At 39.7% G+C, this 64,500-nt stretch overlaps 2 protein-coding genes across 3 annotated transcripts; both read left to right on the top strand.

Annotated features, from left to right (window-relative positions):
* Window positions 1-2,313: 2,313 nt before the first annotated feature.
* Window positions 2,314-17,572, top strand: hnf1ba (HNF1 homeobox Ba). Of its 2 annotated transcripts, none has more exons than XM_053320851.1 (10): window positions 2,314-3,003; window positions 5,055-5,254; window positions 5,593-5,860; window positions 5,950-6,182; window positions 10,734-10,888; window positions 12,049-12,175; window positions 12,301-12,483; window positions 13,126-13,244; window positions 13,577-13,621; window positions 15,640-17,572. In XM_053320851.1, the coding sequence occupies exons 1-10, from the start codon at window positions 2,624-2,626 to the stop codon at window positions 15,658-15,660; spliced, it is 1,731 nt and encodes a 576-aa protein (XP_053176826.1). In that variant the 5' UTR covers window positions 2,314-2,623; the 3' UTR covers window positions 15,661-17,572. The 2 variants fall into 2 exon arrangements, with proteins under 2 accessions (XP_053176826.1, XP_053176827.1); XM_053320852.1 differs by having other exon boundaries at window positions 2,315-3,003; window positions 5,950-6,170.
* Window positions 17,573-33,406: 15,834 nt separating this feature from the next.
* synrg (synergin, gamma) lies at window positions 33,407-62,711 on the top strand. Its single transcript, XM_053320638.1, has 21 exons — window positions 33,407-33,443; window positions 34,620-34,750; window positions 35,206-35,333; window positions 35,913-36,018; window positions 36,123-36,234; window positions 36,918-37,343; window positions 38,208-38,486; window positions 39,687-39,767; window positions 39,936-40,132; window positions 40,879-41,124; window positions 41,211-41,350; window positions 42,590-42,714; window positions 43,302-43,364; window positions 44,921-45,883; window positions 51,464-52,015; window positions 53,227-53,390; window positions 53,555-53,608; window positions 54,063-54,159; window positions 54,502-54,650; window positions 55,403-55,513; window positions 61,560-62,711. Exons 1-21 carry the CDS (start codon window positions 33,407-33,409, stop codon window positions 61,689-61,691), a joined length of 4,293 nt encoding a protein of 1,430 aa, XP_053176613.1. The 3' UTR covers window positions 61,692-62,711.
* The last annotated feature ends 1,789 nt before the right edge of the window (window positions 62,712-64,500 follow it).

Below are 64,500 nucleotides of genomic sequence, written 5' to 3'. Positions count from 1 at the left end.
ATAGGCTGAGGGTGATCCTGTGTATTACTAATGATCAACCACATTGATACTACACTGAAAGATTACATGTCTGACCAATAATTGGCTAAGTATCTTGTTGTAAACCACTATACATATTCACAGAGGAGGCCTTCTGTCTACACATTTTTGTTGTTGTTTACAGAAAGTTTAATACTGTCAAAAAATAAACAAGCAAATACTGTATTTTCTATTCCTAAAAAGATCATTTGCTCCAGAAAATAGGTTTGCTGAAAATATATTGTATGTCTGTTTCTATGGCAATGGATGCCATGAAAATAAGCTGTTGTACCGGAGTCACCTTGACCTGAACTCAGGTCAGTTTTCAAGCTCCAACTCTCAAGCAAGAATATGTTTTTTTTTTTCATTCAGATTTAATGAAATGAAAACGTTGGAATTGTATTCTTAATCTTTATATTCATTAGTTTAAAGCCCTCATGATGCACATTAGTTTAGTTTTCTGAGGTTGAGTAATCCAGACTATATATATAAAATATACATTTTGCAATATTTATAGGCTATATTTTAGAAGATATCTCAATTAAAAATTGCAATTTGAATTTATACTTAAAATTCAAGATATATTTGTAAAGTGGCACACAATGAAGCGTTTGAGTAAATGTACTTAGTTACATTCCTTCACTCCTCACAGTGAAGTCTCATTTAAATCCCATATTTATTGAGAATAAAGGTTAAAAGACAGTCCATCTTAAGGTAATTTAAACATCACCAATAAAGTTGTACAATATATTTTATAGTTTCTACAAAAGTGTTGGCCTTGTTCCACTGTAGATAAGAGTGCAGGTGCAACATGCCACCACTGTGAACTATATCACACTCATCAGTGGATGTATAGATGCTGTTTTTTTCATAATGTATAAAAATGTGTTTTAAAAGGTCTCCTTCTTCTTTATTGTGAAATGATGTGACCTGCTGTGCTCAAATTACTCGATCTATCAATTTCATCTACTTTACCATAATTACCATATTATGCATACTTTGTCGTTGCCCCAGGAGGAGTCATTGATGCCTGAAGATTAAGATGTATTATTAAAAGGTCAAGCTATGATTCAACTCGCTGTAAATAGTTTTAAGACTTATGGAAGAGCTTTAAAAAGCCCGACTGTTGCAGCATAAAAATCATCATCAATGAGAAAACTCAGTTGTTCACATAGTGTGGCTTTACGTTTCTGGATTTATCCCGATTTTATTCCTATTAAATACCTTTTGTCAAATTACAATGTTTAAACTACATATATGATTTGCTGATGTTCAGTATGTTTAATAAAGTTCACAGCGTTCATTTGAATGTGTTTGTGTGACTTTTAAAGTCAGATTGGACGCCTTTAACATCGCACTGCAGCCGTTATACCTGCATCTCTGTGATGGGAGGATGAACGAAAGTAAACTCACTTCTATTATAAGTATTGCTTTTTTGTTCTAATACTCCCAAACTGCTCCTGTACTACATGAATGATTAAGAGTTTCTTTAACTCCTGAGTGAATTGAAGGTTTGTGAAGGGCATTTCTTTTATTTATTTGGAAATAAAAAAGAGATTAAGGCATTTCAATTTTGGCCTATAATGTCATGTTGTCACAATGTTATTGCTGCTGTATTGTTAATAACATCATCTTTGTTTTTTAGGAAACGATATGATGTGAAAGCAGCATGTCTTCCATACGTTTAAAAAGAAAAAGCACCGGAAGGATATTATAAGGTCTTTGGCTTCTTTTCCAGAGTTAGTCGTGGGGGGGGGGGGGGGGGGGGGCAGTTTTCTCCTTATTATAAAAAAAAACTAGACATAACGTGAGATATTTGACCTAATTAGATTATTGGGTTTCATTAAATAAAACAAACAATTGAATCACAGCGAAAATAGCCACCAGTACCTCATTAACAACACCATCAACACCTACTGAACATAATTAGCCCATTAGTAGCAGCCAACTAATGATAGCCTAATGAGAAGACTTAAAGTCTTAAATAATAACATGGGCTAGTTTGAGTCACTCAATTAGTGGGCGTAGATTGACAAAAAAGAATAACAACAAACACAAAAACATGAATGCATAATTAAATTAAATATGATTAATAAGTTATTTCTAGCAGAAAGTATCCCGGAAAGTATGAAAAAATAAAGCCACTACTGGGAGATCTGATCCAGCGATGTGGATATGTGCAGCTCGCCTTTCTTAAAAGTCTTTATGGCATATACAACAGGGTCCAAAGTCCATGAAAGTTTTGCTGATAAGGGGAGCCAATAAAAGCAGCAGTGCTGCAGTGTAAACACATGTCTACCTCAGCCCAGAGAGGGCCGTATTCTCTGGATTTACATCAGCCGGCCCACTCATTACCATGTTTTATATTCCCCCGCACTGAGAAAGCATCATGGCAAAGTAACTCCATCCTCCCCTCAACAGGGAAGTGAAGCAGCTTCTCGGAGCAGGTGTCAGCAGCGGTTAACTCCCCACAACACTGGACCAGAGAGGAAGAAAGGAAGTTTTTCTTTTTTCTACTGTTTAAAAAAAATATTCTTTCTTTCTCTCTTCACCTTTTTCTTTGCCCCAGCACGCACACACAGCAGGCCTATGTTGTGTTTTTTTAATGTTCTCTAAAATGGTATCCAAGCTGACATCCCTGCAGCAGGAGCTCCTCAGCGCCCTGCTGGACTCAGGAGTTACCAAAGATGTTCTGATCCAGGCCCTGGATGATATGGACCCGAGCCCGTCCGCCTTTGGAGTAAAACTGGAGAGCCTGCCCATGTCTCCCGCTGCTCCGCAGAGTGGCAAGATGAGCGCAGGAGAGCAGGACACGAAGCCCGTCTTCCACACGCTCACCAATGGTCACAGCAAGGGCAAGCTGTCCGGGGACGAGGGCTCCGAGGACGGGGACGACTACGACACGCCGCCGATCCTGAGGGAGCTCCAGTCCCTCAATACGGAGGAGGCCGCGGAGCAGAGGGCGGAGGTGGAACGCATGTTGGCGTAAGTTTTTTCTGCTACATTTGTCTCATTTAAAAAGTGGATCAAGTTACTAAAATCGTCTCAATATGAATGTGAAACTACAAAGTGAAAATTATGTCTTGCTAGTTTAGTCTTAATTAAGTGCGGCGCGCTATACACTCTAAAAAGTTAGAAAATTCATTTTAAATTAAGAAAAATTAGGCCTTAATTTACCTAAACTTTTTAAACTATCATTCCTTTCTTTGTTTACAATTTTAAAATAACCCGCCACGGCTTCGTTTTCACATTCTGGTTACTAATTATCCACATGGATTATTATTTCTTTACCTTTCCAAAATATCAGCTGAACTTAGATCTATTTATTATTAACTTTACTCCACCTCTCAACGATAAAATATCCGGCAAAGAGGCCACAACAGGGGAAAGTCAATAGAAAGAAGACACTTCTGACTGGGAATTTAGAATAAAAAATATGACTAACACGTTGGATAATAATAATAAGAAAGCATATGCCTATCATTTAATAATAATAATAATAATAATAATAATAACAATAATAATAATAATAATAATAGTAGTAGTAGTAGTAATAATAATAATAATAATAATGATAATAGGCACTATTAATAATACAGTTTGATTAACTCATTTACTAATTACTATAAATAAAGCAGTTTTGTTTTCTCCTTTTATTTACGTGACAGTAAACCCATCATGGCAATTTGACATCACTAATCCATTTATTTCCAATTATCTCACTCAAACCACTCGTTTCACTGTAAAACTAATATTTGAGTCTCTATCGTCGGCTAACAGGGCCGGAAGAAAATCCAAACGAACCCACGTGTAGTTAAGTTATTATTAATTTTATTCTATAAATCATCAACTGAAAGATACACAGTGGCGTGTGATTAGAGTGAATGGAGATCTGGTTATTCATTGTCAAAAGTTATAAACTAACATCTCCCACTTAACCAGCAGACTGAGATGTAGGCCTCCACATTCTCCAAAACAAACACACGCGTGTAGATTTGCTATAATTACGGATGTCAGTGTGTCTGGGCCCGCTAATCTCGGATTGTAAGGTAAAGACAATGTTTTTTTTCCCCGTTACAGCGTCACTGAAAAAAACTAAACAAAAACGTAGAGATACAGAATAATGTTTACTTCATATATTAAGTCTAGGTGTTATTCCTTAAAAAAATGTCTTTGAACTTTGATTTTATTTGAGATGTGCTGTCATCTCTAATTTTAAAAGCATATTCATCATCATATGGACATGTAATCCTGACCTCAAATTATCTTATCAAGACTCATTTTAGTAAAGACAATGACAGAATTTTAATCAAAGCTATTTTACATATTGTTGTTTTATGGCATGAGTTTGATCCTTTATTGGCTCTATAGTTTAACCAATATATTCATATATTACGCCTAAGAGATTTTTTTTAAAACCAGATTTTAAAATTTCAGTCTATTTAAAAATGGATGAGAACATTTGTGTCACATTTTCATTGTAGCAGAAGTTTACTGCAAATTGAAACTAATCTAACTTGTTTCCTGGTTGAAATCAGGAGTTTAGGCGACAAATACTAAGTCCAAGTTTCTCAACCTCACTGAATCCACTTGAACTAACCTTTGAAAATATTTACAGCCTATTGAACGGGCAACAATGATAAATGGGTTGTCTGTGAGGGTACTTACTATCGTTACAGCCCCTTTTAAACTTGAGACCTTGCAAAACAGTGAAACTAGAGGGAAGGAACAAGTCCATGAGCGGCTGAGTGTTTGATCATAATGTTTTTATGTCTCTAGACTTTGTAATTGGTGCAAATACACTTTTAAAATCAACTAAAGCATGTTCTTAAAATCTCTCCCTTCTACATGTAACATTTCTTCATGCAACTCATAGTAAATTGATAGTATGATGTAGAATAAAAAAACTTTATTTCAGCCATATAATCTGTGTAAAACTGGTTTTGTTCTTTACTACTTTCCCCTCTGTAGCTGCTCATAGGTCAGAGGAGAAATGAGTCATGTTTTCTGCTTATGTGTTTTATCTGAACCCACAGAGAGGATCCATGGCGTGCTGCCCGCATGATCAAAGGTTACATGCAGCAGCACAACATTCCCCAACGGGAGGTGGTGGACATCACAGGGCTGAATCAGTCTCACCTCTCCCAGCACCTCAACAAAGGCACGCCCATGAAAACGCAGAAGCGAGCGGCCCTCTACACCTGGTATGTCAAGAAACAGCGGGAAATTCTCAGACGTAAGTTAATATTTGAGTTTCTCACAGCTTGGCCCTGGCTTGCTTTTTATTTGGGTTTCAAACCTGCAGGGATATTGCAAAGGATTGAACATTTCCTCATGATAGTGGATGCAGCAGTAGGCCTGTCCTAGATCCTGTTATTGAGCGTTATAATTGAAAAAAATGCATGCTTCACTCTTTTGTTGTACTTTGTAATATTCCATCCAAAGGAAACAACAAACCAGCATCTATAGATTGAAAACACCACTCTTATCTGTGTTAATAATAATAATTAGTATTATTATAATGATATTTAGCAGTTCCACTTTCATTAAATGTGCCTCCTCTTATTTTTGCAGAGTTCAACCAGGCAGTGCAAGGCTCTGGCAGCAATATGTCAGACAAAGGCAATCAGGATCCGGTGTTTTTTTTCCCAGAATACAACCCAACCGGTCAGGGCATGGGTCAGCCCGGTGAAGATGTCGGCAGTGAACCCTCGTGCAAGAAAATGAGACGTAACCGTTTCAAATGGGGGCCTGCGTCACAACAGATCCTCTACCAGGCCTATGAGAGGCAGAAGAACCCCAGCAAAGAGGAGAGGGAAGCTCTGGTAGAAGAATGCAACAGGTGGGCAAACATGACAACTTCCTGTACCTTCCTAGTAAATATCAATATCTGTCCAAATTTCTCACTTTGTACAATTTTGTTTCCTGCAGAGCCGAGTGTCTCCAGAGAGGCGTATCCCCGTCCAAAGCTCAGGGCCTCGGCTCTAACCTGGTCACAGAAGTGCGAGTCTACAACTGGTTTGCCAACCGACGCAAAGAGGAAGCCTTCAGGCAGAAGTTGGCCATGGACGCCTACACCCCGACCCACAGCATCAACCCTCTGCTGTCACACAGCTCGCCACATCACCCCCAGACCAGCGCTTCGCCTCCCAGTAAGATGACAGGTAGCGTTGTTTAACGTGCAGTTTAGCGTCACAGAGAGCACATGGGACATATTATATGCTACTGTTGCTTATGTTAGCAAATAGAGCATGATTAGTGACAGAATAATCATACAAATATTTCCTAACTTCAATTTAGAGATACATTTTTCAGTAATGGTTTCAAAAAGTACATGGTTTTGTTTGTGAAAATCCTGTCAGAAGCACAGCTGATGTGATCAGAGTGGCAGAGAAAGAGGGGGCAAGTGATCAATGAGCGTGAGTGAGTGAGCTGAGCAAATGCCATTGTTATTCTGATCTTTGAAAACACACTGAGAACAATCCACATTGTACCTGCAATCTCCACTCCAAAGTCAGCATGGAGAAGCATGACACAAAGGGTAGCAATCCTGTGACAGGCCAGGGTCAGGCCTGGGTCAGGGAAGGGGGACAGACACATCCAGATCACCTCAACGTTACGCCATCACCACCCCCCCACCCCCCACCCCCCTCGCCATACAGGTTGCTAATGACTCCTCTCTGAGAGTTGCCAAAACAAGGAAATGCTGTGTGGTATTGCTCTGACCATTTCACCCCAACCTGCTGTTTGCATTCGCAGTAATTAGTATTGACTGAGTGTACCTGGTGTATACGACATAAAAACAAAGCTGATAGGCTTCACAGAGCATTTACCCTCCGTACCATCACTCACCCTCCATAAAACTGTGATTTGAGAGACTCACTCAGAGCCTATTGTTGTCCTCTCGTGTCCGAACACGAGGTGAGCTTTGAAGGGAAAACAAGTTGTTTGCCTTGGCTTGCTCTTTTACCTTTGGATAAACTGGTCCCACTTGTGGATTGTCTGTTTGCTTGAGTTTTGTGTTGTTGTCGCTCAGAACACCTGACCAGGCATTGACCTCAGGTTGTGGAGGCAGAGGGGTCAGCAATATGGTTGTAGCGTCAGAAGGGAAGGGTCGCTGGCGGAAAGCACTTTGCTCCCCCAAAAACCCTCAGCTGGCTGCTTACAAGGTGTCCTGCTGGCATCCTGCCGACAGCATCAGCTGTTTTTCAGTGTCAGCCCCTGGCCTGACAATAATATCCCAGCAGGGCGTCTCATTGCGTTGCTAGGGCACGGCCTGTATTATGCATGCTTAATGGACAATTAAAATCCTTTGCTACTACATCTCCCAGGCCTTTGATAAGGGGCTCCTCTGACTTCTACTCTCTATACTCTGGCTTGGCAGGGGGTCCCATTGTCTGTGGTGTATTAGAAGACTGCAGTGACTGTAACCTAGGTTCATTTATCTCTGCTGGGCCTTAAGGAGGACTGATTTTAAAGCCCCCCCCCACCTTTATGGGTATTAGTATAGTTGCTGAGGCTGGGCGCAGACTTGGAGCAGCAGGAGCTGTCCACTGGGGTATTGGCTCTTTTCTGGCCAGACAGGACTGATGACCCCTTCTTCGCCTATAGAGAAAGCTAGTAATCCCCCTCCTTAAATTGTCGCCACACCTTCAGTCATATGAGAAAGGTCGCTGCTGGGTCAAATCAAAGAATTTCCTCTTACTTTGGGAGTTTTTATTGATTCTGTTACGGTTCGTTGGATAGATGGTCACAACTGGATAGACAGTCAAACAGTGACAAGCAGTTTTGATTAGAGCCTTTTTTTAACCTTTAGAAATGAAACTGATCTGAGGGAGATTACATATTTTGTTAGCACACACCTGTGTTGTCCTGTGCAATATTTACCTACTGTCCAACCACTAATAATGTTTACTGAGCTTAACTAATCCATCTTATTTAGGGCCTTTCACTTTGAAGCATGAATGAAGCAATTAAAAGAGGATTTTCCCCAAAAAACAAAAAACAAAACAATGTATAAACTCAAGTATATCTCGCTCAATCATCATTTATGGCCCACTAGAAGTTTGTAGCAGTGTATTTATTTGCAAAGACCCTGCATTCTGTCTGTATATTCTTATTGTTTTATTATTTTGCTGTGTTTGAGTTGTTTCTTGGTATCAGCCTTTGGGGAGTGGGCGTGTAGCCCCAAGCAACAGTCAGGGTGTGAGGTTGGGACTCACAGCATCACGATCAGGTTATATATCGCTGTCTCGGTCTCTCTCCTCTGCTTTCAGTCTGTGTCATGGATGTATGAAGAGAACAGGTCTGTGTCTGTTTGACTGAGGGTGGGGCTGAGCTACACACACACACAAAACACAGAAGCCATAGTGGACAGGTTGAAGCCAGATGGATTTTTTGCTGGATTTTCATTCATATGAAATCCACCGCTGTGAAACAATCAGAAAATTATGTTTTATTTATACGATTCAGTACTTTGTTCTTGCTGCCACCACTCACTCTCATTCATTCACTCTCTAGCTCGCTCAACCACTGCTGCTCTCTCTCTCTCTTTCTCTCTCTCTTGTGTCATTAAGCCGGAAAGGATGGAACAACTTTGAATGTGTATACAAACAGCACCTGACAAATCCTGCACAGCTTCTTTGGGTGATTGATTTGATAAAAAAATGCACTGAGTTTAGAAACTTGTGATTTTCTTATACTAAAATAATGCTAATGCAGGCGAAAGCACCATGAAATTGAGCCAGTGCTATGTAAGCTGAGCTGCATCCTGCACTTTAAAAAAAACTAGCAGACTCAGAAGTTCCAGATCAGATACATTAGCAGGGGGGATTATCCGTGGGTTGCGTTGCTTTCTGTCACCTCAGGCTAGCTTGGAACAGGGACACACTCACAGAGAAGATGGCTTAGCTCTGCACTTTCTACTTGCACTGACTGTGTCTCCCAGAGAGCCACAAAAAAGAGACTGGATACGTCCTGCAGAGACCCAGGAGGTCTGTTATATGCAGCAGCACTACAATGGGCACTGCCTGGGGTTGGGGAGGCAGGCTTTGATATTACATGGGTCACACAGGGAGCTAGAGCCTTTTAAACCTGCTCAAGCCTCTTGCTACCACTCCCCTTCTGAAGTTCTCGCCCTCCCCCTGCCTTCAAAGAGCAGTCCTTGATTCTATGAGGATTGTGCCATCATATCAGAGCAAAGTCTAAGCTTTACAGAGTCTTTTAGTGAAATGATGGTAGAAGCCGTCTCTTAACTTAGCTTTCTAGAAACTCAGGAGTCTCTTACTCCAAAGTTCCCTGCAGCTAGAATCACTGCAACGACCAAAGATAAAAAAAAGTGGCTTGAATAGCATCCTTTTCTCCCTCTGACACTTTAAGAGGTCGCCCAGCTTTGAGATAACTGTTTTTTTATGAGTCCTACTCTATTGTGTGGCAATGGGGGTCATGAGTCCAATGGAGTGCTTTATTGTTCTGCGTCAGTGTTTACAAGGCACGGTGGAGTGTTGTGGGGTTGCGAGTATGTTGGAGAGGACAATATGAAGTCTGTGGGCTGGACAAAATGGAGGACAGGTACTTAGATAATGAAATACGGTGTCTGTCTTTGCTTCAGACACAACAATTCAACATTTTGGGATATTTGCTTTTCTTCTTCGAGTTGGATAAGAAGAACTATGCCACTCTTATCCTAGAACTGAACTATTTCTTTACATGCATGGCATCTTATGCAAGATTTTTACTAATTCTGCTGCAATGCAGTTGATACAAGTTAATCATCAAAAAGCTTAAAGACTGATGATCGTTTAGGATTTCCTCTGTCAAAAATGATTGCTGTTTTGTTTTCTTTGACACCTGAAGCAAACTTTCAGATCTGCAAACACATCCTGTTCCAGTTCCCAGTGGTGACAAGGAATCAATGACCTTCCCATTGGTCACATTTAGTGTCAGTGCCTCTCCCTCTTTTTTATCTTGAAAAGGCTGTATATCAATGCATTCTGTCATGTCTGACCGACTTCAGTGGAGCGTTCAGGCAGTCACACCTGGGTCATGGACAGAGGGCTCAGGGAAGATGGGAGATTTGAGTGCAAACATAGTCTGTCTCTGCACTGTCACATTGAGGGAGGGACGCTCTTTCTGTCTGTGTGAGGCTGAGACCACAGGATAAGAATGTGTTTGACATTGCTTGTAATTGTGTAATGTTTACTCTGTTGGTATCAGAGAGGGCTTGCATTGATAAACAGGCATTTGATTGTTGGTTGTGGGGAGGGTCGAAGCATTCCTTTGGGCTTCCAGTGGGAGACAAAAAGTAGTCTAGACATAAGATTAAGTGATGGCACTAAAAGAAGAGCTTTGTTTTTATTCACTGTGAAAAAGGTGAAATTATACTGACATTATTAGGAACTTCATTTGTATGCTAAATGGAAAGTCTGATGGGAGTTTTGCTGTAGCGAGTGCGTGTACACAATGAATGGCCTTGGCTGAGCTAAGCAGATAGGAGCATGGACGGGTCAATGTGTTTGTTTGCTCTATCCTCCCCCCATCTGAGTCAAAGAGCAGGTGAGATTGGTTGGTCGGAATGAGAGCGGCGCTGCTCACCACAGAACGAGGCCTGTGCCACTATCTTTCTGCCCTATATAAGTGTAGTAGTTGTAGGACACAGTGGCTGTGAGCCAAGACAGCTGAAACTAACTCTCTGTGTCTCTCTTTCTCTCTCTCAGTGCGCTACAGCCAAGGACCCGGTGAGGTCACGTCCTCCACAACCATCAGTCACCATAGTAGCAACGCCATGGCGACCAGCCAGTCGGTGCTCCAGCAGGTGTCTCCGGGAGGTTTGGACCCCAGCCACAGTCTGCTGTCACCTGACGCCAAGATGGTGAGTGAACACACCTGGGCCTTCGTGGCCTCAGATTAGATAAGAGCCGGTCTGTGTTTAGCATAAACGTACAAAGCAGGTCCTGAACCTCCTCTCCAGTGGACCTACTGGCAAGAGCCAACAATTAGCACATTGTGCTGCTCTGTTTGGAAGGTGGAGTCGAGGTGGCAGGCCATGGCTGGAGTCACACTCAACCTTCACCAGAGTGCACCAGGCATGTTCATTGCTCAGCCAATAAACCTGACAAAGAAACATTCTGTTCTTATTGATTAAATGCCTTGAAAGATGAGACACAGGTGGAGTTGCTTGTTCTGCCGGAGAAATGACGCCAACATTTGATTATGTCAGATTGTTTTTCCTTCTTCAGAGTTTCTCCCCTCTGCCCTAGTCCAATATTTGATCAGTGACAAGGAAACCTGTGCATAGACCCATAATGTTTGAGAAATATTGCAACATACTTTTAGTACAGTATAGAAAGTGTGATTTACTGTCAAAACACACATAAATAAACACTAACACACTAAACACTAATAAACAGACACTAATATTGCTGTAAGTTCATAGCTCTTTGGAGCAACATTATGTGACAAACTCACAGCAAGGACAGGCTGTGCAGCAGGGCAGAGCTGACAGTTCCTTATTTGCAGATGTGCGTCTGGCCAGGTGGGAGGGTCTCGATCCAGATAACTATTAGATAATTACTGTAAATGGATAGATAGTTGTGTTGTTTTGTACAATCCAGTTTGTTTTTCTTCAAATTTGCAGTAAAGTGTTTATATAAACCAACCTGCAGATACAAACCATACAAACCATCTGTCAATGTACATTCGCAACAAAAATTCACACACACACTTCAGTCTTCCATACAGACATTTTTCATATGATTTTTTTTTCTGTTCCTTATCAGTATTTTCTTGTGTGCTGTGTATGAGTGGAGTTACACAAGCTCAGTGTTATACAAAAGAATCAGAACTAAGTCAACATTAGTGTCTGTTGTTTGTTTAGCAGCAAACATCTGTTTCACGTTGTACATACATTTAAAGTGAATTTACTTAGCAGATATTCCAGCCTCCATAACTTGTAGTCTGTTATAACAAATACTACAGCAGCAAAACTGTGTTGCAATTTTATATGTTTATTTATTTTGTATCTTGTTTCAGATTTCGGGTTCAGGTGGAGGACTTCCCCCTGTGAGCACACTGACCAACATCCACAGTTCCCATCACAGCCATCAGCAGTCACAGAACCTCATCATGCCTCTTTCTGGAGTCATGGCTATAGCACAGAGTAAGTCCTCTATCCCTCCATATGACTAAACACAGAAAATTCAGTGTAAAAACTATGACTCTATTTTATCATGAGATGGCTTTCATTTGATCTGAAATGACCGAGATCTGGTTGTGTCTCGTCAGGTTTAAACACGTCGCAGTCTCAGACAGTGCCAGTGATCAACAGTGTGGCGGGCAGCCTGGCAGCGCTGCAGCCGGTGCAGTTTACCCAGCAGCTTCACAGCCCACACCAGCAGAGCCTGATGCAGCAGTCTCCCAGCCACATGAGCCAGCAGCCATTCATGGCTACTGTCACACACTCACACAGTAAGTAACAGTTCTGCTGTCTTATTCTTTGTAAACGAGCCTTCAAGTCAGTTTTGTAAATCAAATATGTCAGTTGTTCCCAACCTTAAGTAGTACCTTAAGCCTTAAAGGGGAAATATCTTGTTTTTTGTGATTTTCAGTTATTTATATACTGTTATAACATTGGATTTGTGAAGTTTATATTCCATGCAAAGAATTGCAAAAAGAAGGAAAATCCAACTACTGTAGGACAGGAGCTAAATCATATCAGACATAGGCTGAACTGAAATCATGCAAAGATATTCCAGTAGAGCCCCAGAATTAAAATATGGATCTGGAAAAAGCAATGTCTATGTGACATTGGTATGAAACAGTAACTATTCCTTCTCAAATTATTTAAGTTCAAATTTGTAGAGGCTTCGTAAGTCATTTAAAAAAAATTTCCTGTTAATCGTCTTGTGCTCTCTTAAAGTTGTCTTTTCACACTCTTTCAGTTCACCTATTCAACTTTTTTAACATCCTATTACATAACCTGTAGATATTGAATATTTTAAAACAGCTCGTTCTTGTTATCAATAAGATGTTATAGAGTAGTTTTAAACCTGATATTGGTCTTGAAATGTGTTTGCTAATCTAATTATTTGTCTTACTTTTCTTCTGCAGTGTACCCTCACAAGCAGGAACCCCCGCAATATTCCCACCCGTCACGCTTCCCCTCGGCCATGGTGGTCACAGACGCCAACAGCATCAGCACCCTCAGCTCCATGTCCTCAAGCAAGACGGTCAGTCTTTATCCCACATGGCAAAACACATCACACTAGCCACAGTTAGACACACCATCTGAACTTTTTCTGCCTGTCTGCAAATTTTAGTCCAAAATCCAGCATCTGTAATCATTATCTTGCTATTTGCATGTGAATCAGCCGTAAATGTGAGTTATTATTATTGCCATTTTTGCTGTAATGCTGTTGTGGAGTACAGCACCTTCAACTGATTCTGATTGAGATGATTAACATCATCACAGCACACACTGACAACAGGAACTAGATTCGGTACAGGAAGAAGTGTGTGTGTTATGACTGTGTGTTGACTTGTTTAATTCCTGTCACATTAGGACGCTCCCGTAAACAAGATGGTGCAACTCGGGGGTCTCTCCTGGGTAAATACAATTTTATCAGTTCAGTCACACAGTTTAAATGAGTAATATCACCAGAACTGCACAAGTAGTCAAATAATTTGATATAGTTGAAGCTGTTTTGTTTTTTTTACTTTTAAAGCCTTTACTAGCTGATGTTTAAGATCAAATGCTTTCATTTTACTTCAGAGTAACAGACAAGACAGAAACATGGATAGTATACTCCTCAGAATTCCTATTTCCTCTTAAACAGCCGTCTAATCAATCACCTGTTCCCTCAGCCTGAACGGCCCTTGATTAATGCACCCTCCTTTCACTTTCCTCTCCCTGGTGAGAGTTACCTCTGCGATCAGGAAATGAGCCCCACTGTTAATCAAAGTTCCTGGTGTCCTTCTGCTTTCCTCCATGCTACAGTGAGGCTGGAGATGAGATGGGCCTAGTGGGGGTGGAGGCTTCTCTCTCTCTCTCTCTCTCTCTCTCTCTCTCTCTCTTATTTTCTTTTTTTTTTTTTGGGTCAGTAATTACGTCTCTTCCTCTTTCCGACTTCTCCCTGCTCTCGGTGATCGCTCTAGCCTGAAATGTTGTCCACGGTGCTTTCACACGCTCAATTTCCCACGCTGAGGCAGAGTGCTTGTACTGCCGTGCTGCTACTGACAGACTGATGGGTTGATGGGATGAAAGCTCAGAGCGTGGTGTATTCTCTGTGTAGTCAGGAAGTCACACAAAATCTCTCAGAGGCTATGAAATAGGCACCTTTCAGTTCATCTACTAAACTTTTACAACACAATTGAGATGTATCTTGTGCTAAAAGCTGTACCTAGTGGTGGATTACGTAACTATTCCTGCATTTAAAGTCCCACTATTAATATAAATGTACGCATACTGAAGAAAATTATGACTGACTTATCAATATAGAAGAAGCATTTTACTGCTGTAGATGGTTGACTTTTACTATTTTTGGCTAGTTTGAACTATTTCCTATATCACAAGTTGTTTAGTTGAGTGTCACAATGGTCTTCAGATGAATCTTAGGGGGTGTGAAATAATTAATGGGAGAGTAAAAAACGCAAAAGCAAAGCACTGTAACACAGATTTGCATTTATTTTAATAAATATTTTTCAAATGTTCTATTTTTTGTGAAATACTGATGCCCTGGACAGCTATTTATAATAAAACCATCTGGGAAGTTTTTTGCTTTATTTTTTGGGTAAAATAAAGAGTCACAAGGCAACTGATGTGATCTTTGCATTGTATTAGGTTTATGTATTTTAACCTGCATAGCAACTAGTAACTGCACCTGTCCCAATATGTAATAAAAAGTGCAGCAAATGAAGTAGAAGTATAAAGTAACATAAAATGGAAAGTTAATAAGAAGTACTTACTGTCCCATACTGGCTATGCACAACACCACGCTCCGACATTTCTCAAACCCGTTTATTTAGAGAGCAATTAGTGAGCAGACTCTCCCAGGTATTTTCTTATCAGGACGTTATTTGGACGGGGCAGCCTTCTTCTCATGACATGACCAACATGCTCAGGCTTTGTAACACTCATTGTTTACTAAGAACCCTCCATTATACCTGAGACTGTTTAAAACTCACCTCTGCTCACAGCCCAGTTTCTAATGACTCAGGTCTTAGCTACAGGTCAGCTTTATCAGGTGAAGCTGTTTGCTGGCTGTAGGGTCACACCAGGGTCAGCAGCCTCCACCCCAGGAGAGGCAAGAGGAAAATAAATTCCACAAACAATCTAAAAAAAAAAAAAGAAAAAAAAGAGAGAGACCATTTCAATGGAAACAAGGCTTTTCAGCGTCAGGAGAAGAGGGATGAGGAATTTATTTGGTCAGGTGTGGCACATGAAGGTGCAGGGGTGACGTATTTACATAGGTTTCATTTGTCAGGTTGCTCTCAGGAAGCTTTGGAAATGATGCACATATACACCTGTGATACAGCACAGGGCAGATTGTATTTATTGTTTTACATAACGCAGGCCTGCTTTGTCTGACATTTTGTCCTCTCTCTCTCTCTCGCTTTCTCTTTCAGTGTCCTCTTCAAGCTTGGTGAGAGCGTCCACCTGACTTCCTCAGTGCCCAGCAACTGGAGCACATTTTTCCACCCTCTCACTGCGGTAACCATGACAACTCTTAATAACCAGCAACGGTGCGCTGGATGATGAGTCAGTCAACAAACGAGAAGAGTGACGATGTTGGGCTTGGCGGTGAAAATGAGAAATGGGACAGAGGAAAAAAAACAAAAAACAACTCACTGCACCTGAAAGTGAGGAGACTGGATTCCCCTCTGTCACACACAAATGATCAACAAGGACAAATTCTTTTAATCTTTGAAAACAGTATTCAATTTTCAAGCCCCTTTTCAAAAAAATTTGTAAGAGACAGTCATCCCTTCTGTGACATTACAAAGGAACAAACACCAAGCACCAAAAACCGCTCTTGAACTACATGGCATGGACCTGAATAAAAGCTTAGGGTGGGCTTATACTAAACTGTGATTTAAGGTGGAAATATGAAGATCCACTGACACCAACAGAGACAGTGATACACCTCTGTGAAGGTTGACAGACTTGGTGAAGGTGATTCACTCAAACCAAGTTCCTGGATGCCTTTTGACGGTCCACACAAATCATGCTCCCCAGGACTTTGAACTGTGTGACAATCACAATAACCTTGTATTGATCTTGTGCATACATTAGCGATTTGACATTCTTACTGGGCTGAAAAGGAGTCTTCCATTTTATTCTGTCACACACTCAGTTTACTGCACTAGTGATTGTGCAGAGTTTCTTGCTCGGGGGGATTCATCATCTCGAGTTGTTCAATGTGTATACTGTGATTGAAAAGACTTTGACAATCTTGAAAGGACTATGCAATGCGTCTGTTAGGTGTATGCAATGCTTTTTATAACTGGATTCTGCACAGAGCTCCACACATGTGAGACTAGAAATGAATATGCACCATCAGTGAAGGCACCAACAATTATTATAAACTGGAGCTGGAGCTTTTGACAAAGCTGCCTGTAAAATGACACACAAGTAGACAGATGTGTAACAAATACAGCAGAGGATAAGAGTTTGAATTTAGGTACGGCTCATATTTGTCATGTCTCAAAAGCGAGCCTGCTATATCTGTAAACCAGGTCTTGCCGTAAAGGGGGAAGTGGTGGGGGTGACTCACACACTTTAAATGTGGTCCTTTGCCTCCATGGAAACCTCTAGCTGTTGTTTGCACACTGGTTCAGGTGAATTTCAGGAATGGGACTCACCCTCCCTTCCCTCTCCCACTTCCTGCTGCAATGTGAAGAGATACAAAAAAGGACAAATATTGTTAATAATACTCCTCATCATACTGTAAATCATGGCGTAGGACCCCCCGGGGTAGAATGAAAACATTGACAAGTATCCAGAAACAAAACAGTCATCATAGTCTGGCAATTTGACATGAAAGCCAACAATGTTGTGACAGCGGCAACTCTAATCAAACAGGAATCCACAAAGACATGAACGCTGGGGGAGAGGAGCAGTCGCTGAGGGTTCAGACACCCACACTGACAGTATTAGACACTCACAGTCCCAGAGTAGCTGGTGAATGGTGGGAGAGTGTGAGACGGGGACCAATTTAAGTTTTCTTTCCACTATAACTGGACAAAAAGATAAATTTGATCAGAAATGGAAGCAGAAACAGTGCATATCATAACGCAGGTATGGTAGATCCAGTCTCCTGTTCAATATTAGGTCATTACGTTGTTATTATTATGTTGGTTGGTTTGTGACTGTTATAACTACATCTACTGCCATCTGGTCAGAGGGCACTCATACTTGTGTGACAGGACATGATTCCCCCCCCCCCACCCCACCCCCTTCTTAATGTATTATTTTTGTATAAAATTGAAATCAATCATAAATCATTATTTATACTTTCTGAGAATATATTGATATTTCAAGTAAAAGTTTTTTTTCAAAAATGAATTTATGGTTTCAGTCGTTTTGTTTGAACTAAGGAACCATTTCTTGCTGTTTTCATCATGTGTGTAGATTGTCAGTAGTGATAAAAAACACAACTTTACTTGAGTTTTTAATTTAAGCCATCATATACAGCAGATACCCACACATATTTCTTCACATTATGTTAGCAATGTTGAAGATAGAGAACTTTACAAAGCGAAAACAGAAACAATTACAGTCAGAAGTGGATGAAGATAATAATGGGAATATTTTAGGACACAGTATATCAAAAAAATGAGGGAGTCTTAAAAATTAGGCTTCTAATTAGGTAGATGTATAATAGAGTCATGTGTATTTTCTGCATAATAATTGATATAGTTATTTCTATGACTTGTGCTGCTTAATCAAGAGCTCTTGATGCTATAGTCGCATACAGACAGAATGGTGAGGTGCAGTTGGCGAGGTAATAAGACCATCAAATCTACATTTTGTTAGTCTTGCCGCTCAGTGAGGCTTTACATAGACACAGCAGTGCTTTGCATTTAGCTAAATACTAACATCATTATGTTAACATACTCACAATAACAATGTCAAAGTAGCAATGTTTAGCAGGTACGATGTTTGCATTTTCACCATGTATTAGCATGAGAACATTTACACACTATCACGCACAAAATAGAGCCAAGGCTGATGGGAATGTGATTAGGATTGCAGGTTTTTGGTCATTAAGTACTGGGCACAAAATACTTTGGAGTAAACAAAGAGGAAGAGGAAATTACAAAACCAAATGTCAGGGCAATCCCTCCAATAGTTGTCTAGATTATTCACTCAAAACCACAAATGTAAACCTAAAAGGCCTAAATATGGCCCATAAAGAGCAGCCATATCCATAATAAAGACATCAAGTTTGCATCATGCAAAACATTCATTGCAAAATACAAATGTTGCTTGCATTTGGATTGTTAGCCAGCTGCAGTACTTGGTGAATGCCCTCACTGCACTCTTCTACCCCTGTGTTGACCTGCAGGCTCCGTCATGGAGCCATGCTGGGAAAAGCCTTGTAATCCACTGATGTTGCTCTATTTGGTTTTCAATGAGGCCTTTGATTTCCAGACCCAGGAAGCCTCTAAAGATCTGAGCATACCTCTTTGACTTCTTTTCTCCAAAAGAAACGGAAATATTGGGAGACTCATTAGCATCTGTTAGAGTCTGAAATACAACACCAAGCTCCCTAAACATCACAGTTAATTCAGCTGCCAAACAGCAGATTCATTAGCAGCTCTAAGATATTAACTAAAGAATTTGTAATTCACAACATTTGCTGATCAATTAGTGCTAAAATGTGAGTCTGGTTGTACTCCATGTGCTTTGAAGAATTTTTTGTGCCATTCTCATCCGTTTGACATAGAAGTGTTTAATTCAATAATCACATCATTAACTTGCAGACGGGCATTTTATTGAGCTTTTTATGTCCATCTCAGAACAAGATCAGATGAATTTTGCACATTATTATTAATTTATGGGAGAAAATGGTGTTTTCAGTCAAATAAATTATCCTATAAACAAATTAATTGGCTGAAAGTGTTTCAGTATGCAGCAGATTACAAATATAGATTAACAAGACTTAAAAATATATTACACACTGCTTATTTAGGCATGGTATCATTAAAACCATAGTTTTAAGAATAGTTTTGATATGTTTTGAAATATTTTAACAACTAAACTGAAGGTAAAATGTATTTCTTGTTAATGTGTGTAATTTATTAAAATCTGTAGCAGTTTTGCCATAAATAACCTTTTGAGGTTAGTATTGCATAAATCTTTTTATACAAGTCACTTACTATATAGTGCCTAATTCTAAGGGATCAAAAGTGTTCACAGACTGATTCAAACCTAACCCTAACACACCAAAACCACCAAAACAACTCTTCACCCTAAATTTGCTTACATGCTTGGCTGCTAACATTTTGTTTGATACTGACCTGAACAAAGAACACATGAAAACCAGTGTGAGTCACAAACAGGTGGAGAGTAAAATGAAAGGTCATTACCACTACATTACCAGCCAACACCAGACAAATGCTGTTACTCAAACCACAATGCCATCAGAAAATATTCACTGTGTAGACATGTTGGACTCTGCAGATACTTGCCCATAATTTGAAATCATCCCTTTCATGTATTAAATATTTATACACTCACACTGAACACACACATTTGCAATAAGGCCAAGTTGTAAGCCTCTGAAACCGAACAAGATCATGGGGCACATACAATAAAACTTCCTGCAATAAAACCATAAATACTGGTGCTACTACTGTTACTGTTACTGCTGCTACTAGTACTAGTATACAGTATTACTGCTTCTAATATCTAATATAGAAGACAAATAAATGCATTATATCACATGCAAAACCAGTCTTAATCAAATCTTTTTAAAATTTTATATAATGCTTATTTGTGTGGACAAGTATATAACATGAACTGATGCCACATACCAAACCATTTACAGCCTAGGCTACTTTCCCTATAGATGGACCTTTAAAGTCCATAAAACTCAACAGTAAAAATATATATGGAGCTGCAGCAGATTCAACAAGAAATACATAAAGAGCAGCACAAAACATTAAAAAAAAGATATAATAAAAGTATAATATAGTACAGTATGAGTTTAAAAACAGCCAAAGACGTATTGATTCAAACTGGTCTTTGTCTTGGCTCATAATTGTTTTGTTGTTGCTTGTGTTTTATTGTTTGTTTCCTTTTCTTGATCTTATATTGTACTATTTTTATGGTCTTTTTTTTTACTCTTGTAAATATACTTTACTTATTTACCTACTTTAAAATGATCTCTGTCATGATGCATTTTGGGTTGTGTGGTTAAGTTGCACATATTGATTCCCTGAACAGAAAAGGCTGTTTGTCCAAGTGACTATAAGAGCACAGTACCAGCATACACCTCATGTTGAGATGAGTTTGAGTTGAGCAAATGTAATAAAATGATCAAAACATAACATTTTTAAATTACTTAAGATCACGGTATTTTAGAATTTATATGTACAGTACACAATATCACAATCCAACTGATATCAGTTTACTATCTTTTATTGTCTACAGTATGTCAATTGTGCTTATTAATGTGTGATAACTTTATGATATAATTTATCAAGGCAACTTTATACAATTAATTTGCTTGATCTTTAAATCCAAGCTCATGACATGAATAAAATAACAAAAAAAGGAAAACTTACAGCATGGAGGATGCTCTGTTAGAGAGTGTAACTATTCGTCTGCTACAGAGATGCTAGTGGACCAATAGATTCAGTGCAGCCGAGGACTTGAGAGGTCAACACGAGGAGCGAGATGACACACGGGGAATAGAGGAGAGGCACAAAGAGACAGAAAGTGGAAGCTAAGAGGTGAATGCGGCCGTGTGTTTAGCCGCGCCAGAAGAAAAGATACTACATCAACTCCAGCTGAGGCCCAAGGGGTTAATGGATAAGACTACCCAGCAGGGGTCAAGGGTCAGGAGGCCACTCTCTGCCAGGGCTAATTGGTCACTGCGACCAGAGTTTACGCCAACCTTCTACGGAGAAATACATACACATGTATGGAGCTGCTCTGACAGGAGTCTTCCATCAAAAGCCTTGATCAAGGAGTCCTCTGTTGTGCTCCTGCACAGTCATGGAGATCAGTCAGGCCTCCGTAGTAACAATCAGTACCCTTCACCGTACATCGCATCAGTACCACCTACAGTGACAGCTAGGCTGCACAGATGAAAAGATAGGCAGCTTTTGATCTTTAGTTATTTGATTCAGTTCAGTTTAACTCATTAGCAATTACTGTTTAGATTTAATATGAAGGATGAGAAAGCAAAAAATATTTTTAATGTCCATCATGTCACAAAACATACAGCATACATATGTAATGCACACAGTGTTTGTAGTGTGTTTAGAGGACTCTTAACATTTTATTCAAAGTAATAAATGTATTAGTGATATTTTGTCAGCATTCGTTTGTGCATAACTCTTTATAACAAGACAAGCATACAAGGTGCTTTGCTTTACACACCTTAACATATAAATGAAGTTTACAACTATACATAGCCTGCACACAGCCTGCAGCATGTGAGACACTATAAATGTTGAGACAAACGTATATACATTAACAACTATTCAAATTATTGATCATCTGCATGAATATTTTCGGTTTGATTAGAAATCGAGACTATTTAATTCAGACATAACAGAAGTTAACTCACTTCCCTTCTCTCTAATCACACAGCTATTTTTATATCAACGTCAATGGCCAGAGGAAGAAGAGCAGTTTTTAACTGTGCAACTGAAGCAATATGTAACACATAAGCTCTTCTTTGTCTTAAAAAAAGACAAAAGAAATATTAGAGTGTATCCTCTTCATGTTAAACAATCAAAACATTGACATAAATCAATCAAGAAACGTGTGAAGTGTTATGAGTGCAAATAAATAACAGACACTTGGTTAATAAGGTTTTTTCTTTTTTAATTAATTAAAGTGAATTTAGTTAATCAACAAAAGTAATAGATTGAACCAGCATAAACTATTCAGGCTTATCAGTCAGATTTTAAAATTCCTAATAGTGAAGACTGGATCACCTCTCATTAACACAGCTGTTAGAAACCTGCTGCAGCACCACAGACTGTGATAACACGAGCTTTAAGATAGAGCTTGAATGTCCGTTGCCAGTCTCACCAAAGTATCGAAATGTACAGAGGAGAGTGTAGAGAAGCATTAACGTCAAGAGAAGGGTTGCACAAAATACTTCAGATAAGTCTCTGCAATAAGTGCAAGTCTGTTTTCAGCCTGTGTCTAAATTCACTCTATTTGCATGTGAGGCTGAAAAACAGTAAGATCCCCTGGTTCGGAGGAATCCTGACAGATTGATGTTGTCATGCTGATGCTGTCACCGGCTTGATGCTGGACAGGTTAATGATTTATGGGGTATAGTGGGATACCCAGAAAGGGACCCGAGTTAATGTTCACCTTTCTCGCCAGACCTCCTATCTCAAGGGGGGCTGCCCACCACCAGTCTAGATCCAACCACCAAGGGGATGTGACTGACTTGACCGGCCTCCAGCTAAACCTGGCACACACAGCAGGGAGGGTGTCCTCGCTTTGCTCTCTGAGGCCAGTGAATAGATTCACAGAGGAGGGGATGTGAGACTGACGGAGGCCTGATCGTCTTTTTAATGAGGCTCAATTGGAGCAGACATTAGTAGCAGAAAATCATCCAACAGTTGCAATGAGCTCATGTAAACAAATCAACAACACAAGTGATAATTAACTACATGTAAAGCCCCAACATGAGCATGATTTGCAGGATTACAGGGTGCACCTGTTTAATGTTTTATTTAATTAGCCAAATGTGTAACAATAACAAATGTGTTATTGTATTTTCTGCACATTTTTTTTCCTCGGCATGAACATTTAGATGCTGTTTCAAAGCCCCGTCCACACAGGTTAAATAAAAATTGATTCATCTGTTGATTATTTTCTTGATTTAATGATTAGTTATTTAGTCTGTAAAATGTCAGAAAATGGTGAAACATATCAATCACTGTTTCCCAAAGCCCAAGCTGATGTTTTCAAATGCCTTGTTTTGTCCTGACCAACAGTCCACAACCCAAAGAGATTTAGTTTACTGCCATAAAATACTTAAGAAACCATAAATCATTCAAATTTAAGAGGCTGAAAATCACAAAATTTAGATATTGGCTATTAATTTAATGGTTGACAATTAATTCAGAGCTTTTGCAGGACTGGGTATTGAATGTCCTTACATTCTGAGTATGTCCCAATTCATTGTAAATGTACTTGTTGGTCTAAAAGTTAAGTAAAAAGTTAAAGTTTTAAAATAAATTCTGGAATCGGCGAAATTAAATATACTCCATGCTTAAGTTTTTATTTGCAGATTGTGAACTCAAATTAGGTTGTTAAAACATTCAACTTTACAGAGCACACACTGAAGATGATGATCATGATCTCATTTATTTGCAAAGGCCCCATTCTGTGAGGTGAAAATGAATAATTTGCTGTGAAATGATGACAGAATAATTAAAAACCTTAAGACCACAAAGTCTTCATTATTTGCATATAATACTATTAAAAAATGCTTTTACTCTCCAAGACCAAATTAAAACAGCTCCTCCTTGCTGTTAGTCACTCTAAAGTTTTAAATGGTTGCATTTCTTCCTCTGTCATGTATATGGACTTTAAATCATTGCCCCTGAATAAAGCTGAGGTATAGCAAAGGCTGAGGGCAGACCAGGTGATGGATAGCAGCGTGGGCTTGTCATTCAGTGTCTTACACTACTCTCATTAAGCTGTAAATCTTTCACAACAACACCCCGTAAGACAATGCCAGAGAGGCTTTTCCTTGTTACTCCACCATGTTGCCAGTTGAACAATGAAATTGCCAACTGAATCACTTTGTCGGGACACACAATGGCCTCAATACTTCAAGCAGCCAGTAAAAATGTTGGACAAGACATCAGGGGGTAGACACAGGTGCCAAGAATACAGCAAAGAAAAACTCTACGTACATAATATACTGTTAATGACTGCTAATCAAATTAAACATTTTAAATAATTTAATTTACAGAATGACTTGTGTTGCTGTACTGCAACAGGAAGTGGTTCAGGAATATAAGATTTCTCACAGTTTCCGAAGTGAGAGTAAATAACAGCATGATTGTAGTATAATTATAAATTATAAAGATGTAAATTGATATTGTTCACCTTACATATCCATCTAGCAAACGGTACTGCATTGCTAAGGAAGAATATATTTAAATAATGTTACAAAATCTAAAAGGACATAATTTATATTGCTCCAAAATGTATTGAATATATCATGTAAATGGCAAGAAAAGGGGAGGAAAATATTTCAAAAGTATTCACAGTATTTGCATTTGATACAATAATGCAGTCATAAAAAACTGGGCCTCCCAAGTTTGAGTACTTCAGTCAACATCAACATCATCTAGCTATCTTTAGTTATGTGCTGTATTAATCAGATTCAGATTATATAAAATTGTACTAAAGTTTGAAAATGTGATTTATAATTTTAAAGTTACTTATGGAGATTCTTAGAGAAAATTTGCAGTTCAAAATGTTACATGTGAACTGATCAGAGCCCTTGCAAGACTTCACAGCTTTTATCATTATGGTCCTTGTGCAGAAGGTCAAGTAACTAGTCTCTCCAGTAATGATCTGGATTCTTCTTCTTAAATGACATGCTCATACAGGGCAGCACACAGGTTTTGTCTCAAAGACAAACTCAAATCCTGTAAAAACTGCAGGATGTGCTTTCATGTTGTTTACATGAACAGAGCCGCAAACAAGCTCAACACTGACATCTGGTGGCAAACTGCATGCACTGCAGGCAACAACACTGCAGATTAGGGATGTTGTTCCCTTGTGTTGTGCTCTTCTTATTGATTTGCACACTCAAACCCAACAATGACTCTATAGTGTTCAGTGTGTCTTTTCTCCTGCTTATTTGCTCTTTACACTCACTGCTCCTTTTTTTCTAAAGACATATGACATTACTTAAGAAAAGAAGATACTGCAGCATTGGTGCAGTTTTAAATTATCATAGAAGCACATATCCAAGACTGTTAAAGTTCTGTCTGAAACTAAACAGTTATTTCATTTCTAACAATAATAGAGATAAAACAAAGTTTTTACAGGCTATCAGTGCAGAACATATCAACTGAAGAGGGTCAATGTGGGAAATGAGTCAACAAAGGCAAGCTTGTTCAGCACCTTTCAAACACTAAGGCTTAAATGAGGCATAAACTCTATTAACACATTTAAATGGCAATGAGATGGAAAATAAAAAAGTCAACAAGAGCAATGAAATAGCCTAGAGACAAAGAAGAAGACGAGATAACTTCATAAAAGTTCAAACAAAGGACCATTACAACAGTCCACTTGCTAATGTTTCAGATTATAAAATCATTGTGGCTGCTCAAATTAATCCATTAAAAGTCTATTAAAAAGTAAGCATGGCTTTTAGTATTCACTGTAATCAATGTGCAATATTTTTGAGTCAATTCTTTGTCATCTTAGAATTACAGAGATATAGCAGACAGGGTTTTAGAAATTGATATCAAGTCTAAAGAACCCAAATTGCCATGATATCAGCTATAGGACAAGACCTCTATCCAAAAATAACTACAGGCCGAGATGAACATCCTGTTGCTGTTTATATATTTAATCCTCCGTTTTTTCTTCATTAATGACAGCCCCCAACATGTGGCAGGGCATTGTGGATATTGAGCTTTAAACAATAATGTAAAAGGGTGGAAAGTAATTCAGAAAATTTACTGAAGTACTGTACGCAAGTACAGTTTTGAGGTAGTTGTACTTTACTCGAGTATTTCAATTTTATGCTACTTTATACTTCCACTCCACTACATTTCAGAAGGAAATATTGCAAAATAAAGGATCTGAATACTCTTCTTCACTGGTAAAAGTATTAATATGACCGAACTGAAATCAGTTTCAGGTCATAAATAAAGGGTAGGGAAAGGGAAAGAAAGGACAAGGGATTATAGGGTTAAGAAGACAACTGCTTCTTCCCCTAACTCACTGACCATTTCATTAGGTACACTATCAAATACAACAGCTGTTCCTTAAAGGCTACTTTTCTGAAGCTTATACATTTTCAGTTTTTGTTGACATTGTCAAAAAAGGTCATAATTGTAGTTTATGTTTATTACTGAGGATGTACTAAGTGGTGGTGGCATGCTGGGTTGCACTATATTGACTGGTGTTCCTAATATTTTGCCCCTTTCATGTATGTTAATGTAGTGGACAAAATATTGTAACACCATTCAATATAAAGTCAGATTATGTTCAGGAGGAGGGGTTTTGTTCCTAATTTTTGTTACTGAATACATATATTTTTAATTATTTGAAAACATTTTTTTAATGTTTTTTTTTTTAAATATTTAGTAAATAAATCATGCCATTGGCTTATTTGGAGCACACATGGGCTTACATGGCGTCACAGTATTAATTAAGACCATGTCAGACTTTTGATAAACTTTTTCATAAAATATCTTTATTTTATATTACAAAATCTACATGAACTAATGAATACATTTTCAAATGAGAGATACATCTTGCTTTATAAGAAATGACCTCCCTTATAAATCATGTCAGTATCCATGAAAAACACCTGAACTTAGATTTTGTAGTCTTAATGGGTAAACTTACCCTAGCAGTTGAAAACATTGGTTAGAAAATTAGAAAAGTCATCAAAAAAAGTAACTGAAATACTGACCTTCCTTATAACATTTTTATAGCGTAACAAGTCATCCAGCACCCATTACATTTACAGCCCTGTTTGTTTACCAGCTGAGCCTGTCAGACAGAACGCAGGGCGTCACTCCGCTGCGTCTTGCCTCCGTCACTGCTGACGTCACCATCCTACTGCTGACTGCTGTTATCAAGATGGCGCTGCGGCCAGGATCAGGTGGAGGCAGCAGGTATTTTAGCCTTTTAAAAAACAACTGTGTCTGTCATAATGTCATTCATTTGTGTGATATCCTCCTGCGACAGCCGCGTAGCCTCACGTTAAGGCAGCAGAGGCAGCTGAAATACTGAGATAGAGGCTGATTGTGTTGTCGAGGGAGAGAGATGAGATGAGATGGCTGTCAGGTGTCTCAGCTAACGATAGCTAGCTGCTGCCTGTCACAGCTCCAATAATAATAACGTAACACTATTACTATATCAACCATTGTTTACACACCATGTTTACTATAACAGCTGTTATGTTTGGAGCTCACGGTATCCAGTGGTAACATGGTATTTATCGTAAAGAGTCATCATTAGTCAGAAAATAGTTAGCAGCTAAGCATAGAGGCCCGTACACGGCTGATAGAGTCATTTACGGACATTATACCGGCTTTCCTACTAAATATTTAATATGTAAGAGACATATGTAATATTATATTAGTACACCCTTGACTGCTAAAGAAGGTGGAGCTAATAGGACATGAGTATCTTTCAAAAAATAGACTATTATTTCCTTTTGTGACACACCAGCTGCTGCAGAGGCTTGATAATATGTCTCAGGAGTCAAACTGCTCTGCATTTTGTGTTTCATGAATATTTGTCTTTACCCACCCAGTCACATGATCAAGCCTGTTACACATGCATCTCCAGCGAGCTAGTAGTTGTCAGTGTTGATCAAGATACCTAATTAAAGGAGTGTGATGGTCTGCAGAGGAGAAGAAGGAGGACAGGATGTAAAAAAAAAGAAAAGCCTCCTGTAGCCTCCTCATACTTCTTTCATAAGCTGAGCCTGAACTGCTTTAATAATGAATATGTTCTGGCTACAAGCATCCTGACTGACCAGGTGATACTGATACTACAGTTGAAACTAAAACCCCTCAAGGCTGTAGGAAAAAGACACACACACTGAAGTCAGCTGTAATGTGAATACCTGGAGACAGTGTTGTTGTTTGTGTAGTTTCCATCCTGCTAATGACTGACAGGCCTGCGCTCAGTCATGTGTGCTGTAATGTCTGGTTGCATTGGTGTACTTTATGTGGGCTTCATGTCTGTGTGAGGAGTGTCAATCATCTTGTCATAGATTTATAGATAGTTTTTTCCCCCATCAAATGAGTTCAGCAGACTTTATTTGGATCTATCAGACAGACAGAGATGTGCCAGGACTAGGACAATACTTTACCTACTTCCAATGTGCGTGGAGAAGGAAAAAAGCCAGAAGAAAGTCAAAGCTGCAGTAACAGACCAACGTCTTTCAGCTTGTGGCCTTCATCAGGGTCTTCTAGGGTGATATACATTGTTACAGTCAGAGATTTGTCCATATTGTTAGCATAGATATTTAATTAATGCTTTTGTCCTCTTGGGTCAAAACCGATTGGGTTTGGTTTGACTATTTATAAAGCATAAGCTATAAATTATCACCCAATTCTGTGTTAGCCCTTTTTAGCCAACTTCATTACAACAGTTTATACATTTTTTTTTCCAAATTATAGTCAATAGGCCTCATTTAAATAAGCATTTTTGAGTTATCATCTGTTGTCGTACCTGGTCAAAATTGACCCGAAGACAACAGGAAGGTTAATTAATGCTTAAAACCATGGCAACTAGCACTGTGATATCTGTTTTTGTAATAGATCACCACACACTGATAGGCTAGTTGCCATTTTTGCCAGCTATTTTGATAGATAGCGTAATATTTTTAATTGTAAAATGTGTCAATTACCTGATTCCAGTTTCTCAAAGGTGAATATTCACTGGGGGTTTTTTCCGGCTTCTGTGACAACAAATTGAATATTTTGACATTTGACATTTGAAGACGTCACCTTGAGCTCTAGTAAACAGTAATTAATATTTAATGGAGCAAACAATTCATCAGTAAAACAATCAAATAGATTTTTTCCAGATTTTCCAAATTGCTATATATCAAAATATGCCACAATGGACAAATGTATCCTACTCTCTCCACTGCTGCTGACCTCACCTTTTACGTGTTGAGTAATGATGAATGATGAAAAAACACAAAGTGAATTCAGACCTGTAAAAGTCTGTTTTTTTTTTTTTATCTTGGTGCATCTGTGTCACATTTAGTTTTCATTTTTTATCAGTGCCGCTAATAAAGATTATTATCATTAGTGATTCATCTTACAATCATTTTCTTGATGAATTGTTGATCAGAGGCTGTGGTAATGGGCCTGCTTGTTTTGTCTGACTAAGAGCTTTAAATGTGGAGATAAAAAAAATATACTGATGAGAAAAAAACGCAAATCATCACATTTGAGAAGCCAAACCTAAATAAACTTTTGGTGTTTTTTACTTCAGAAATGATTGAAAAGACTGAATTTCTAAAACAGTAGCAGATACATTTTCTATTGATTGACTAATTGTTTCAGCTCTGAAGTAATAGGATAGTATATTGCATAAAATAATGTATACAGACGAGAGAAAAGGTTTTTAGTGTATTTGACATGATTATACAGCAGTAACACTGTAATTTGTGCCTGAGTGTAAAACCAGGAGGTGGAGCAGTAGTGCAGTGTACAAAACCTGCTCAGTTGACACCTGTAGCAAACCTGGTTGGCGTTTAGAGTAAATTGATCAATATAATGAGTTTATGTGATGAAGCTCAGTGGTTGTCTTTGTTTTCCCACTGGACACTGAGACAGAAATATCAATTGGATGAGGCGATGATGGCTCCGTGCAAATGTCTCTTGTCTTCATCAGGACATGTGATTACATCGTTTGTCAAAGAGTTGACCTCATGAATGTCAGATGATCTCCTGATGTAATATCCTGCATGCCAAGAGTGTATTGTTTGTTTGGTGGTGTATTTTGCTGCTGTTGAGTTATTTTAATAATGAACTAATATATATTTATTCTTTTCAGTCATTTTAGAGATTTGAGAGCCTGAAAATACATTTAATTTGTCATTTATATCAGGTCACAGTGTTCAGAGATGAATTAGTTTTGGTATTTGTAAGGACAGGAAGATTTTTGCCCACCGGCTACATCGGCTGGTAATTATCTAGATTAATGAAGAACCGCTTTCTTTTGATGAATGTGCTTCAATCGGGTAAACCTGGATAGATTTTGGCCACATGATCACGATCGATTAACAAATTCTCGACATCTTACAGAATAGAAACAAGGGGTTCATCGACAGTCATTCAGTTGGTTTGTATTTCCTTTTTTATCCGCTATATACGAGCAGCTTCAGAATAAGCTGAAATCATTTTAGTTTTAGCCTCCCCCGCGGTGATGACATTGGCTGAAACTCGTGGCCCTGCCGTCTGTCTCCCAGCTTTAGAAAAACAGTTTCATGATAGCTGTTGGATGATTACAGGCCTTTTTACAAGGCATGAGCCTGCCTAGTGTCCGCAGCTGCTATCGTTGCTGATCTCCTTCGATGTTAATCTGCTCAGCTGTGACCTGTTATTTGCTGCAGGATGGTGGGCAGCAGTTATACAGCGTCCCCGTAAAAGCTTTTTAAGCCGCAAATCTTACAGGGAGCAGATGTGAGGGATGCTTTCGTCACTGAAGATAAACGACAGACAGCCAGACTGCATCAGTACTTTGTGGAGGTGAAAATCCTTGGTTTGCTTAGGGGTTAAATGTTTCTAAATGATGACTTAGTAAAACAAGATCAGTCACTGCCTGAATCATTGTAATTTAAACACCAGAAATGCCACTATGAAGGTTTTCACATCATCTCATTCAATACATGAAGCTGCCCTCTGACATCTCTATTTAGACCATTGAGGAAGAATCCTCATTTACAATGGTGTCGACAAACATTAACAGCAACACAACAACACACAAAACAATATTAGGTAAAGGAAAAGAAAAGAAAGAAAAACAATATTAGGAAAAATAAAATAACAGTTGTATTGATGGTAAAAAAAATAATAATAATTTTAAGACCTATTGCGGATTATTCTATGAGTAAGGTGCATTATAAGAGAAAGACATTTTTCCTGTTGCCTGAATAACCTTCATATACACACTGAATGAATCATTGTAATTTAAACTTTAGAAAAGCCACTATAAAGGTTTTCATATCAGCTTCCCTCTTACATCTCTATTTATAACCACCAACAGTGCACGGACAATAAACTGACATCAATATGATGTAAATGTGCCAGATTTTGCCGAGCGGCTGTTTTTTATTTGCACCGCCGAGTTCGTTTCAAATAAAAGACAGACGAGCAACAATAAAGCTGTCGTATTTTTGGCAACAATAGACAAAAACAACACTAAGGAGAGAAGAGAGAGTGAAGCTGATCAGTGAAGATGCAGACTGTGACACCAAAACAACAATCTGGATTTGAAAGACTCAAACACTTTATAGACCTGAGCTGCAGGTCAGGTGATCATTGTTACGACACACACCTTTCACTCTATATACAGAGCACGTAGACATTTGATGCATCACTGCAACTAACCATTATTTTCATCATCAATTGGACAACGATAAGATCAATTTAAAATGAGAAGAAATTAACTTAAATTTTCTTTTTTTGTCCGCCCAACAATCCAAAACCCCAAAAATATTCACTTTACGATGTTATAAAATCTTCACATTTGAAAAGCTGGAATTAGAAGATGTTTGGTGTTTTTTTTTTGCTGACATTGCTGAAAATGATTAACTGACAGCATTTGTGATAATCGATGAATCCTTATAGTTGTTTTTAATTAATTAAGCAGCTTCTAAATATGAGGATTTACTGCATGTTTCACTTTTGCGTCTTTGTAAATGATACGTTTTCTTTGGCATTTGAGCAGATTAATTATCATTATTAATGTACAATTCATTTAAATAAAATTGTCACATTAATTGACAGTGGAAAGTATTGTCTTACTACTTTAGATTACAATACTGACTGCACTTACTAAAACTTGCCTCTCTTCCTCATTGTTAGCAGGACAGAAGTTAAAAGCAGCATCATTATTCAGGATTATTGATGCTTGGGTCGAGGTTGAAGTCAGGCTGGGTAGCAGAAAGCCCTGCTGGCTCTTTCTTGTGTTTGTGAGTAACTGAGCAGTAATAAGTTATTTGACAAATAGCTGAAGGCCTGTTTGTGTTGGCTGGGCTGAGGAGGGAGAGACTTGGCAGTTCGTGGAGTCTTCCTCTGATTATTTCTCAGAGGCTTGTCGTTCCTCAGCGCACAGACCGAGCCGCTGTGACAGAGTCCAAGTCGCCCTCAGCGTGTCTACGACGTTTCCTTGTCTGCCTGTTTAGCGTCCGGCATTAATTCTGCTGCCGTTTGGCATCAGCGTTAAAATTTCAAAGAGGATGTGTATCTGAAAAGTTCACCTTGAGCCTGGCGTTTGTGAATAAACTGGAAACACTTTGAGTTTTTTAAAACAAAGGGTCAAGGAGAGGCTCAATCTGTAACTGCAGATTTTTTTTAGATGCCAAAAAGATGCCAAGATGAGCAACAGCAAACTTTATATTCAATCAGTTTTTCTTTCTAAGTGTCAGATATGCTGTAGTGCTTGTAGTCACACTCGACTCAACAAAGCATTAAATGTTCAGTTTGATTTCAAATGAATGTGGATCCTCTTCATATTTTGAACAAGGGGAGACCTAAAATAGTGTCTGTATTGTTAAAAGAACTCTTATTATAAATATTTTAGTAGAACCTTCAGAGCACTCTCCTTGGGATGTGATACACTTGTCCCGGCACTTCTCCCGTTCCTGGAAACATTACCTGATGCCGTCTTTTGTCGCCGTGTCCAGAGCAGCCCCTTCCTCCTCCTCTGTTTACTCCAGAGTCGTCTCCCTTTCAGTCCCAATGTTAGCTTCACCAAGCTGTAGGCTGACAATATCTAGTTATAAATCGGTCTCGTACACTTAAATACAAAATGAAAGTAAATCCAATTGAAGGACAATTTAAAGGTAAAAAATAGTTTCACAGATTCTCTAAATAAACCTTTTTAATTAAACCATCTCAAGTCTCATACATTCGCATCTTTTAGTTCATACATTTGTATTACATTGAAGGCTTTTTACATGTTTTTCTGTTGACGGTATTTCTGGCCAATACTGTCATGTCCGCTTATCAAATAGTCGTTCAGTTTCACATGTAGCAGGTGTAGAAAAAGTGCATTTAAAGAATGAACCATTACTGTATTAGCAGAAAATCCAATTTGAATCTTTGCATTTGTATTTTAGGCTGCAGAGGACAGGAGGCTGTTTCTCACATCATGAGGTCAAATAGCTGACCAACTGTCATGTGTTATCATTTTGTGACTTTAACCTTTTTTTTTCCTTTTCCTCCCCTTTTTAGTTTTATGTATCCTGTTGGAGGGGGCCTGGGACCGCCGCAAGGTGAGTCACTCTTAAATCAGTGTTACTACTCCTACCTAACCCTGACCCTTGTTCCACACAGCTTCAGAGAAGAATCAGCCATTTTTTTTTTGTGTGTAGTCGGTGAGATATAATTTAGCAGTTTAAATATGAAACCAAACAGACCAGAGCAGACCATAGCAAACCAGATGGCCAGCTCGCTTATTATGACACTATTTTAAGAGTAAGGGAGAAAAAAAAAAAAATTTAATATTTTTTTGAAAAACAAAAGTACAAGTACACTAAAAATAGGTAAACAACCACAACATGCACCTGTGACTGACAAATGAATTCAAATGTTTTACTTGTGGTGTGTAAGTAATGTGAGTTTGTGGCTCCCTCATGAAAGATTATATATAGATTTCTGTTTTTTTCTTCTTATTAGTCTTTCCTGTTAACAGTGAGCTTCGCTGTATAAGGTCACGAGGCGTAATTAAGCAGCAAGGAAATGTCACATAGGAGCTCACACATTGTTACACCTACCCGATGTTGTGCACTTTGGGCCTCTGATGTGCTATCATTCAGCTGTGTGTGCTCGTCATATTTAGGCTGTTGACTTTGTGGTTACACACCCGAAAAACCATCCACGCACCACCGGGACATGCGTCTCTCAGGGGTCATTACATGCTCCCGTTAGCAATGTCATTTTTTGTCAGTCAAATTAGAGTATGTGCAGCCTCCTAAACAAGCCATTTATTCAGCACCAGTTGAGCCCTAACATGTTAAATCATCTGGAGGCTCCAGTAAGAGCTGGCTGCTCAGCTCTGGCTGTCAAGCTTACACAGCATCTGTGAAAACAAACACACAATTTTCCATTTTTTTCAACCCCCCCCCTCACTCCTCTTGTTTTGCTCCAAGCTGTCACAGCAGTCACCAGAAAAACAGATTTGGTTGTTGCTGAGCCCGTGTCTTTTTCCAGCTGTCCAGGAAATTGATTCGCAATACTGAATCATGTCCAGACTCTGGAGGCTGTTTTTTTTTGTTGCTCCAAACCCCAGACTTGTATTAACTTTTCTTGTGTGCTTTAAAATTGGCGGACTGTCACGCTTCAAATATTAATTGAATATACTATTTGTCACCCTGTGTACAGTTCATTGTAACAATGTTTGTGTGTGTGTTTGTGTTTGTTTGTGTGTGTGTGTGTGTGTGTTTTTGCAGGCATGGTGCCCATGCAGCAACAGCAGCAACAGCAGGGCTACCCCATGGTTCAGGTGATGCAACCTAATATGCAGGGCATGATGGGAATGAACTTTGGGGGACAGATGCCTCCAGGAGCCATGCCGATGCAGGTGAGTGTTAAATGTTAGATATACACAGTTTTAAAACACATTTATACAACAAAGATGGAAACTTTCTTTATTATCTGACTCTGTGGTTCAATGATCTGCATTTCTAACAAACTTTCTCAGGTGTAATGACTTTCGTTGATGAATACATAATAGTGAAACAGTGCTGTATTGATTTTAGTTGATTTAATTCAACTGGAGGCTGAAGTTAAGGGCTCCCCTGGCCCTGTTTGCTTCCATATTCATCTGTTCTCAGACTGTTTTAAACATTAGCACATTAACAGGAATGTATAGCAGCCAGGTGATTTTTTTATAACAAGACTTTTAGTCCATTAATATCATTCTGAATTGCATTGCTTTCCCTGTGAGAGCATTTAATATCGAGTGAAGGGAGTCTGACTGCCTGAATACCAATGAGATTTCTGAGCTTCTGTCTGTATGTATGTTGTATCTAATAGGGTGGAATGGCTATTGGGATGCAGACCCCTGGGATGCAGTTCATGGGCCAGCCACAGTTTATGGGTATGAGACCTGCCGGACCCCAGTATACTGCGGACATGCAAAAACAAATGGCTGAAGAGCACCAGTAAGACATCTTTACATATTAACTTGATGGTTCTTCTTTACATTGTTTTTTTGTTCAATATGCTTTTTTCTGGGTAGTCTATATCTATATCTGTTCATCACATTGATTTTTTTGTATTGATAGTCAGCTCTCTACCATCTAATAAAGAGAGAAATACCTACTCTAAGTCACGACAAAGATTTATACATAAAGTTAAAGCAAAAGCAGTCATGATTACATTAATAGGGGAAAATGGCTATTATTCATTAATGAGCCTCATTATTGGCTGCCAACTCTTGCTTTTTCTTTTTCTTCCACTCCATTTATTTATTTAATGATGAAACTACTTTAAGGTTTTGCTCTTTTTTGACTCGGCTTCCCCTCAGAACTCATTCTGTTGAGTTTTTATTTACTTGTATCCTCTTCATGTCTCTTTCATTTTAATGAATATATCAACTGGAGTAAATAGTGTGTGTTTTCACTTCTTAACTGTGTTTATAATAATGAAAAAATCTATATTTTTACTTTTCTCCCAACCAGTTTTTAGAATAATATTTACTTGGGTGTCCATGTAATGTCTGCACTCCTTGTAACACACAGAAAACGTCTGGAGCAGCAGCAGAAGATGCTCGAGGAGGACAGGAAAAGAAGACAATTTGAGGAACAAAAACAAAAGCTGAGGCTGCTTAGTAGTGTCAAACCTAAGGTGAGTCTCTCCACATCCTGTTTAACGTACTATTTTTCTGACATGTCCAGCGCTCGTCATGGTAACTCACTGTGCTTTTTGATGCTTTGCTGTTTTGCTCTCAGACAGGAGAGAAGAGCCGGGATGATGCTTTGGAGGCAATCAAAGGCAACCTGGATGGTTTCAGCAGAGATGCGAAGATGCACCCTACTCCATCATCACAGACCAAGAACCCAGGTACCCTCATATAAAGGCTTTTAGCTGTAATCCCTGAGATTTGTCCTGTCGTTCCTCTTCATCAGAAGATCTGCTCTCTGTATCACTGCCTCTGTTTAGGAACAATAACTGGATTAGAGGCAGGTCAGCATGATGTCTGCCCAGCTGGCAGCCAGATGAACTATATGAGGAAATATCTTGATTGCATTTCTTTTTATCCCCTTATCGTTCCTCAGTCTCTCATCTCATCTGTGCACTTGTCGTTATTGTTGTTGTACTCACTTTGAAGTAGTTTGTTAATTTTTGTATCTGTTCAAAACAGTGTCTGTTTGTGAACGTCATTGTTCACTTACTGAACATTTTTCTTTGTGTTACAACTATAGATATCCCTCACTTAACTTATTCCTTTGCATTTCAGAAAATTGTGGGCATGCATTCATCAAACATAGTCTAAAGTAATGCTCGTTATTCTGCTGTAGTTTGGAAAATTGATAATCAGTAGTTTAATTAAAAAGTATTTAATTTAATCTAAATATTAATGAAATGCTGCATGGCAGCATTTTACTTGAATTTGCTGCTCTACAGATTCTGATCTCGCACAGAATAGTCTATCTCACTCTTGCAATATTGCAGCCCTTAATTCACTCTCCATTGTAGTGTGTGTCACGTGTTGTGCCATTATCATTATTTCTTCATTTTTGCAGACTCATCGCCATCACACCCGTCTGTCACCTCTCACTCCCTCCCCCCAGCTTTAACAGAAGACAATGATGAGTTTAGTGACTTTCAGGGGACTTTAGATGCTCCTGCCTCCCTCCCTTCCTCCTCCTCCTCCTCCACCACTTCCTCCACCTTCGGGCTCTCCTCTCAGGCCCACGTCCAGCCTCCCTCCTCCTCTACTAAGACAGGTTTCACTGAGGACGATGACGAGTTTAGTGACTTTGTTCAGGGTCCTGCAAATGCCTTCCCTTCCATAAACTCCCACCTCTCCTCTCAGGCCCATGTCCAGCCATCACCCCCTTCCTCCTCCTCCTCCTCCATCCCTCAGTCCCTCCCTGCCACTGTGTCCATTCCCACTGCCACCCAACACTCTGCTGTCAACAGCACCAGCTCCCAACCTACATTTCAAGGTAACTCTTCTTTTGCTTTGTTGACACCTCCCTTCCCATCCTCATAATTTAGAGAACACTTTGAATAGTCTGGAGGACTTATTTTTTAACCTAAGTTATTGCTGAAGCTGATTGTTTTCATTGGTACCTCCAGTTTTTGGTTGGTCTTAGCCTTTGTTGCCGTGTGAGAGCATGCAGCCAGCACAGCTAAAGCTACCAGACATAACAACTCAGCAAGCAGCAAGGATGTTTAACCTGCAAGAAACCTAATTTGCTTTATTCCTAGGAATGAGAGCATGTAGGAGTTTGTGCTTTAGAGAGTTTTAACCATATTGTTTCTGTATCCACCATTGATACCAAATCTATTTATCAGGGGGTGTCCCAATAAGAGGCTGTTTTTCTGGTGTCATCTGTTGTCTAATCTGGTTGGTTGAGCAGCTGCTCTGTGACAGCTCTCGGCCTCTCGACTATGAATGATAGGACAGAGAGATCCATTGAGTGTCATCCCAATCCTTTCGAGACATTTCTGATCTTGTTGTTTGGCATCTGGAGTAGACACATTAGATGGCCTCAGGATTGTTTGCCTGTGACATGAGAAGATACTGAATCAAAATTGCAGGTCGCATCTGGATGGAATTTGACGTGGTTAATTGGCCCAGAAAATGGTTATACAGTATTAATACATCATGTGCAGGGCAACAGTTGAACAAAACCTCATGTATAGTGCAGTAAATACATACTGTATGACATTCAAATAAATATAAACAAAAGTATAGCAGAAAGTGTAATCGCCAGTTTATATCAAGCAAAAGAGGAAAGCTGCATTTCTGTGTATAGCTATAAAAGTGTGATATCAAGAAGTTTGTCCCTCATTCACCCCTCTAGGCCCATCCTTGGAAGAGAAGCTATTCTCCTCATGTGACCTTACAGGTGATAAGACGGCCCATGTTAGCTTTAAATCCAAGCAGAGTTTGGCTGCAATGGGTCCTAGAACTAAAGTTTCAGCCCAGTTTCAGTCCAGCACTAAATCCAGGAACTGGGCTGCGGCCTCTGGGGACTTGAGTTCTGCCTTCGTCGCTGAAAGGCCACCTGAGGCTCCGGTTTCAGCACCCAACGCCCCCCCATCAGCTGCTGACTCATCCCCTCAAACCAGTAGTGACAGTGGTGAGAGAAATGCCTGTTTATCAGACTTTCACAGCTTCTTCTTCTTCTTCTTCTCTCCCTTGCTTTGCTGCAGTATTAACACGTCCTCTAGGCAGTAGTTTTATTTCTGTCCTGGGTAAATATTTTCACTCTTTTTTAACCCCAATGTCATAATTCTGTGCCTCTTACAGCAGCTTAATCTTTTCTGTTTCTTTGGGTCATTGGTTTATACCAGATTCAGCACTGGGCATCAGACTATCGCAGCCTGAAATGAAATCACACATTTTCTTCACCTCTGGGATTACTGCAGCAGTGTCTTTTAGGTGTCCTGCCTGGTGTCTTTACTTCCTCTCCTAAGCCAAGTCTCTGCTGTTATTTCTGCCGCTTTATACCTCCATTACTTCGGGCCAAATCTCATTAGAGGGTCTTCTCATGTTGGCGCTCTCTGCACACGATGTGGAAATGGACTGTGTCTGTAGAGGTCCTGGGGTAATACCTGCTGACTCAATAAGCTACCGTCTGTTCCCTCGCTGTGTAACACCCGCTCAGAGAACGACCTCTGGTGCATGCTGACTGCTTTGGTCTAACAGGATGCGCATGGATTGGCAGGTGCCATTGGGGCCAAAACATAATCCGAGGCTGATTGTGCATGCCACTCTGCTACTCCTTTGTGCTGTTATTTGTTTGTCTGTGTCCTTGGTGTCATCAAGGGAAATATAGAGGCTCATTATGGAGACTGGGGAGATTTGTAATAAGATTCATTTAACTGCCCAAGACTGAGGGGAGTATTATGTTCAAAGTGGCTGCCTGAGTAAACATATGCCTTGCAGATAAAGTGTTAGAGACTCAAGCAAGCCATAGCTTTCTTTTTCTCTCTATTTGCAGGAAAAATAACTTAATAACGACATCAACAGTTGAATTAGACTTTTAGCTATTTTTCATACAAGGCAAACACATCCTGCCCTCTCCTTGAAGCTGGAAAAAGCTAACAGACTGATTTATCAAAGTCTGACGTGGCGGGACGCTTGTGATTCAGTGCAGGGGAGCATTACATCTGCACTGAGCCTTCCAGACATCAGGTGTATGATTTTGTTGAGTTGATACCAGCAGGGCTCAGCTGCCAAGAGGCTTGGCAAATCGTATGCCTGGGCAAGGCATTTGCAACAACCACTAACTCTCTCTCTGTGTGCATTTGTGTATGTCTCTCTCTGCTTGTGACAGCGGGTGTTGGCGTTTATCCACAACAAGAGCACATTCAGCCCATGCTGCCAGCCTGGGTTTACAACGACAGCCTCGTCCCAGGTAAACATTTACACATGAATACTGCGAGTATAACGTTCCAGGTATTCATATCGACATGATGTTAGACTGTGTTATGTGGAAAGAAATGAAACTACACTAATGACTTAAGTTTTTCTCTACATTTCAAGCATACATTAATGTTTTTCGTCTCTGTTTTTCTGTATTCAGAAATGTTCAAGAAGGTTCTTGAAATCACCATGAACCCAACAGGGATAGACACAGCCAAGCTCTACCCAATATTAATGTCATCAGGTCTTCCCAGGGAAGCACTGGGTCAAATCTGGGCGACGGCCAACCGCACAACACCTGGCATGCTGACCAAGGAGGAGCTCTACACTGTACTTGCACTAATTGGTGTGGCACAGGTAAACACTGGCGTCCAGACAAATGATCCACTTAAAATGACTTCACTAATCACCTCCCATGGCTTCCCCGGCGCCTCGCCACAAACTCTACACTGAAATTACACACGCTTAGCTGGAAACCAGGAGAAAGAGACAGCGCTGTGAATCAGCCCAGGGCTCGTGAAGCATTGTTAGGCGAAAACATAGCTGAGCCCCCCTCAACCCCCTGAGTTTGGCAGGAGGCTTCTTATCATCCTCAGCTCGGGCCTGTCACCAGCACCCCTGGGAGGATGCAAATCTGCAGGCAGCACACGAAACACTGCATGCCACCGCTTCCATGCGAGGAATAATAAGACACATTTGGTGATATAAATCTTCAAGAGTCTTAAAACACTAGCACAACAAGGTGCATTTTCCTGTGTGGTGAGAAAAGTTTGAGTCTGCCAGTGACATCTGTTCAAAAGAAATCCGCCTCTACTGAATAATTTATGTGCAAACAGAAGTCTTTTTTCCTACTTCAGTGAATACATAACACCAAAAGATAAAATAGGTTGAGATTCGCTCCTGTGCTCTAGCGGCCTTCATGATCTCTTTCCCTTTAATGACTTTTCATGAATTTATTGACATTTTGATTTTACATGTGATATTAAAATCTGCATTTTATTCACAACATTGTAAGCAATCAAAAGATGAAATATTAAAGTTTTGCCCCTTTCATCGGATTTGTTGACCAGCCTCATCCCTAAAATCTGTTTCCTTTGTTTCAGAGTGGCCTCCCAGCAATGAATGTGGAAATCCTCAGTCAGTTCCCTTCTCCACCAGTGCCCAACCTTCCTGCCCTGGCCATGGCCTTGGCTCCCGTCATGCCCCAGCACCAGCAGCCCATGATGACCCAGCCGCCCGTCTCCATGGCCATGCCCACACCTGCACCACCAGTCATGGCAATGACACCCACAGCATCGGCTCAAGCATCCACGAACACTAACTTCATTGCCAGTTTCCCTCCTGCACAGGTAACGCAGCCATGCTTCTAGTTCTGCCTCTTCTTGTTACTGATAATAACTCACATCTCACTCACTAACACATTGACTCGTGTCAGGCGACCAAAACCGATGACGATGATTTCCAGGACTTCCAGGAGGCTCCAAAGCCAGGAGTAGGAGACCAGGCCTTCACTGAGTTCCAGGGGGATTCTAGTGCAAGTTTCCCCACCAGCATAGCATCACAACACCAAAACAGGTAACAGATGTGCGCGCTGATGAGATAGAATCCTGGAATTTAACAATTTGTTACACAGATTGAACAGTGTGTTAAAAAGCTGAAAGTGTTCACCAGCGGTTAAATTTACATCATATATGTATACACTATCTTCAGTGTTCCTCATTATTTCATTTCATTACTACTTTTCTGAAGACATGTTCTAAATGTTTGCAGTGATGATGGTCTAATATTCAGCCCTGAATGGTTATTTATAGCAGTTATTATTTATATGCATAATATTTATGTCTTGTATTGTCTATCTTAGAATTGATACAGTGAGACACACTGTATTAATATCTTGCAATAACCTCCTCAGAATGACAATGAGTTTGGGTCATCTCTTAATGAATTCACTTCAGTGGACATTAGATAAGCTCATTTTTCTATATTACTTTCTAAGCCCTTATAGAGAGACTGTCCTTTCACTGAGAGGAAGCTGAAAGGCAATTATCTGTTGAAAGACAAAGAGAAGGCAGAACTAAATTATCTTCCATCTAAGTGGCATACTGTAGGAGTTTTATAAAAATTCATATTTCTCCCCTGAAAACATACAAGTCAGACTGTTTCAGCAAAGTAATGAGAATTCTGAGATTGTCATTTAATTAAATGAGAGGCTGAAAAAGCTGGTGTAGGTTTGCCAGGCTGAACTGGCAGGCATATGTTACTGTCAGATGTCTTCAGAGAAAGGGATTTGAGGAAATTGGTATTCACTGGAAAATGAGCTTAATCCTTCCCCATAGCACTTGATTCTTGTGTTTCATCATATCAGCTATTTAAACAATGTAAATTATAATTTTATACATGCTCAGTTTTGTGCGGTCTAATTTGATTGTTATATACATATGCTTATACAACACTTGCTTACCTTTAGCTTTGTATGCCATGAGAGATGAGTATAGTATGTTATGGTAGACAAATACTGATATGATCCATGTTTTAACAGTTCTTATAAATATGAATACTCTTTCTGTATACTTTTTTAATTATTTTGTCTACCACCTTTAATCAAGCACACATAAGTATTGTCAGCTGCATTGGCATCATAATCACCATTATGGTCAGGTCTACAGAGAGTGAAAAAGAGAGAGAGAAAAAAGTCTCTCAAAACTTTTTTAACCCAGGGCAAATGTTCAATCAGCTCAGGCAGCTTACAGGGATTTAACTCCACTATTGAACCTCGCTGCCTGATTTCTGACTACAGCTATTGTGTCCCTGCAGTGCACCTGCCATGCTGACTCCAGTGTCTGGTTCCTCCTCTGTCTCCGTCACATCCTCTGATAAGTACGCTGTCTTCAAGCAGCTGTCTGTGGATCAGCCTGCAGAGCCTACACCCCCTCCCTCAGGTACCTTCAATACCTCACAAAGGAAAATTGTCTGCTTTCTGTGTAATCGGTAAATTGTGGCAAAAAAAAAGATTCACATTTATTTCACACATTAAAGCTGCTCTTGGTAAAGTACAAATATGCTCTTCAGATTTTTGAACCAACATGGTAACATAGGGAATGACTCACATTGCACTCCTTCTAGCTAAAGAGCTGGCAAGGATTGATTGAAAGCAGAGAGCATCTCATCACTGGGTTTCGGCACATCTCACCATGACGCAGCTGAGGAATACTGCAACCACTGCTCCACATATTCTGAAATATTATCCTTGTCCATCCACCGCATACAGAATTTTTATTACCTCAAAATAATATTGTTCCCTGAAGGTTACCTACTGCAGCTTTAAACCGGAGAAACATTATCCAAAGCAGCTTAATTCAGGGCGCCTTCAGTATTAGGGAAATGTTTTTACCACTTTATAAACCCTTTTTTGCCCTTGGACAATACACACAGTGCATTACCAAACTGCATTAAGAAAAACTTTCCTCCATGTTACAGATGATGGATTTTTTTCTACATTGTTCTTCTTTATGTTTTTTCAATCCAGATATTGGAGACAAATACAGTGTGTTCAGACAACTTGAGCAACCAGCTGACAAGAAACCAGTCGGTAAGAAACTCCTTTTCACGCACACTCACACACGTTAGTAAATCCATTCATTCTTTTCACTTTGTTTCTGAGCCAAATCCCCTTTGGCCTCTTCACCGATTGACAAAGAGAGCTCTGAGACGGTCCCTGCAAGCAAAAGATGACTAGAGGACAATAGAGACCTTCAAGAACAATCTCACATCATCTTTAAACAAAGCTTGGTTGGAATTTGTAGGAAGGAGAGTGAAATTCACACCAATTAAACATTGTATTAAAACTTGGGTGAAGCTATCAGGTCGCTGTATTAGCATTGTGCCATGTTTACACAATCTTGTTTTGCAAGCCTGCAGTGTTGATACCAGTGTGTTTCCCGTCCCTGTTTCATTAGAACAGTTTTCGATGGGGACGGCTGTTACAACTCCAGTAAGTCGTGCTTTGCAGTGACCTTTGCTTGGCATTGTCAGGCTCCACCTCGGACGAGCCCATTAGTTATCTCTATTTTCCACCGAACACCAGCAGTGTGAACAGATTCTCTGTTTGAGTTCACGCATATATTATACCACAGTACCTTCTGACTTTTTTCTGTGTGCTTTATATGAATGTCATGTTTCTGACACACCTTATTGAAGTTATCCAATGTGCAACGATCAGTTGATAATCAGAAAATTAATAGGCAACTATTTTGACAATCGTATTGGGTAATGTTTTAAGGAAGAAAATCCTGTGATTACAGGTTCTCAAATGTTAATATTTTCTGGTTTATTCACCATGTTTGGACACTGTATAGACCAAACAACTTATTGGATAATCAAGGACATAATAGGTTAATCGATAATTAAAATAATTGCAAGTTGCAGCCTGAATCATTCCCCTTCAGGAGTAAAAACTGACATAATTAATGTTTTGCTTTTTTGCTATTTATCCATTAAGCCAGTATATTAATGGTGATTGAAGACTGAAATGGAGTCAAATCTGTCTTCTCTAAACTATTCTGACATCTGAGTAAATATTGTGTTGTATCAGGTCCCAAAAGAATCTTTTTACATTTTTGGACACACAAAGCTAGGCAAATGTTACTTAAAATAATTTTTACTTATTCTGTTTGCTCAAAGACTTGACACTTTTAAAAATAAAAAGCAGAAACACTGGAACAGCACTGGAGGCCTCTGTTAATTCACTTGTACTTGGAAAGAGTGAAGAGAGAAAAAAAATGGTACATACACAAAGTATATTGTTAAATTGGATATTTCTTTGCATGATGGCTTATTATTCATATTCTGTTCCAGTTTGAACTGCATTGCATGGTAGTGGGGATGTGTGTCTCTTTTAGATGATGTAGCTTTGTTTGTGCAGTGATGTGTGCTGTTCTCTGTGTCCCGAGGAGCACAGTTAATCAGAGGACTGGAAGTTTACCATGAACATTCACAACGCGGCACAGTCATAACTAATCCACTCGCTTCCTTTCTTGTAGGATTGTAAAATGACACAAGTCATGGCTGAGGAAGTCTTTTTGTCTGTATCCCATTATGTCTGTCGTGATATTTAAAAAAAAAAATCTTGTCCTCTTTGGTTCGCAGGGGAAGGATTTGCAGATTTCAAGTCTGTCAGTGCTGATGATGGCTTCACAGACTTTAAAACCGCCGACAGCGTCTCTCCACTAGACCCATCAGAACAAGCCAAGATCTTTCAGCCTGCCTTCCCTTCTGCTTTCCCCAACTCTCAGTCTCTACAACAATTACCACAACAGCAGCAACAGCCAGCAGTATCTCTTTCTCAGCCCAAAAACCCTCTCAACATGGCAGACCTGGACCTTTTCTCGTCTATAGCTCCCTCTGTTCCCGCCCCTGCTGAGACAAAACCTACCACCTTCCCCTCTGTTTCTGTGCCCCCCTCGCTAGTCCTTTTACCAGGTGGAGCGAAGCCCCCAGGGGGAGGGGCAGATGACTTTGGTGACTTTGCCCTCTTTGGCTCCTCTTCTGATGCTGCTCCGGCTTCAACAGCTGGAGGAGCTGTGGCAGCGCCGCAGGACGACTTCGCTGACTTCATGGCGTTTGGCAGTTCTGGTGGCGAGCCTAAATGTGAGAGCAGTGTCGGGGTTCCAGGCGAGACCTCTGCTCAACAGCGACCTCAGCAGAGCTCAGACAAATATGACGTGTTCAAACAGCTGTCTCTGGAGGGAGGCCTGGCCTACGATGACACCAAGGAGAGCGGTGGAGGCTCCTTCTCTTCTCTCAAGAGTGACCCAGACGACTTTGCCGACTTCCAGTCCTCAAAATTCTGCACAGCGCTCGGTGCCTCAGAAAAGACCCTGGTAGACAAGGTGGCTGCTTTTAAACAGGCTAAGGAGGACTCCGCCTCTGTCAAGTCCCTCGACCTCCCGTCCATCGGGGGGAGCAGTGTGGGAAAAGACGACTCAGAGGATGCACTGTCAGTGCAGCTGGACATGAAGCTGTCGGACATGGGCGGAGACCTGAAGCACGTGATGTCGGACAGCTCTCTGGACTTGCCGGGTCTCTCGGCCCACCAGCCCCCCGCTACAGGTGAGGAATTAGTGCGTTTGCTCTGGTGAGGTGCTGTTTGGTCACACACACTTATAATTCCAAGGCCAGTAGTGGCCTCTCCTCGTCAGTGCCCACCAAACTCGGGATCAAAGCGCAAGTCATAATTGAATATGTTTAAATACTCAAGACAGACGTAACACCACATGTATTACATATGAGATTAGTCGCATCATATCATTCATTCTACATTTCATCAATCATCTCAAGATATTTATTTATTTATTTATATTTATTTATTTATCAATTTATTTAAACCTCTAGTTCCTTCCTCCCTTCTTTCTTTGTCTCCATATTGACCCTCCCTCCCTCTCTGCATATTTTATTGTAATGACCGAAAGGTCCTGGCCCATATCTCTATTTATTTGCAAATATCGAGTGTCTGGTTTTGATGTGTGTGTCAGTTCATAGACGAGGTCCCCGGCTGGTGTCTGTGTGACTCGGATAAGCTCACTGTTTGTTGAGTTTACACTGCAGTGGCAGATCTCGCGCCTCCTTTCAGTGGACATTTTGTCTCCACAGGCTGGACTCTGTGTGTGTGTGTGTATACTTGTATGGCTATCATTGTAAGAACCAATTAGATTTTTATACCTGGGGAATGAGGGCATTTTAGGAAAGTGTGGACATTTTGGCCGGTCCTCACTCTCTGACACACCTTCAAAGGGCTCTTTGAGTCTTCAGGCTTGGTTTTAGGGTGAAAGTTGGAGTTAGGTTTAGCTTCAGTATAGGATTAGGGTCAGGCATTTAGTTGTGATGGTTAGGGGCTCAAGAATGCAGTATGTCATTAATGTCTTCACTAAGATAGCTATACAAATGTTAGTGTGTGTGTGTGCGCGTGATTTGTTACCTCATGGGGACCGTTTCCAGTATTAACACCAACTTTGTCCGTAGTGCTGGGCGATATGGACAGAATCAAATATCAGTATTTTAGACCAAATGCCTCGATATCGATACTGCAACACTATTGTAGAGATGACTGTTGATGCTTTCACAAAATATTTACACTATGGAATCATTGATAAATAATCATCAGTAATGTTGATATAATGATAAAGTGGGTCAAAGGTAAATAACAGAACAGCTAGAACAGTCTGGTAAGTTCAGAAAAATTATATATTTTACTGTAATGCAGCATTTAAAACCAGGAAAAGACAACACTAATGACTTATTGTGATATTACAATATACAAAATCTAAGATGATATCTTGCCCAACCCCACTTGTCCAGACCAGTATTCCTTGTGGGGACCAAAGCCTGGCCCTAAACATAATTTCCTGTTTAAGAATAGGGATACATTGAGATTAAGTTAAGGTTAGGCATAAATTGGTTGTGGTTAAGTTTTAGGTTTAGGTTTAGTCTGTCTACAATGAATGGAAGTCAATACAATGTCCTAAGAAGGATAGCTACACAAACCTGTGTGTGTGTGTGTGTTTTTTTTTTTGTTTTTTTTTTACACGTCAAGCGACACAAACAAAAAAGGTTGAATAGGGCATTATGATGACGATCGTCTGCAGGAGCAAATCTTGGTTTAGTCCAATCACAGCTTTTGCACATTAGACTGCAGTTTACTAGCGGCATTATCTGTAAGCTATCATTCACCATTTTAACTGTTGACTTTTGGTTTGTGCTGAATGTTTACCAAATAATATAATTTTGATTAGTTGAAAATGTGAATAAGACATTTTTGCAACAGTGAGGCAACAGTGACTCGTGTCACAGAAAGAGCTGAGCTGTGAGGCACATTATTAGCTGAATGCAGGTCAGTTTTTTTTTCTGCAGATCAGTGTTTGAATGTGAGCATTTATTTTAATACCCTGCAGTATTTTTTCAGATTAGTCATGCAGTATTATTTGGATAAAATGGTCCTCTGGTTATGAGATGTTTCCATAATAGCGTGTCGGCTTTTTATCCCCTACCTCACTTCCATGAAAGTGGAGTTAAAGTTTACCTAAAACAAGACTGACCTGTTGTTTGGTCCTTTTTATTCAAAAAGAGATCGACCCATTTCTGTAATAATCAGGTAATGTCCACGTCCGGCACTCCCTCTCCTCCTCTCCAGTGCTCATCATTTTTTCATCGAGCAGCTCACCTTCCATGTCATGGCTCATGTTTCACAGCGATCATTCACAAGACCGTTCACAGGTGTAACAAGAGACAGTGTGTAATTGTTGTCTGGTAAAAGCCTTGAAACTTACACTTTTGTGATTTTTTTTTTTTTTTTTTTTTTTTTTTTTAAAGTACCACAAGTTGACGAGGTCTTCACCCCCAATAGCAGTGACATTCACATTTACTAAAGCACTCAACTGTCTCAGTTCTAAGCTTTAAGTATCTCAATATGTCAGTTAATTATCAGTTGAACAAATGGTCACATGTATGCCATCATTATCATTTTCATCCATGAAATTGATAAAACCGCTTTTTTTTTTTAAACCAGAAATCATAAATGTAAACATCCTCATTGCCTTATTTCAGTTTCTGTACAGTGGCCGACTTCACAGGCCTCTTTGTGTTGAGAACTTAAGACCATGTGTTCAAACAACAACAGTTGATGGAGCTGCAGCGAAACAGTTAGGCTACTGCTGATCGGGCAAAGACGTTGCCGAGTTTAACATCAATACATTCCCAAGACGCTTTTATACTACTGTAATGGCTGCTCCACATTTCCCCTTCTTTCACCCTTATTTATCTGATGCTCTCTGTGAGCTGTAGGATGAAACCTGTTCTTTAAGTGTAGCAGGCCGAGACGTTTGAGCACCTCACCATGCTTTGGCACTGTGTTTCTGGACATGTACTTACTTCACGTAATCTTAAAGAGACAGTATTTCTTTTAGTGAGGTTCCTTTTGAGTCTGAAGCACAAAAGGAATCCGTTTTTTTTTTTTTTTTTTTTCATTTTCATTTTCACCGTTATCTGTGATAGCATGAATTCATCCTGTGTGGCTCTCCAGTCTGCATCTCTTGAGAACATAATGAAGTCAGTATTACCCTTCCTGCCTTGCTTTTTGCTGCAGTTTGCCTGCCTTTTCAATTTGTGAAATTGACAAGAACATAATACAAGATTACAATTTTATGCAGTATTGCCAGTTGTTTTTATCAAAGGAAGAAAAAAAAATGTATACATACAGATTTAATAGTGTATTTTTATTACAGGAATATGAGCTCTTATTTTGAGACTAGAGAAGACTCCTTGATCTTATTGTGATTTGCCAACCATGTAAATTAAATGTAGCCTACAGTATTTAGTAAGTAAGTAACATTCAAGTATTTTAGGTTATCACTCCAAGATAAACACTGTTGTTTTGGGTAATAATGACGTGCTGTTATTTAGGAGATCATAAAGAGTTTGTGCACATTAGCCTGATTTGACAAACAATCACTGTAGCAAGAGAAAAAGGATACTGTCTCTTTAAATCTGTTTTTTGTTTTTTTGCATCTGTGATCGGATGTAATTAAGGCCCTTTCTGGGATGGCAGGTGTAAGAATGGCCCTCTTTGTTTTCTGTAACCCTTTGAGTGCTTGATCAAGATCATGTTTACATTTAGATTAATCAGATGTTGTAATCTCATCCCCTTATTTTTGTCTCACCAGGACTTAATCTTAATTCATATAATCAACTAAATTCATATAGATGACATTCTCTTTGTGGCTGTTAACGCCTCACTGGTCCTTAAAGTGCATTTCATGCATAATCTTCTACAAACAAGCATTGATTTTTGGGACGTTCTACCCATATCCCTCACAGGTCCTCAAAGGGTTAATGCTTCCTGCCTTGAGCTTGTTCTCTGGATTATCTTTACAACCAGGCTTTTCAAGTGTTCTGTATTCAAATCTTTTCCAAAAAAAAAGAAAAAAAAAAACACAACCTGTTGCTTTACATCCTAATAGTTAAACAAATTTGTCATCTCCTCAGAATTACTGATTTTAGTCTGTGAATGTGCCTTCTCATTCTGGTTTCTGCTTCTATATCCTCGGATAATCTTTGTTTTACCTTTTTCGCTGTTTGTTTTTCTTCCTTTTTTCCTGACTCTGCATGCCCTTGTATTCTAAATGACTGAAATCTAATTTACAAGTGTTAGTTTGACAAACCTCTTGTAATGATAGAGCTATTTCACAGTACTTTGTGACCTTTCTCTCTTTCTCTCTACTCATGTTGTTGTAATAAATATTACTGTTGGTATTGCTGAAATGCGTACCGTCTTATTTTCTCCTTTCCTTATTTGAGAGGCCATAAAATGATCTAATGACACAAGGCTTCCAGCACTAGATCCTTGTCAATTTCACAAATTGCTTTCTGTGTCAGAAGGTTCTGCCACGCAAAATAGGAGGGTTTCAGCAAGGTCATTCTGTGTGTTTGTGAGTGTGTCAGAGAAACTGAGAGGCAGACCTGAATACTGAGAAAAATGTGTGCCAGCTCTGTCAGATAGTATTAGAGAGGAAGAAATTGATCACAAACTGTTTTCTGTCAGCACAACACGGATTAAAAAAAAAAAAAAAAACAGACCAGATGTAATGACATTAAAGACCTTTTTCTGTCATGAGACAAAACACTTTGTATTTGGTATACACAGATGTCCAGTTAGTGTGAGGAAAGCTGTTTGCCATCAATGATAACAGCTAATGTTATCACACAGCTACAGTAAAACAAACGTCCTCTATTAGTGATCATAAACATCAACACAAATGTGTAACAACTCATTTACCCTGATAATAACTCCCAAAAATGTGAGTTGGAGGAATTTATTATTACTCCAGCATCACATTAGTTACAACAACACAAATTAGTCAAGTGCTAGTATAATTAAAATGCAGTTACCATAATCAGTGTGTTGTGTAATGACATCTGTGATTGCCGGTGTGATGCAGAACTTGTTTTCCTGTCTACTAAGTACAAAATATGGAGAGAGGGGTCCTTTATACTACGTCTGATGTCATTCCTTCCACAGCTGATAATGTAGCATAAATGATGCTACACAGGATGCCTTTAAAGTAACAGAGCCAGTTCTTTCAAAACAAACAGTGAGGTCCAAAAGTCTGAGACCACTTCCACTTTAACTTGAATGTTAAGTTGCTCTCATACTTTTGGACCCCACTGTGTTTTCTCACTTACGTAGTGATATCTAGACAAGCAGGTTTTATTCTATTTGTTGAGGTGTTGAGATATCTGATCTTGACCTCTACTCCAGTAAAAATACGGTTTCAAAAACAAATGTAAACATGGTTACTATGATTAATCCAAGGGCTATCTATTTTCATACAAACTATTTCTTTGGTAAAAACTTCTTCCAATGAAAAGTTTTGTCTGTGGAAAATCCTGGGTAACCATAACACAGTTTGAAAGTAGGTTTTGTAATTTGGATTATTTGACCTTTATCCCTGCTCTCTGAAGGCCCTGTTCCTGTTATCATTAGTAGAAATGAGAGATCACTTGAACTGTAGATAGGTGGCATAGTGATAATTTGACAGAAATCTCAGTCCCTCTTGCAGACTCATTAATCTACCACCTATCATGACAGCATATATGCTATTCCTAGGAACCACTGGTATGTCTGTGTTGTCATTACAGAAGGAGACGACTTGAAATTTGACCCCTTTGGGACATCGGGCCTCAGTACCCTGACCAGCTATGATTGGTCAGAGCGGGAGGAAAATCTTCCCACTGAGGTCAGAAAGCTGCAGGGCCTGGAAGGGGCAGCCCCTTCATCTTTAGCCCCGACACAGAGGAGGGAGCTGACCTTTGGCAGCACTGAAAACATCACAAGCACCTCAGTAGCAAAGACCACCACCTCATTACCCGCCGACGATGCCTCATCCTCAGATGACAAGTTTGAAGCCTTTGCTGACTTTGGCTCCAGTGACCAGGGCCGTGTTGATGACGAGGACGACTTTGGGGACTTTGCAAGTACTGTTTCTGAGAAGTCTGACTCACCCACCACCGCTGCTGAGGTGGGCTCTGAGGGCAACCAAAATGAAGCTCCTGATGAGTTTGGTGCCTTCCAGGGAGACAAGCCAAAGTTTGGCAAGTCTGACTTCCTCAAGGCCAGTGCTCAGCCCAAAGTCAAGTCCAGTGAGGAGATGATTAAGAATGAACTGGCAACCTTTGACTTGTCTGTTCAAGGTGAGTCACCTCATGCAATTTCAATTCTGCCAACTGTGATAGCGCTTAAACTCTTAAGTATTTTTGCTAAATTGAAAATGTGAGAAAAGAAAATAAAAAATCCACATCACAATTTCAAAGAACCTGATGAAAAGTCCAAACACGCTGATAAAGATGTTATTAAACCTGAAAAACATCAAGCCCTTAAATCTGAGAAGCTGTAACCAGCAAATATTTGGCCTTTCTTGCTTAGCAAGGTACATAAACCACAAATTGATAATCAGAATTGTTGTGACTAACTGATTAACCGATTAATGGTTTCAGCTCTAAAATGTGACAATATCTAAATAGCAGCCAGATATGTCATGATTTTACATTTCAAAACACAACACCAGAGCAACACTAGACCAAGAAGCATCTGTGCCCACCCCACCTCATACCCTCATACTAGGTCCATCAGATCTGCAATAAAGCTGTTAGACATTAGATGGCAGTGTTGAGATGACAGCCTGGTCTAACGGCTGTAGCTGGTGAGATGGATTAGCAGAGGGCCAACAAATCCATGAGCAGAAATTAACCATATCCACTTGAAGACTGTTCATTTTTTAACCACTGTTTGCTGGCGTTTTGTTCCTCGAATAATTTATTAGCGTTTCCTGCACTGTGATAAAAGCCCATTTGCCCCATAGATTTATCTCCCAGTGCTGCTTTACTTATTTCTTTTTCCAGTGGAACAGTAATCTGATCCTAGTGGGGCTTTTTGGTTATGTGTGGGGTGGGAGAGAAGCTATGACGCATGTCTCTGTAGGTGGTAGAGGAGTTGGGGGGTAGATTACCTGTGTCTGGGCAACCCTCACTCACACGCGCACACACAGGCGCTAACTGCCAGCCCCAATGGAATAGTCGGGGCTTAGCGTGTGTTTGTGTCCATGTTTGTTGTGGTACCCTGCCAGGATTTGTCAGTCTATGAGTCCCTATGAATAATTCATACCTGCATATTTGTGCCTCTGTTTTGTTCGTAATTATTGTTTGTCACAAATTAAGTATTTACTCATGCTGTTCTTGTCCTGGAGGAATTAGCCGCAACAGAATGGAAGTATAATGGTTGCAAACAAACAGGTGCATATCTCAAAATGAGTCATCGCCATTACTGAACCAAAAAGAGTTTGTGTGTTTTTTGGCCCTCTCTAACATTATCCATCTTCCTCCTGTCTCTCCTGTCTTTGCCTCAGGCTCACATAAACGCAGTCACAGTTTGGGCGAGAAGGAGATTGGGCGTTCGCCCCCATCTCCGGCTCCGGAGCAGCCCTTCAGGGACCGATCCAGCACCCTGAGTGAAAAGCCCGCCCTGCCTGTCATCAGGGACAAATACAAGGATCTGACTGGGGAAGTGGAGGTGAGACAGGGTCGGCGTGGCTAACAGCACCCGATGTCATTAACCTCCAGATTCCAGCGCAGCACTCAGGACTGTTAAAAGCTGCCAGCACTCACACAGCTACTTATCCTATTCTGCTTTGCCTTTGTGTTCATTTGAGATAATTCTGTGCTGTGTTGTTTCAGGAGAGTGAGCGCTACGCATATGAATGGCAGAGGTGTCTGGAAAGTGCTCTGGAGGTTTGTATATTTGTGTCCTGTGTCCGACCCTGTCGCATTGCAAAGTTGTGTACACAATTTGTCAAATAAATTAAGATAACCAGAATGGACAGATTTTAGTTTCAACCACTTGTTAAATCAAAGGACATTTTTCTGATCATGTAAGTTTTGGGATATGTTCTTTTGTTGACCCCTGATTTATATTGGAAATAACCCTTATGATTTACATAGTTACAAGTAAAAATAAAATACAAATCATGATGGTGTTAATCTTAGAAAAAAGTATAGATAGGCAGCTTTTTCTTGGTCCAAAAGTAGTCTATGTCTTTATTTTGTCAGCAAGACATCTCACAAATGACCAACATACACTTTTTGGTAGAAGTTATACATATGACAAACATGTCGGTCGGCTGTTGCACAATAATGTTGATTACGATGAGCAAAAACATGCTGACTGCTCTCATCCCACATGCAGGTAATCACCAAAGCCAACAACACCCTAAATGGCATCAGCAGCTCCTCTGTCTGCACTGAGGTCATCCAGTCTGCTCAGGGCATGGAGTACCTGCTGGGTGAGGAATTACACACACACACACACACACACACTCGCTCACCACACTATAAACAAGCCAGGATTCACTGCATACTGGGTATGAGCGTCTGTTAAAGAACTCTGTGTGTGGCCTTACACCCTCTGAAGGACAGAGAGGATAAGATTAAAACTACCTCTGGTCTGATGGCTTATCACTGCCTGGTCTGACAAGGTCCTGCTCCCTTATTGTGTTTTTCTGCTTTTAATGAGCTGTGAGCAGCAAACATGTCACAGTGAGTGACAAAAAGCAGTGGAGAAAGGGCAACAAAATATGTTTTTATGATGTGTGTGCTTGTGTTTATTTATTTATTTTCATTGTCAGGTGTGGTGGAAGTGTATCGTGTCACAAGGCGTGTGGAGCTGGGCATCAAAGCGACAGCTGTGTGCTCTGAGAAGCTGCAGCAGCTGCTGAAGGACATCAGCCGCGTGTGGAACAACCTTATGGGCTTTATGTCGCTGGCCAAGCTTGCGGTGAGAGAACAGACAGACATAAAATAACCAAACACTCAAAAAAAATATACTGATTTATGTAAGCAGCTGCTTTCTTTTATCATCCAGACATTTTTATACTCTCCAAGTGCAGGCACACAAATACACATGATAATAGAGCATTGTACATCAATTAACAATGAAAAGGCTGCCAATAACATAATGAAATGTTAGTGAATCCAGTATGTTCGGTTCATTAGGTCCAGATCAATAATCTATTGATTTGGATGCAATGTATCTGTAGCCTTTTGGTTCGCTGGTGTTTGGATCAACAAGGATGACAAGAACTGTATAGATTTATTTATCCAGCTGTCTGCAAGTGTCTGTAAACAGAAGCACACAGGAGGACTGTCCTCTTCCACAGAGCCAGTAGAGGACGAATACTGTTTTCACAAGAAGATAAAACTGACACAGTTTCTCAAGGAGGGAGAGAGAAATAAAACAAGAACACTGTTTAATTGAAGCTTGGGCAAATTTGCATTACTTTTTCAACGATGAAAGATGTATATTCAGGTGTTTGTTTTTCTTCCACATAGTTGAAGTAAAGCATAGTCTTTTTAAGAAGCTGATGAGGCTCAGAGATGTTTACTGTAAGCAGACTTGTTTTCATTGCTGTTATTATAAGAATAGAAATGACTGCATTCACCCTGTGGCAGGAAGTAAAATTTGTTTGTGTGTTTTTTTCTGCTTGTGTGTGTGTGTGTGTGTGTGTGTTTGTATGTCTGCTTGTGCAGCCTGATGAAAGCTCCCTAGATTTCTCCTCCTGTATTCTGAGACACGGCATCAAGAATGCCAAAGAGTTGGCTTGTGGGGTGTGTCTACTCAACGTCGACGCTCGCAGCAAGGTTTGTGCACACACACATACACGTACACACTCAGTCTTACTGTTACTGGATACTGGATACTTTTTTTCATGAATGTTGTGTTCATCCAAAGCGGATAAAAACTGACACTTCTTTGACTTTGAAACATTTTGCAGAACAAAGAAGAAAGCAGTTTTGGACGTCTGTTTAAACGAGTATGAGACAGTGAACTGTCAACCAAATCTCATTCCACTCTTTCCCACTGGGGGCCTCAGGGGGCCTTTTCTCCTCTTAGCGACAAGCCCGGCCGAGTGGGTGGGGGGCTAAAGTGACAGGATTCACTTCTCTCCACTCCTGCTATTGCATAGGCGAACAGCAATTGTTTGCTTCCACACAACCAGATAGAAAGCTTCAGACATTATCACTCTCTTTATAGGTGGATCAGTTAACTGTTCACTAAGCTTTGCTCCCCTTAGTTACTGTTGCTATGCCTGTCAAGCTTCCTCTTCTCCCACCACACATGCAGTTTATTATGATAACAATGGCAGATTTGACTCTCAATTCTTAGTCATTTTTTAAACTTTGAGTCATTGATGTCACAAAGATCGATAAAAATAGGTTTCTCAATTCTGGTCAGCAACATTGTCAGCTTTAATTAGTTTTAGCTATGACATCTAAATAAAATTAAACTAACATTAACTATGTAAGTTGGTTAACAAGGTTGATTCTGGTGCTGGCTATGATTGCTATATGAAATCTCGCAGAGACTTAAGCAAAACCTGCATGTCCCAGGACAAAAGTCAGCATCCTTAGTTAATGATATATATATATAAGAAACATGTAAATAAAGCAGCAATGTTTTTGTAATGTAGTTGGTAATCTAAGCACGATAGGGAAAAATGTAAATTCATCCTGTTATCTCACTACAAAACTATACAAAACAGTATGTTTTTTACTTTTGATATTAGGATGAAGACTAACTGTGTTTGGAAAAGGAAACATTTGCTCAGATTGCTTTAAAACCTTCCACGGATCACTAATGTTAGCCTTAACTATGATACTATCAAGAGCCACACTCACACTAATATTACTTACAACTAACTAATGTTGCTAATATAAGATAATTAGCCTGACATGCTACATAAACTTTAGTGCATTCTTTACATTTGAACACTTTCTGATTTTGGAAAGGCTAGGAAAAATACATCACCACTAATTGTTTAAGTGCTAAGTATCACTCTTACTACAAAGCTTGACAGATCTGCCGTGCCTAGTTTGCAAAGCTATGATTGGACAATCGCAGATTGGGGGAGGGGTTTAGTGAACAATCACTGTTATCTCCTAGCTGTTTTACTGAAGGATGACTGAAAAAAAGTGTCTAAAGATAACAGTGTGTGCTCTCGAAGAAACTGAGTGAGAGAGGAGAATTGTCACTTTGGCACCTCAGGGTGAGTTTTTGCACTCTGGGATTGGTTCTTCAAGGTCAAAAAGATTGTTACTTTGTCTTGGGAGGGCTTCATTTTCTATTCTGTCGCCTCTATCTTGAATTAATGGCTCACCTCGCCACTTCCAGCTAACAACCATTGGGTGTTTTCTGATAACTGTTCACCTATTAACTCTTACTGGGGCACTATGTGCAGAATGTCTACCTCCTTGCCTACAGTGGCTGTGATTTTCATCGACATGGGCCATTAATGGTATCCTCGGACCCTGTGGTTTAGAGGGCAGGATGGTGACGCTGATTGTTTCTTGCGTTCCCTCTGTTGCTCAGCCAGAGCCAGATGGATGGTCCAGGCAAGATATGGCTGACAGAGAGGCATCTAGGCCGCGAGCAGATGTGGCTTACACATTAGTCATAAGCAGGGAGTACAGCTGATAATAGACCTGCACACACAAACACACTCCGTCTCTCACCTCTCTCTCGTGTGCATAAAGCCAGGCTGGAAAATTAATGCAGTTTTATTTTGTCTCTGTGCCACTAGCATGAGATTAATAACCCATCTTTTAATTACATTTTTGGCAGAGCCACACGGGTAAGAATGCATAATAGCCAAGTGGAGAATAGCATCCCCTCAGAGTATAATGAAGTGAAAGAGCAGCTTTGGCTACAGCAGGCAGCACTGATTGTTGCATTGTCCTTTAGTGAAGAGGTGCTTATTTATTTTTTAACCAAAGGTACAGAAGGGTGGAGATGTTGATGTGCCTTCAAAGAAATGTGAAAGATACTTGACAACAAGAGAGCTTAATGGTTCCGAGTTAATTCATGCTATGAATTTTAATTTTCCATTTAGACAGAGGTAAAATCCTTCCTCGAAAGTTCTCAGTCTCACCTTGTCGCTGTTCGAGCAATACTTCTGACATGTAGCAGTTTTTTCATCGTTCTCCCTCTTCAGGTCTGGAGGCAGAGATGGGCAACTAGCAGCAGCTTCATCTAATCTCAGTTTGTCACTTAAAGGCAGCAGCAGTTACAAGTTTTATCACCAGTGATATTTTTCAGCTAATGATGCTCCAGCGCTTCTATTAAATGATAAATGCTAATTTGTGCAATTACAGAGAGAAGCACTGGAAAGGATTTTAAGTTGAATAATTTAGCATTTCTGGCTGTTTGTATTAATGCAGGTTTCTGAAGTGCCTCATGGATTTGGATTGATTATTAAGGCTGTGAAGCTTTTTACTTATGGAAATATGGCAGCAGTACTGAAATGAATTTCAGGTCCAAACTTTGTAAGATTTTTTTTCCTGTGTGTTCCCATCTGCTCAAAATTTCAGTTTATAAATCTGTTGTTGGGTTTACCATCTCTGTCACAGCCTGCATCAGTGTAGCTCAAGTTTCCAGGGTTCCTACACAGCTAAGAAGGGCAGAGAAATATTATATCTTGTATATCCATACATTTTAGACTATACCAGGTGTTAAGTTTAGACATCTACAAAATGTCTTTCTTGAAAAAAACACCACACAAACCTTATGTGCATATTTATCCCTATAAAGAATATTTCTTATTTATAAACAATGGTGGTTTATCTGTGATAGCCATACTGATCGGCTTCTGTCAGCATCTGCTGCTAACACTGACTGAAATCCTGAGTTAATACATTCAGATCAACTCAAGAAGAATGAGACAGAAAATGTGTAGGAGCCCTGGGGGGTAATAACTTTCATATTTTCATCCACAAACCTTCATGGGGAAAAATGAGAGCTCTTTACTGACAAAAACTCAACTGAATGTGGGCTTGTTTCTCATTCTCTGCATACTTCTCTTTCTACTACTTTTGGCATTGCATGAATATGCTGCATCATGCTGACACTTCTTGTGCTTACAGGCATTGACAAAAGACAATGACAGGAAGTTAAGGGTAATTATGCCCCATTTATTTTGAACTCTTACGATGATATTAGAAATGATAGAAAAGCAGATTTTAGATTTAGGTTAGATTATAATATGATCTAATCACGTAGCACCTCTGTATGATTCATGTCTCTTTGTAGAGGGTCATAACCTTTACAGGCACCTGCAAAGGTTAGTTGAATTAGTGGAGTCACACTTTTATCTGACCAGCTCTGTCTGACTTGAAAGCATGAATAGTCTTGTTTCAGAGCGGAGTTACCAGTGGCTGCCGGGCTAAAAGGCTTAAGGATATACAGCGTGCATCTGCACCGCCGCTGTTAAAACAGACTAAATTAGCACTCATTCAGTGATATACAGGTGAAGTCTAAGAGAACTTGGGAGTGGGAGAGGGTTAAAAGGTGAGAAGAAAAATTGAGGTTAGAGAGTGAAAGGCTCTGCAGTGAAAGGAGGAGGCATTACAGTACGTCTTTGTGCGACCACCCTTTCATTTGGCGTCCTCTCCTTCCAACATCACCAGCTAAGTGCAGGTTTGACGAAACAAGTAGGCCAGGGCACAAAAGAGCTTCTAAAGGAATTGCTCAGCATGTGAAATGTGTGTGTGAGAGAAAAGAAAAGAAAAAAGCGTGGAAACATGCCATTCAGTTTGCATGAGTGAGCCCTTCATCCAGCTGGAGCGTCTATGCTGCAGACTGCATTCAGGCAGGTGGAGATTACGTTTGACTTGTGGTGTGTTGTGGTGGGCTGTTGTTTTTTTTTGTATGCAGTTGTTGCTTTCTGCATGCGTCTCCCCTCTCCTTCTGCGTGGGAGGCTATGATTCACTGCACATGACTCATTCCTCACTCTCTCCCGCTTTCGGCTCCAGTATTTCACCAGGGATGCAAACTCTTAAACTGTACATCACACACATTAGCATCTCCTGATTGCACACGCAGTGCTCCAGCTGGGACCGGTGAAAATGCAAACTCGCGTCACGGTGCTCAAGTGTTGTCTGAATAGCTACAGTGTATTCAGATTTTATATGTGGAGAGTCATTCAAGCACAAAAGCAAATTGGATTTTTGAAAGCAGCTGAAATATTTTATTATTTTGACTCTGTGGAGATTTGTGTCGTTCTTTTTTTATCTTGAGCCAAATAAATTGATCAGTATTCCCAACAACAGGAGTGGACATGATGATGGTTCCACCACCTTTCCCCTCATGAAGCAGTCGCTCTTTGATCAACTTCAATTTTAAAACTGAGGTCATCAAAATCTTCTGACTAGGACTTAAATCCTGTGTCTTTATTTAATTAAAACATTGCACAAAATTTGACATATTAAGTTGAAATATATGGAATGACAGTAACTGGTGGCCATTTATCCCATCATGACCTCAACTGTTAAGCTAAGAAAGCCAAAGACTCTTTTTGTTTCATTATGTAATGATGCACAAATTAATATTTACTAATCTACATTCAACAGCTGGCAGCTTTTGTTTTATAGAATAATCTTGCATTGTCTGCCATTGTAGTAAAGTACTTTGGACTGTTGAAGTCATAAAAAATGTCAATTTCAGGATTTTTATTTTTTTCCCCCCACTCACTTTTAAAATTGCATTTTGTGGCATCAGCTTCTCAGACGTAGAACTTCAAGACGATACAGTTTATTTCCAACATAATGGCTGTCTGTCGTCATGTGCACATTCAAGTGTGACACAGCAACATGCACAATGTCTACTAATGTTTTGCAAGATCATGATTACAGATTAAAACACAGGAATTTTGACGTAAGAGACAAATTAAGTGTTAAAATCAAACTCTTTTTTGGTAGAGATTTGTACTAAAACACTTCACAGGTTGCGACCCGACTGCGAGAGCATGTGGAAATAAATCCATATACAATATAGCGATGTCTCCCACTGTGTTATACCTTTGCGACATTTGAGGTCTCTCTTTGGGCACGTCTCAGTGTCATGTGGTGCATATTCATTTATTCCACCACAATCATAGAAATATCAACAGGCCTGTCTTGCCTCCATGAGTCGCTCATGCAGCTTAAATATGTCACAGCAGGAAGGATCCACGTGCTTTGAATTCAGACGTGACAGCAGTCTTCCATCAGAAATCAGTCACTTACTGGTTTGCTGAGAGTCCACAGATCAATAGAGAGTCTGTAAACTATGTGATCAATAAATCAGCAAGTGTTTGATCTGATTGTGGTGATTCTGTAGATTGAGTGTATTTATACAGAATTGATTTTTTTTTCTTTACTTTTCCTCTGCAAACACTTCAATACAATTATATGCAGGGCATTTTAAACAAGTGAAAAGGCTAAATCTTTTCTAGCAGGTATTGAATGCCTGCACACCCATGCGTATTCAAATCCTTTTTATTGCTGGAGGTTGCTTTTTCTCAGGAGAAGCTTGGCAGGAATGTACATCAGGGTCATGTACAGAAAAGCTAGTCCTCAGCGTAGCTCTTAAATCAAGATGTGAATCATGCTGTAAATGAACATTGGTGCCTGGTCTTATTATTTAACCTCCAACTGTAGAATGCAGGACACAAATTAGACGTATACTTGGAAATACGGAGGCTGATAAATCATAGCTGTGTGACAGTAGTGGTTTAGCAGTAGTACAGAGTGAAGTGATAAGGTAGTTCTCCCATTTGTTCTCCACACCCTGCATATTCCTCTTCCTCCCTGAATTGGGTGTATTGTCTCCATGTTTCACGTCTCACATATTCCAACCTTTCACTTTGACAGGCGTTCAACTCGGAGACGGACAACTTCAAGCTGCTGTACGGAGGCCACCAGTACCACGCCAGCTGTGCCAATTTCTGGATTAACTGTGTGGAGCCTAAACCCCCAGGCCTCATACTGCCTGACCTGCTCTGAGCTTTTTGGCGGCGGCTGCCATGGCAACGGGGCAGGGGCTAATCAACATCAGATAGGTGGAGCGGCCGGACGACTGGCACTGCACAGGCTCTCACCTTGGGCTGAGAGCGACAGAACAATGTTTAAAGTCACCCAATCCCTCTGTAATTATTCATTAGTTTTTGTACTCTGAAAATCTCCCTCTGTCATGATCATGTGTTCATGTGCAGATTTAGTAGCTTGTTCAAATTTAAAGCCTTTCTCTAAATACTTATCTGCTGTATTATTGTTATTATCATTTTTGTTCCTCCTGGTTTAACTACCTAAACATATAGGTCAGCTGTACAGGTCATATTTAAATCTATTACTAATGATGCTTTTAAGAAATTATTTTCACTGCAGAAAAAAGGTGAATATTGCAACATAATCACTCGACAGTGACTGTATTTAAATTATTTCGGAGTGCAATATTATTCAAAACACTGGCAAAGGAAGTCTGTAAACATGTTGACTTTTTAATATCACTTGTTGCTTTGCTCCCATTTGAGAGGAATTTTATTCATCATTCCCTTTTTTGTTCTACTGAACCTGAGCTGTTGAATCATAAGCCTATTGTTGTACTTGAATTATTCTGATCAAAACTCCGTGGCTGTTATGGTTTTAATATCTTTTTGAAAGTCTGTCACACTCAAACTGTCACTTCTGGGCTGGAAGGCGAGGGGTCTACCTTTTTATGAATTGTGTTGAAATAACTGCTTTAAATGTCTTGCACTGTGTTGGAGGAGATTTCAGCACCTCTTTGGGTATTTAAATTGTGTATTTTATAGGAGAAGAGTTGTGATTTCGGGGACCTGAAGGGAAACTTGTGTTTTGCAGTTTTTTGTGTTGTGTGCAATTACATCTGAAAGTCTGGAAGAAGTCGACTGTGATCTGAACTAAAATTGCAGCAGCACTTTTTGTATATTACAGTGTCGTGCTGTAGCATAATTATGACTAACTGTAATGTGAATGTGATGTAAATAAATGAGAATGCATACAGTTTATTTCAAGTGTCACAGATTATTACATCAGGATATAACCTCTTATCATCTATTGTGTGTATTTAAGGGCCTTTAATGAACTGCTTTTAAAACAAATCAGGAAACAATTTCTCAACCAAGTAATGAGTTTTAGCAACAGCTAGTAAAATCTATTAAAAATCAGAAGCCATTTATGCTTTTTTGTATTCATTTAAATTTGAGTGAGGTATGATGTGTTATTTAATGAACAAAGGTGGACTTAGTGACCTTTGGAGATAACCAGGCTAGCTGTTTCTCTATTTCCAGTCTTTATGCTAAGCTAATTATACCAGCAGTTGGCTGTAGATGTGTTACCAGACAGGTATGACAGAGTGGTATCTCATTTAACTCTCAGCAAGAAAGTGAATAACCATGTCCTAAAATGTCAAGTAATTCTTTAACACGCTTAAAAATTAGAATTCTTATTGTGTTATAAAATGTTTTTCTGTCATTTTCTGGATTCATTCACTCTGAATTTCTATGACAAATCTTTCTAATCAGACGGTTATTTAATTCACATGGCTTTGATCTTATTCTGCCTGTTCACCAGTCGAGCTTCCTCTTCCAAATGCATGAAGCGCACATTTTCCTCCTGTCATTTTACTCAATAATGTACTTCATCTCAGGCCAGAGAGGCCTCATCTCCATCACTTTGCCACAAAATGGAATAAATTCTGCTTCGACAAGGCTGCCAGGCCATCGTTGGCAGTTGAGCTCAGCCAATCAAATGAGATGTCTGGGGGGGGGGGGGGCTCGGGGAAACCAATCTCATTTTCGTCCTCACACTTGTGTTCAGGTGTGTTCTACAACACCCATTTTATCTCTCGCCGTCCCCTAATTCATTTCCTGCAGAAAATGAATTCCTCTCCTCTCACGGTGAACACCAGGATTACAGAAAATTACAAACGCTGAAATCAATTACTGAATAAGGCTGTGTAATTTGAAATGCAGACCGACTCTCTTCCTCCGTCCCTTTTCCTGTGCCTGTCATCTTCACGCTTATTGTCTGTGATGCTGCACTGAAATGATAACTGTGGGAGAGGAGAAAGATTGAAGTAATACTGTGCTGTATTGACTGCTGCTCTTTGGTATTTCAAGACCATAGTCAATCACATTATTGACTAAAAACAGTGAGGCACAGAAAGTTCAACTGATTGCTTTCACCTTGGTGAAAAGAGTTGTTTCTTGCTTTATTTTCTTGTGGTAACATTTATCCACAAGCTCAAAAAAAAAAAAAAAGGTTGTAAAAGCAAAAGTCGCTTTTAGAGAGTTTTCTACTTTAAACTTTGGATTTAGAAGAACCAGACCAATACTAGATACTATAATCTATCATTTTATTAATGAGCCCTCAAATATAATTATTAAATTATTGTGATCAGCATGTACTATTAGAAAATACACTTTGGCATTCCTGTGCTGCATTTCTTGGCCAACATGTACACTACACTACAATACTGATATATTTGTAATTAACCAAAAATGTGGCTGATAATATCGGCTATTTCAATGTACTGGTCAGACTAAACTCAACATTATAGCTCAGCAGATTCATCATTTGTGAAGCTGAATCTAATATCAATATTGACCATGTATATGCAGTTTCTAAACTGCCTCAAGCATAATTTAGGTTTTTTATATTGTAATTTCTATATTTGCTTTTTTTGGTATTTTTTGGCAGACATATGTTGGCACGGATACGTACAGTTGATCGTGTACACCTACCTAAAACTAATGCAGTCTAATACAATGGCCCTGCAACAAATCCCACCTCC

This window comes from Scomber japonicus, chromosome 6 (assembly GCF_027409825.1).
Source record: "Scomber japonicus isolate fScoJap1 chromosome 6, fScoJap1.pri, whole genome shotgun sequence".
In the NCBI taxonomy this organism is placed as follows: domain Eukaryota; kingdom Metazoa; phylum Chordata; class Actinopteri; order Scombriformes; family Scombridae; genus Scomber; species Scomber japonicus.
This window is presented reverse-complemented; position numbering and strand designations above follow the sequence as displayed.

What these genes read in the sequence shown, in the direction of transcription:
- hnf1ba (XM_053320851.1), top strand. Translation starts at nt 2,624, where the DNA reads ATGTTCTCTAAAATGGTATCCAAGCTGACATCCCTGCAGCAGGAGCTC. An exon ending in CTGGTAGAAGAATGCAACAG is followed by an intron (nt 5,861 to 5,949) that starts GTGGGCAAACAT and finishes TGTTTCCTGCAG; the next exon opens with AGCCGAGTGTCTCCAGAGAG. An exon ending in AACTCGGGGGTCTCTCCTGG is followed by an intron (nt 13,622 to 15,639) that starts GTAAATACAATT and finishes TTTCTCTTTCAG; the next exon opens with TGTCCTCTTCAAGCTTGGTG.
- synrg (XM_053320638.1), top strand. Translation starts at nt 33,407, where the DNA reads ATGTATCCTGTTGGAGGGGGCCTGGGACCGCCGCAAG. An exon ending in GCATCACAACACCAAAACAG is followed by an intron (nt 41,351 to 42,589) that starts GTAACAGATGTG and finishes GTGTCCCTGCAG; the next exon opens with TGCACCTGCCATGCTGACTC. An exon ending in GGGCATGGAGTACCTGCTGG is followed by an intron (nt 54,160 to 54,501) that starts GTGAGGAATTAC and finishes TTTCATTGTCAG; the next exon opens with GTGTGGTGGAAGTGTATCGT.